This window comes from Bidens hawaiensis, unplaced genomic scaffold, assembly GCF_021521415.1.
Source record: "Bidens hawaiensis isolate Kalapana, Puna unplaced genomic scaffold, B.hawaiensis_p1.1 tig00029389_1, whole genome shotgun sequence".
Taxonomy (NCBI): domain Eukaryota; kingdom Viridiplantae; phylum Streptophyta; class Magnoliopsida; order Asterales; family Asteraceae; genus Bidens; species Bidens hawaiensis.
The window spans coordinates 123439-195527 of record NW_027494873.1 but is presented as its reverse complement, the minus strand read 5'-3'; the positions used below and the strand labels follow the sequence as shown (position 1 = coordinate 195527).

The 72089-nt window shown below is 37.1% G+C and overlaps 4 protein-coding genes, 1 long non-coding RNA gene, 3 other non-coding genes and 1 pseudogene across 10 annotated transcripts; 5 read left to right on the top strand and 4 right to left on the bottom strand.

Moving 5' to 3' along the window:
* Positions 1-1633: 1633 nt before the first annotated feature.
* Positions 1634-5790, top strand: LOC143578887 (uncharacterized). The gene is made up of 7 exons (XM_077062348.1): positions 1634-1726; positions 2025-2224; positions 3683-3791; positions 3883-4139; positions 4742-5029; positions 5124-5199; positions 5288-5790. Exons 2-7 carry the CDS (start codon positions 2153-2155, stop codon positions 5788-5790), a joined length of 1305 nt encoding a protein of 434 aa, XP_076918463.1. The 5' UTR covers positions 1634-1726; positions 2025-2152.
* A 1748-nt stretch (positions 5791-7538) lies between these two features.
* LOC143578880 (protein REVEILLE 3-like) lies at positions 7539-10622 on the bottom strand (annotated as a pseudogene). The gene is made up of 9 exons (XR_013143351.1): positions 10417-10622; positions 9110-9148; positions 9010-9028; positions 8837-8960; positions 8600-8743; positions 8382-8494; positions 8152-8261; positions 8005-8064; positions 7539-7920 (listed from the first exon to the last, which is right to left on the bottom strand). The product of XR_013143351.1 is annotated as a protein REVEILLE 3-like (transcript).
* Positions 10623-11819: 1197 nt separating this feature from the next.
* Positions 11820-13568, bottom strand: LOC143578894 (uncharacterized protein At1g01500-like). The gene is made up of 2 exons (XM_077062351.1): positions 12812-13568; positions 11820-12253 (listed from the first exon to the last, which is right to left on the bottom strand). The coding sequence occupies exons 1-2, from the start codon at positions 13550-13552 to the stop codon at positions 12020-12022; spliced, it is 975 nt and encodes a 324-aa protein (XP_076918466.1). The 5' UTR covers positions 13553-13568; the 3' UTR covers positions 11820-12019.
* A 1766-nt stretch (positions 13569-15334) lies between these two features.
* Positions 15335-22061, bottom strand: LOC143578886 (uncharacterized). The gene is made up of 17 exons (XM_077062347.1): positions 21875-22061; positions 21224-21305; positions 20403-20469; positions 20128-20313; positions 19990-20050; positions 19387-19641; positions 18985-19066; positions 18605-18671; positions 18338-18523; positions 18190-18250; positions 17379-18096; positions 17120-17210; positions 16929-17054; positions 16770-16835; positions 16445-16541; positions 16238-16309; positions 15335-16142 (listed from the first exon to the last, which is right to left on the bottom strand). The coding sequence occupies exons 1-17, from the start codon at positions 22059-22061 to the stop codon at positions 15514-15516; spliced, it is 3033 nt and encodes a 1010-aa protein (XP_076918462.1). The 3' UTR covers positions 15335-15513.
* Positions 22062-36989: 14928 nt separating this feature from the next.
* On the top strand, positions 36990-37075 carry LOC143578899 (small nucleolar RNA snoR137). The gene has a single exon (XR_013143359.1). It is a non-coding gene; the product is annotated as a small nucleolar RNA snoR137 (small nucleolar RNA).
* Positions 37076-37427: 352 nt separating this feature from the next.
* Positions 37428-37530, top strand: LOC143578897 (small nucleolar RNA Z103). The gene has a single exon (XR_013143357.1). It is a non-coding gene; the product is annotated as a small nucleolar RNA Z103 (small nucleolar RNA).
* Positions 37531-37560: 30 nt separating this feature from the next.
* On the top strand, positions 37561-37653 carry LOC143578898 (small nucleolar RNA Z159/U59). Its single transcript, XR_013143358.1, has one exon. It is a non-coding gene; the product is annotated as a small nucleolar RNA Z159/U59 (small nucleolar RNA).
* Positions 37654-44163: 6510 nt separating this feature from the next.
* Positions 44164-55027, bottom strand: LOC143578885 (TMV resistance protein N-like). The gene is made up of 4 exons (XM_077062346.1): positions 55017-55027; positions 45406-46342; positions 45030-45323; positions 44164-44925 (listed from the first exon to the last, which is right to left on the bottom strand). Exons 1-4 carry the CDS (start codon positions 55025-55027, stop codon positions 44353-44355), a joined length of 1815 nt encoding a protein of 604 aa, XP_076918461.1. The 3' UTR covers positions 44164-44352.
* A 330-nt stretch (positions 55028-55357) lies between these two features.
* Positions 55358-56235, top strand: LOC143578893 (uncharacterized). 2 transcript variants are annotated; one of them, XR_013143355.1, is made up of 3 exons: positions 55358-55404; positions 55990-56045; positions 56158-56235. It is a non-coding gene; the product is annotated as an uncharacterized LOC143578893 (long non-coding RNA). The 2 variants fall into 2 exon arrangements; XR_013143354.1 differs by lacking the exon at positions 55358-55404 and adding an exon at positions 55606-55857 and having other exon boundaries at positions 55898-56045.
* Positions 56236-72089: the final 15854 nt, after the last annotated feature.

Sequence of the window (72089 nt, the reverse complement as noted above, 5' to 3'; positions counted from 1 at the left end):
ATAATTATAATGAAATAACATTAAGGCACCAAATAGGCTGTAAAGATTTGGATTATATTTATATTCTAACTTGTTTTCAACGTAAACGAACAAACTAACGAGTCAAATAGATATGAGACAGGGCAAACTCAAGCTAGACTCATTTACAATCGAGCCAATATCAAATGAACTTGAAGTCACAAGCTATATGCACAATCCTAGTTATCATCTCATTCGATAAATATAAAAACTTGTTAAGTTATTTGTCCAACATTATGCATTCGAAAAGCTTTTCTTTTATTTTATTTTTGAACAACGTCTCACACATCCATCTACTTTCTACTTATAAACTATTTCAAAATAATAATAATAATAATTTACACCCGAGTCAAAATTTGAATCCTACTATTCTCCCCAAAATACAAGAGACTTTAGCTAAGCTATTGCTAATCCAAGTCTCATACCCGTCTAGCACCCGCTGAGTATTTGTTGAGCAATTACCCGTCATGGCCCACGTGCATTGGGTATACTTATTGTATACTTTTTATTTATATACAAACTATTATAAATTAAAAATATTATACGTTACATATATATAAATATTATTATAAATAAACAATATTATTATAAGTTTTATTGGACATTGCCTAAGAGCATTCTCAACCCATCCTCTAAAATTATTATGTGAGGGGGGGGGGGTGTGAGTGTAAATTATAGGGTGGAGAGATAAAATGTAGTAATTTTTTGTAAATTTGAGGAAACTTTGTTTGCCCCTATTTATTTTTTAATATTTGTTGAATTGGTTGTGAGTTGAGAAGGGAGAAAACTTTAATGATAAATGCATAAAATATTTATTTAATTGAATATGAGAGAGAAATGTAGTGTTATTTGCTTTAAAAGCTGCTTCAGGCAAGGTGACATGAGAGAAAATGTCTTGACAACAAACATGTATTTATTCCTTTTACTTTTGACACTTTTGGTTTCCTCGCGCCTGACGTTGTGGAGTTACTTACCCGTGTTCAACGGGTCATGCATAGTAATGTTATGACTCTAAGATCAGCAAATGCAGTTTTTAAAAGATTATGGTTTGCAATTTTAAAAGGGGTAGCGGCGCAGCTTGTTGTCCAATTTCCTCCTGTTTCAATGTAATAAAAAATTTGATTTTACCTCAAAATATCATTTAAAATAAAAACGTTTTAAGTTTATAATTTAGGTATGTAGTAGGGATGTGTCGTTTAAGTTAATTAGGTGTAATCCCATACTATGAAAAATTTGAAAACTAATCCCGTAATCATATTATTTTCAAACTCTACCGATCAATCGCACCAAAACTCAATTGAAGATCGATGCTAATGCGTTAGACCTAGATGTATACTTTGCTCATTTAGTATCAACTATCAAGGAGCCACTTAGCGATTGATCGAATGAGAACGAGTCGATACATGTTGTTTTAGTGATTTAACTTAGGTTTTAATTTTATATGTGATAGATACTGTGAATAGTTAGGTTTTTGTTAGTATTGTGAAATGAGCTTGGAAAATGAAGGTGACAGCTCGGTTATCGAATCCGAAAAGTAATTAGTTTATTTTGTGGAGATTTGTTAGTTTAATTGTTGCCAGTAGTTATTAATTTGTGTTGTGTGATTCAGGAAGTCAAGAGTTTTGTATACTAGAGATTTTCTTCTTTCGTTGAGTGAGTTGGAAGTATGCAAAAGCCTGCCGAGTGGATTAGATCGATCGATTCTCAGGTAGATTATCCAGTTAGTCCAGTGTTGTAAAAGTTGGATTCCAAGGCCGACTAGTCGTTCCTCTGACCCCTACCTTGGAGACTTTTTCCAAGTCGGCCTGGATTAGTCGGAGGCGGTCAAAGTCGGTCAAAAGTCGGACTAGTCGGGCTAGGCGGTCAAAAGTCGCCTAGGGTCTGCTTAGCGACTTTTGCAACATACATATATATGCCAATATGTGAATTATTCTGTTATTGTTATTGTTATTGTTATTGTATGGTGTGATTGTGTCATTGTGTTAATGTTGGTTTACTAAAATTAGGGAGTTTGAAGAGAATACCGTACAGGAATGGGCTAGAACGCACGGGAAGTTGCCGTTACAAGGTTTTCATCGTAACGATTACAGCTCTTCACCGCCGACCAGGGGTGATTTGAGTAATTATTCTCGGTATGGAAGATGGGACGGTCGTTCTTCTGGACGGAGTGATAAAGATGGAGATGCACAGTCTGATATTGATCCAGGTTGGTTTTTTAGTGTATAACATGCTACGGTTGATAAGTTATTATGCACGCTAATTTGAAGGTTTGACATACGTATACACTTTGTTTTTTCTTCATTTCATTGATTTTTATAAAGTCACACGTGTTTTGCACATTTGCTTCTTATTAGCTACTAGTATGTTTTGTGAGTATTAAAAGTGTGCTTGTGCTGCTGATATGGGTAGTAGGGTTCATTAACAGCCATTATAAGATATGGGGTAAATAGTAAGTGGGTGTTTGGGATTGCTTATTTAGGCTTCTTTTTAACTTAACTTTTTAGAAAAGTTATTAAGTTAATAAGGTGTTTTGTAAGTCAGTATATTGTGAGTCATAAGTTAAGATATTCTGACTTATTAACTTATGACAAATAGTTATAGGAGTTAAAATAAGGAATCCCAAATAGTAGTGTTGTTATACCAGTAGTGTTTATTTAGAAACCCTATAACATATTACTATATATTTCAAAACACATTTTCATTGATGGCATCACATGTCCAACAACCAAGCAGTGCATATATGTGTGTATGCGTTGCTGATTTTAATCTTCTTAAGTAGATTCTGGAAGGCGTAATTATGGCAATCAATCTCTTCGACCGTGGCAAAACTCAGAGCATGATGGACTTCTTGGTAGTGGTTCTTTTCCTAGACCCTCGGGTATTGCAGGTGGGACCTCTGCTCCAAAGGGCCCCATAAATGAACACTCTCATCTCAATAGAAGTACCGAGGCGTATCAGCCCCCCCGTCCTTTCAAGGTTTAAGTTGCTAAAAACTTTATTTGTGTTAACTACTTTCATTTCGGTCGGTTCAAATTACCATCCAAATGAACCTCTTAACGTGAGATTGAGGTGACAATTTCGACCTGTTTACTTATGAACAGGTCAAACAAGTCGGAAGTTATTCACAAAAGCTATTAAATCATTGTATTAAAATAGATTGCTATAAATCAATGTTGTAGAAGTAGTTTTACAAGGCCGAGTACTCGCTACAAGGTATGTCGCCGAGAGGAGTTTCTTTAACTCCGCCTAGTTACTAAGAATCGATCAAGGGTGGTTAACCTCGGCTAGAATCACATCTTGTCGGTGAACTTGTGCCGATTTTGACTTAAAAAAATAAAACATAATTCGTATCTCTATATTGTTAAAGAACAAATATCATTTTTTTAATTAATGATTAACAATTTTTAGAATAATTTATCATTTAAAAATGTATTTCTCTTATTTATATTGATATTAACGTATTTTGTTATAAATATTGGTAAACTAATGATATTTGGCATATATATAATACCCAAAAATTAATTTTCATTTTATTCTCCGAGTACTCCGAGTACACCCAACTCCCCAGTCGACCTCCTAGGGTCTGCCTAGCGACTTTTACAACCATGCTATAAATATAGTATGCATGTCTACCTGTATTTATATTTATTACTGTTTTGTTTAGGTTGTGCCGCATTCCCGACCAAACACACATGACTCGTTTAATGATGAAACATTTGGTTCCATTGAATCTACAAGTCAGGATAGATCAGAAGAGGAAAGAAAGCGAAGAGGTATCATTATCTTTATAAACCCTTCTTTTCCTTTCTGTTGGTGGTTAATGATCTGCAAGTCGCTGACTTATGCCTTTTAATTTTCTTTAAGCTTCTTTTGAACTGATGAGGAAGGAGCAACAGAAAGTGCTACAAGAAAAGCAGAAAACAAGTGCAAGTAAGGTTAAAAGTGATGACTTTACAGATCTTATATTGGAGGAGATCAAGGAAGAAAGGGTTCCAAAGGATGATTCTGGGAAGTCAAATTTGCAGTCTTCCAAACCCCGACCACTGGTGCCACCTGGATTTAAAAGCACAACCCTTGAGAAGAGTTCAGCCACAAACTCGATTTCTTCTACCGAGAAAGATGTAAGTAACTTAAGTTATGTATGCATATATGTCGCGTTTATGCATCGTTAATGTGCTCGTTAATTTCGATTAAGTGATTAATAGTACGTGGAGGTGGCCATTTCAACACATTTACTTATGAATGGGTTGATTTGGGTTATGTTTTATTTATCACAGGTCGAACGGGTAAATAAAAAAGGAAAATTGCTAGAAAGGATACAGATCAAATGAGTTGGATGTTTCAAACAGGAGTTACCAAAAGTGTATTTTTTATGCATAAAACCTTTAACCTCGTACTGTCTTTTTCTTCAAAATTTAATTCTTTTTGAGCTAGTAAATTAATTCTTTTTGAGCTAGTAAATTAAACTTTTTAAGCAATAAGTGTTTCGGGCCGATCCATCCCGATCCAACTCAACATGCCCATTTTGTCGCATCAACCACCCACCCATTCTTCCACCCATGCCTTTTTGTGTCACAATCTAGTTATATAGTCGGTCACTCATTTGTCAAATAATTTAAATGAATATTCATTTCTTTTTTGAAAAGGTCAACTCAACTCATTTAAAATTAATTGACCATATTATGATCTTTCTAAGCAACATATATCTTCATGTATTATTCAGCAGAGTGCAAAACCTGGATTAGAAGAAATTTTTTTACTTGCAAAGGGTAACCACACTCAAAATGAGACCCTAGATAACAAGGGAAGCATACAAATACAATCAGGTGACCATCATCTGAGCATAATCTCTGGTTTTCCAGAACTACATGAAGCTGTAGATGGTGAAGTATTTGAACTCGCAACAAATAAAATCAGCAATTCCAGTCAGGAAAATACAACCTCCATCCTCGGGAGACTTTTTGGCAATGGTCCAACAATTAGAGATGGTGTTCCCATAGCTTTTCCAGAGGTATATGCATATTAAATAAGGTTATGTTTTTGTTTATTTCTTGAAATAACATTTTTAAACTCAGATAATTATTTCTTTTTGGGTTCGGTAGCAGAACATTAAACCAGATGATTCCCCGAGTCCCCGCAGTGTTCAGTCTTCCAGATTTTCTCAGTGGTTTAATGAAGACGGTATGTTAATCTTCACAGTTATCTGCATTTATTCGGTTAAATTCTTTTTGTCTGTGTATTTTTTTTAAATGTATTTTGCCATTTGCAGAACATGTGGTTGATTTTTCGTCTAGCAGATCAAATGACTTGCTCTCACTGATTGGTGGTGGTGAGAAAGTTAACCCTATCTCACCCGAATTATCATGCAAGGGATTTGGAATTACCAAAACGCCTTCCAACCCGAAGCATTTATTCAACAATTTTAAGCAGGAATCTGCACCATCTCCGGTTGCTGCAGTTCTTACATGTGAAGACCTTGAACAAACAATAATGTCTGAATATAGTGAAAAAAGTTCAAGTTTTCTGCCACCTGTCCCTGATTGGACTGTTTCGGGTCAAGAAAACATGGATGCTAGACCAGTTGATAGTCAAGCAACTCATCACTTGCTTTCATTGTTACAAAAAGGACCCACCATCGATGATGGCCCAAATCCAAATGTTGGGCCTGTTGTGCCGGTTGAAGGCTTGAAGCACATCCTGGTAATAATCAGGAAGTTGCTAATTCTGGTCAGAATCTTTCACTTGAAGCCCTTTTCGGAACCGTTTTCATGAAAGAGCTGCAATCGGCCCAAGCACCCATTTCTGTTCCGAGGGACCCACCTGGGTCAGCCAGAATCAATTTTCCCAAGCCTCATGATTTATCAGTTTTTAGCGTCGATGGGATGGGACCCACCATGAAACAGCCTGCAAAATCAGATGACTCTGAAAACTGGCTACAGTTTAATGGTGAGAAAGTCAAAGTTGACCCGAGTAAAATCCACCTACCCGAAGAAGAGAGCTTCATTATTGGTGATGCCGCAAACACTTATAACTCAAATACAGGGAAAACATTACCTGCTGATGTGGCGTTTGATATATCCGAGAAACTTGCGGTTCTTAATTCTGGGTTTGGAGCTCGTGGGCCCTATGACATGTTGCAGCCTGAGAGACAATTTAACAATAATCAGTATCAGAGACCGGCGTTTCATCCATCTGATACTAGCCCGCATCATATGAACTCCCAGATGAGCTTTCTAGATCAAATTATGCAACGTGACAACACTATTATTAATGAAACAATGCCAAGAAACGTGCATGCTCCCGGTCTTCATCACCCTGATGCTACGGTTGCAGGGTTAGATGTCCCTGTTAATCCTAATATTCATCATCAAGTGTTGCCACAAATGATGATGCAAGGCACTTTCCCGCCACCTCAATTGTAAGCGTCCAGTTTTATGCCAGGTCATGGATTCAGTGTTGGTGGACCCGGTTTGCCATTTTCCGGTAATTTCTTTATAACTTTACAAAGTGATTATTAAATATTGAATAATCATATTCAACTTGCAATTTGACAGTCCCAGTTGCTGATGGTACGAACCATTCGGAAGCATTTCATAGGATGGAGATGGAAATGTGGGCCCAGTCAAAGCAGGTGCGTCCAGTCAATGCAGGATCTGTCCAAGGGATATATGGGCATGTGCCTGAGCTGGATATGAGTTCTAGATATAGATAGATGGTAAGCATATGAATGTAGTGTTGCGTCTTGTACATGGGGTTATGTTGTGTGCTACCTGGAATCCATTCGTGGCCAACAAGGTTAGCGTGTTTGTTCTGAAACCGAAAGAAAACAGAGATGTTTGGAACCTGTTTTCTGGCCGTGTTTTTCACGAGATTTAATTTTTCTTTTTCTGTGATACCATTTTGCTATTCAGAATGTAGATTTTTGATCATTTATGTTGGAGGTGCATATTAACTTAAAGCTTAGTTTTATTTACCGTTGTTAGGTACAATGTGATATAAGTCAATAACTAAGCCTGGTAAAGTGTGCCAGACAGCTCGGGTAGCGGGTCAGGCCGGGTTTGGGTCAAAACCAGTCTGATCAAAATAGGTTGGCCAAAATAGACTAGGGCTTAAATGAGACGTTTTAGAATAAAAAAGATCAAAACAGTTTCACCGCTGTATATTTATAGCAGCTAGCGGTGATGGGTAAAGATGGTGGCAAAGGTGGCAACGATGCCGTCACTGGTTATTGTGTCGATGTGGTGCCAGCGGCAGCTGATGGTGGTGATCTCAACAGGGGTGATGTGGTGGCAGCGCTCTCATTAGTTTTCTTAAGGTTCCCAGATGCCCAAATAAGTTTCACAACGTTAACAAAAGTTATAAAACTCGTGGTTTACAATTTAAGTTAATAATCGGCGAGTTTTATTAACTTAGTTGTTATATTTATGCGATTACCAAACTTTGGCAACTTGTCATTTAATTGAAAGACAATGACAACACAAACTGAGATCATGTGATGAACATTAAACAATCTAATCACACTTACTAATATAACATGGATTCCAAAACCAAACACACTATCTTGAAAGGAGATTATTTTGCTCCTAAAAAAACATGATGACAGATTACAACACATGCCATTTACAATTCTGCCCTTGGTTCTTGTACTTTATATATGTAGCAAAAGCAAATCAACAAAACACCTACACACCTGCCAGTAAAAAACATCACAAACACCATATCCTCGCAACTTTAAATTCACGTTATTATACACGATACCTGGGGCTTACAAAAACCCAGAAATATAAGATATTCAAGACCTCAAGTCGGGATTGCTTTCGCAGGCAGGGCATGAAGACCACTTAACGAACCGCCTGATGTAACCTTCCCGGTGTCCACGTCATACGAAGAAAATAATTTCTTCTGTACAAACACAACATAAACATAAAAGTTGTTAATTTATTCATAAAAATGGGTTTGTAACGATGAACGTTAATGAGTACATACATAGTCTTCAAACTGCGGGCTTTTCAAATTAGCACATAGATTCTTCATCAACAAAACCACCTGTTACGACAGCAAATTGTCTCATCAAACAAGTTTTAATACGCTTTAAAAAAATAATTAAACTTAAAACATAACAAATAGTCGTACCGTTTCAACATCCACTGGATCCATCATCTTTAACTTCTGCAAGTGGTTACTTTCATTAGGGTCAAAGATCCCACCGATGAATCTGTAGACTTTCGGGAAGTCTGGCATGACTGCACATGACATAAATCTAAATATTAACCATATTGTATGTATCCATAAGACCATAACTTTCTTTATTTAAATTAAAACAATGTGTTTTAAATTCCTGTTTATTGGATCATAATTCATACCCCGTGCTATCTTTCTCTGACTTACGTCATGCAGGCTGGTCTTTCACCAGCCGACCATTTCCCTGGATCACCTTCGCTGCTGCTACTGCAACAATTATGTGATCTGACATCCTCTGCAATTCACAAAAAGAAAGAAACATTTATGCTTGAAAACTTAACTCAATTGTTTTTCTTGTAAACAAAAACAAGCAAATGTGAGTGTGAGCCCGAGCCCGAACCTTGTGTGGGCTCATCAGGTGCTGCTATTGTAGTATTGTACATCCATGGATTTGTAGCCCACTGATACGGATTGTTCATGATGATATCTTCATGTTTGATTACACCGGTAGCCGAATGTTGCGCTCCTAGAATTTTGGGTGCGTCTGAGTTTCAGAAACAAGTACATAGAATGTCAGCATGGATTGTTTAATTTGTTTTAAACTTCTCTAAGGGAAAATGTTAAATAATAATCCAACCGTGTTTTGGAGCTTTGTGAGGGTATGGATGTGATGCTTTCCTCTTTGGCCGTGGAGGTGGGACGTGCTCATTTGTCCCACTTTTTTGCACCTTTAGAAAGTACTTCTGGGCATGGCTACGTATCTGCTCAACAAAAATATAAAAGAAATCCCAATTAGATTTAATATACTACCGGTATTTGATTTTTTTTTCTTTCGTTTTCCTTTTTATGCAACTTTAAGAAGAAGTTGCTCTATATAATAGTAAACAAACTGTTGTTTATAATCTTGGACCCAACAAAAGCTTCAATCTTTTTCCAATCACGATCAAAGCTGGAAATTATAGAAAAGTATTAAGAAAAGGTAAGTCAGAACCTCATTATGAGATTTAAAGATATCCCACGTATACTAACTACATTGAAATCATCACTTATGAATTATGATCTCGGTAATGTGCCTAAGAACACTTTGAAGCCAAACTGAATTAAAATGATCCATAATAAAAGTTTGAAATCATGTAATATAATTAATTCTCACATTTTTGTTTATACATTATACAGGGGAAGGTTCATGTACAAAATAATTTTAACATGAGAATGTAGGAAACAAGACGAATCTACCAAAAATGAGAGCGTAGGAAACAATACCAACTACAATACCAATCTGCATAAGCAATGTTTTACAATAACAAAGAAAAACCCTAAAAATAACAATAAAAGAATCAAAATTAGCAACAAAATAATAACAGCAAATACTTTTGACACATAAGAAAAAACCTAATATAACGTCACATAATCGGAAATCAGCAAATACGAACAAAAAACAGCAGCAAACACTTTCAAAAACAAACCTAATGATAACAACAAATTGGTTCTCACTGTTTTCACGTTAAGAATTATTTGTATTTGATCCTGAAACTATACAATCATTTACATCCTTAACGAACATATTCTGAAATAGCATACATATCTTCCGGAGTGTCGCATGCAATACTGAATCATAAAGTTAAGCCCCTTCTTCAAGACCCGTCAAGATTTAAGGCCCGGAAATTTACATAATTTCAAATTACCATATACGGAAAACTATGCCTAAAATTTTAAATATACCACAATTAATAAATAAATTACCATTTAATTATAAAAAAAATTCTACATTTTTATAAAAGATCAAGTCTTTAACCATGGCTTAACTATGTTTAAAATGTAAAATACCACAATTCATAAATAAATAGATAAATTACTCTTTAATAATTAAAAGATACTCAATTTTTATAAAAGATCAAGTCTTTTTTATATAGCATAAATCATCAAACTATGACTTCCTTTCTTAGTCATTTAATGCAACTTTTTTCCATGTGACAATACAAACATCTTAGTATATGCGTTTCGTAAGTTCAAATCTCATTAACCCTCAAAAAACTGTACTTCAATAATCAATTTATGAACTTAATAACTTTGCTTACACTAACAAATTAAAAACCCAAACCCGATTCACCCGGGCATACAATTCACCAACAATTACACCCAATTAACTCACACCCACATAAATAAATACGCGCACACACATATAATACAGAGAGATTAGATTAAACAGAAACATACAGGTGAAGTGCTTCAAGAAACTTATCATGTTCAACGTCAGTCCAATTCTGTCTAGACTTAGTTATCGTATACGGCTTCCGAATCTTCTTACTCGGGTCATCTGCAATCGAATTCGGGTAATTAACGCCGACGGCAGGATTATTAATATTATTATTATTATTGGTGGTCACCGGCGGCGGCGTCGGAAGTGGAGGATCAAAACCCATAAAGAAGTTATTATGAACTTAACGGGTATGATGATTAATCGAAGAATTGAGTGAGTGATTGTGATTAGGGTTTTGGAGTTGAAGAATTGAGAAGGTTCTGAAAGTAAATGGTGGATTGGATGGGATGGGATTGGGGTTTCTAGAGGAGAATAGTGGCCGGACACGTGTCAGGACTTTGGAATAATAATAATATAATAACAAAGACTATTCTCTATTTTTGTTTTTGTCAAATACTTGGGATACAAAGTATATTCTTTGAATAAAGGTTATCATAAATATGGGAGATCGTGCTCAAAATTTTCAGCTAAAACGTGTAAACTTGCATTACTAAACAAAAAAGGGGTCGGGCCACCTTCGTCCCTGGCGGTGAGTAAGGTGTTTGTAGCCTAACAATACTAAGATGTAAGGAAAATGTTTCTTTTTTCTTTAGGTTAAGGGTTCAAGTCCTATAGTAATTACAGGGTGTATAAGTATTAAGCTAGTAATAAAAAGAGAGCGGTTTGATGAGAGCAAGAGTGAAACTTGATTATGCTATATACATCTCTCCTTTTCTCAAAGGTTTAGAAAGATTTGTAATAGGTTTTAAAACTTGAGAAAATTCCTAGAATAATCATATGAATAGTCAACTCCTTAACTTACACATGGATTTCTCAAAATCTTTCAAAATGAACAATGCACTTTTGGTGCGTGAATGCCATCCACCTATGTTCGTCGAATACGCAGAACACACAAATCTACCCGAGCCCACTGATGAAGACGAGTCCCACGCGCCACCAAAATGTTTTAGCGTTATCACCCAACTCTCTTTATCTGTCTCAACGTCAACAAGCCGGACTTATCTAAGCTCAGATCCATATGCTGAGCCCAATGTGAAACACATGCCACAAAGCAGCGATATGATCAATATAGCACTTATACGAATATTGAAAAGTGGGTGAGCTCGGCTCAAGCACGTTTAAGTTTGACTCTAAAATAGCATTCTTTTACTATAGTCGCATAACTTTACTGAAACTACTTATTAACTGTATTCTACAAAACAAAAAACCAAGAAACCATCCAAAAACCACTAGATTATTATTCATTGGGTTTACATAAACAAACTTACATAAAGATATGGGCAAAAGCATAAGTTAAGCTGCCAGCCTGCCACTGGGAGATTTACATGAACCAAACATTATTATAAACCAAACCTCACTATCACTTCAACAGTTCATCCCCAAACCTATCTACAAAACAACTTTTGCAGCAAACCCGCAACCATTTTCATCCACGTACATCAAGCTCACTCCATTTCCGTGCTACTGGCGGGTTGACGGTTTGCTGCAACAAAACAGGATGTTTAAATCCAGAGTATGTTCCTTTTTAGCATTTTTAAGACGTGGGAAGCGATTAAAAGCTCAAAAGAATCTCCTTCTGAAATTGCGAGTGGTTGCTTGATACGAGCGCATGAGCAAACCAACACCAATCCCGACACCAAGACACACCCCAAGCCCGATCCCGACGCCAACTCTTACACCAGCATTGAACCAGGTAAGCTGACCATCTTCATCATAATACATTTCCTCTGAATTATAGTAACTTGGTCTCACTTTCACCTCTGATTCATACTCATACCCTTCTTCCCCTGTATGCTGAAAAAAATATATATTATAACAATCAATATCATTTCTCATAATTCACAAAAATATATGTTTAACAGCTAACAAAAGAGGCACGCTATAGCTACGCCACCCCATCTGATTTCATGCCATCAAACAACCGTCTAAAAAAAGTCATGCGGCTGTTTTGACCAATAAAAAAAGGTCAAAACTATAAAAATTATCAGAAAGCCCCTTTGGCCACTCTGACCATAGACGGTCAAACTTTTAAAATTTTGATCAAAACGACCAAAAATCAATTTTATTTTCCATTATCACGGAAACATTTGCTTAATAATTAACTAATGGGTCATGCTATAGCTACACTACCCATCAGATTTCACCGTATCAATCAAACGGCCATCCAAAAAACGCTCAAACAGCCATTTTGATCAAAAACGTCAAATTTTGAAAATTATTGGTCAGAATGGTTGTTTGAACATTATTCGGACGCTATTCTAACCATTGGGACCAAACTTCGAAAACTATTAGCATTTGACCAATATCCAAATGACCATGTTCTAACCATAAACGACCAAACTTTGTATTTACCATCAATTTCCGCTGCTGTCCCGCAACCCCATTTTCCCTAACCGGTTCCTTATCCCCTTCCTCATCTTCACCCTCCGGAATCGCATCAAGCGTCATCCCAAGCCTCGCCCCTCGCCTCCTCGGACTAACCTGAACCGTTTTCGTCAATATCACCGGCACCGTTGAGCAACACCCTGCGATATAAACCTCCACCGACGTCGAAAACCCCCCAAATTTCGACAAATTTGCCGCATGGAAATCCATACCCCAACCCGATTTCAACCCACTAATATTATGATTATGATTGTTATGATTATTATTAATAATATTATTATGACCGTTTTCTAAACCTCCATTACTCCAATTCGATTCGATTCTCTCTAACGATCCACACAACACGAGCTCCCGATCATCCGATTCATCATCAACAACCTCAAACTCAATCGCACCAGAAACCCTAATATTATCAGTACTAACATACGTCACTTCTGACGACTCTGTATCCACACGGTCTCTGTTCAACGTCACTAACGCCGTGTTAGCTGACGGAACCCTAACGCCGTTAATATCGAGTGACACACCGATCTCACGGCGTAGGTGACGGAGCGTTAGTTGACCCGGCAAGGCGTTAACGGCGCACGGTGTGATTCTGACGTAAAACAAACGGATTTCTAACAAACCTGAGGGGCCGTTAAGTGATCCGTTCATGTAATTGAAGGGTTTGTATGGTGAGATTGAATGATGGGTTTGTTGTTGATTCATTGGATTTGAGAAATTGGTGATTTGGATTTGGATTTGGATTCAAGGGTTTGTGAGGAAACTTGAAAGCTGTGAAATTGGGGATTTTTATTGTTTTTTAGGGTGAATTTGATGGAGCTGGTGAATCACGCGCCAGTCTACGTGGCGGGAGTGTATGTGACACGTGTCCATGGTTGTGAAACTGTGGCCGTGAGTTATTATTTTGTGAGACAGACCATAAGTTTTGATTTTGTATTTTTCTTCTTAGAGTTTTAGGTTTTGTTCATACTAAATCAGCTTGAGCTCAACTGGTATAGAGAGAGTCGGGAAACTTTGACCACATGTGAGATTTGAGCTGAAGGTTGTAAGTTTTCAAGTTTAAATATGATTTTAATCGGGTTTTCTCAAGAACAATAGATGATTGGTTTGGGTTACTCGAAGCTGTTTATGATAGCTGACGTATAAGATCACTTTTTGGCATTGGGATATCTTGGGTACCTGGCTTTATTTGTTGGTTGTTTGGTTTTGGTTATAGAATGATTTGTTTTCCATCTTTTTTGAAAAAAAATTCAAGATTTTTCAACGTTAACTAGACTTTGTATTTTATTAGAATCATATTTGAGGTTTTCTTAGTTATATTTCATTATTTTGAACATTTGTTAGAGCATTCATAATGCGCAACCCAACATGAGGTCCGAATGATGTGGTAAAGGGGGGATGAGGGTGGTGGCCTTCTCTTGTTGTGGATTGAAGTTTGTGGTGTGGAGTCCTTGGTGCAAACAAGAGGCGAACAACAATGATGAACCCCCCCCCCCCCCCCCTCTCTCTCTCTCAGACACACACATATATATGGAGGGTTATCCTAAACACAAGTAGTTTCTTAGGAAGACTAGGAATAAATCATAGTCATCGGATCATGTTAATCAATGGTTGAAATTTAAAATTACAAAAAACCGATATAGTTTTCTAAAATTGTTCTTTAACCTTTAGTTGTAATGCCACATGTAAAAAATTTATTAATTCTTACCATTCATAGAAACTAATTACTTTTATTTGAGCCATTATATATATATATATATATATATATATATAACTATAAAATATACGCAACTGGCCAAAAAAAGCCTATTTTTTGAAATTGCAGGTGCCCCAAGCCCCCAAGCGAAAATTGAAATATAGGCTCTTATGTATAAAGCTCTCCCCCAAAGATCGGCGATAACTATGATAACAATAAACAAAACAAAGTTCACAGCCTCACACCGTATTTTTCTATCGAGATTGCAAATGTAAATTAAAGGTGTTTGGGTAAGCTTTTGAAATTGTGTTTTTTGCTTTTTGAAAAATAAAAACAACTTTTGAAAAGCACCAATTTGAACTTTTGAAGGAGTTTTGCCGAACACATTTTGCTTTTCAACAAGCAAATAAGCAAGTTTTAAAAACTCACCCAAACACCCCCTAAGTCATATCGTTTATCAGCTCCAACCCTATGAAAGACATACATTAAACCATATTGTTTACTATCTGTATGCATCCATACCCTTCAGTAATGTTTCTACATATACATTCGCCTATAAAACCTTATGAAATGTGAGAATATACATGACGCGATATGGTGTTTACTAAACGCGCGCTTGTTTTGCAAGGGGTGGCGTTTAGTACCATTAAAGGAAGAGGGTATCCGAAAAGACATCATGTCTAGTGATACTTAAACATAGATATCATACGCGATATATAAGCACGTTGTAACATGATTTTACCAAGGTTTTAAATTTATAAAAAATGATTTTTATTTAAACCAAACACACACAATCAGCCAGAGAACATCAAGTGATAACCGAACAAGGCTTCCGCGTCTAACTGTAACCGATTCCCAACTTAAGAACTTAAAACAACATAGAACAACTTTGTCACATTAACATAGTACAACATACCATTAGAGTACTACATCTACCAATAATAATGTCAAAACCAAAACACCACCTTTTTTACAAAGGGGTGGCTGCAAGTGTTTCAAAAACAAGCTCCAAATCGCTGATTTGGTTGCGAACAAGATGCAAGTTTGATTGCAACCTCGTAATTTCTTCGTCTTTCATTTTCTCCATACTCTTATTTTGCGCCATCTTTTCCTGCAACTTACGCATCCTCACTTTTAATCGGTTCATCTCTTTCTCCATTAAAATCTTTTCATGTTTGCACTTTTCAAGCTCTTTATGAGCATCATGTTCACTTACTTTGTGTTTCAAAGAAAGCAACTCGTTTAAACGGCTTCGCAATGAATCCACATCAAACCCATGAGGCTCCAAGTCGACTAAAGTATCCAAAATGTCGTTGATTATATCAACCGGATCATTGGGTTTTAAGCATGAAAACCTCTGAATGAGTTTCAAATACGTGACCATGTGACCAACGGCTAAACCCTCACGATTAAACTGTTTTGCGTTTTTCAATGGTGAAAAATGCGGCTTTTGAGGCGGTGTTAGTGCCATGAGAGATTCAATGGCCAGCCAGATTGAAGACTGCTTGATAAAAGGCCAATCTTGTTGGTAGTCGGCGGTGACAATGACATGATTTAGTGATTTATCGTGGTGGTGAGGAGGACTACGACAAGAACTACCTATGTACACCAATAATAAAGAAACAATATTAATTTAGTGAAGAAAAAATATGAATCCAAAAGTTATGTTGGTGAAAATAATTAAAGTAACTTACTCGTTAAAACTGGAAGTGGATGCGTCCCTTCGCACGAGCCAGATAGAGGCCGTTCATCAAGATCAGTAGTTCCTAGAAACATGTAATTAAATAAATATGATAAATTCAACTCGTGTGAAAATGCGTCAATTCGGGGTATTAATGATGATGGTAAAATATATATAAAAAAAATATTGTTTGTTACTAATCAAAAATCTAATTCAGTACCTTTTAGTAAACCAATTGGTTTTTTAACCACAAACTTCTGTGGTTTTCCCCTCTTTCTTTTCTTACTGTTCTTTCCATCATCCGCCCCGCATGTTTTCTGGTAACAAAGACAAATCAAACATTATTGCTAATTTTGTCCGAAAACTCATGATATTTATTACCTTCAAACCCGCCTTATAAATTTTATTTTTTTTTTACCTTTGTTAGAATATGTTAGGATTACCTTCATCAGGGTTACGACCGTCAGGATTAGAGTTTCGTATTTTGTCTATTTATACTATTAATAGGTTGTAATATATCACTCTCAATAAATAATGTTTCTTACCATCACAACCGACAAATCCACCATCTTTGGTGGTCTTTCCTTCTTTGTTTTCTGCTGGCTCTTGCCCTATTAACAACAACGACAAGTCCAACATTATGCTAGTTTTGTCCGGAAACTATTCAACTTATTATTAAAGTTTCAAAGTGCATAACTACTTACTGTAATGATTTTATCATGGTGAGGTGAATCTTGATGAATATCATTAGATCCGCTTGTTTCCAAAACAGGCGCAAAAACTTTAGCGTGTTCCTTGCTACCTATACCATTCGTAGCAGAATTACTTTCCTGCACAAGGGGTAGATTAGTAAATCGCTAAAAAGTACCAATCGGAAGAGGGTATGTTAACTCACCGATCTTTTTTGTGAAAAACTCTTATTCTTAGCAGAAAGTGGCGTGCACAAGCTTACATTGTCCGCATCAGTTTGAACTTCACCTGATGTACTATTCAAAAACAAAATTAGATAAAAGTTTGCGCATTTATAGTCAAACAAACCATTTAGAAGCCAGAAGTAAAACATAAATCTATAAATAAAATGAGGTTTTTGAATAATGATTTGTTTGACTATTAACAAAAAATTCTTGAAAACAGTTTCAAAGATAAGTACGGACAAAGTTTCAGGTTCTGATAATATCTGAGCAGCCGAAGCAGTAGTGTTGACTTCTGGTTCTGATAAAGTTTGACTTTGACCAACCAAAGCAATATTAGCGCTGGTATCTTGTCCCAATAAGGTTGGAGCAGTCAGAGCAACCCGAGCAGTAGTGTTGACTTCTGGTTCTGTTAAGGTTTGACCAACCAAATCAGTCGTGTCGGTTTCTGGTTCCAATAAGGTTGGAGCAGCCAAAGTAGAAGTATTGACTTCTGGTTCCGTTAATGTTTGATGAACCAAATCAGTAGTACGCTCGGTTTCTGGTTCCAATAAGGTTAGTGCAGTCAACGCAGTAGACCTACCGACTTCTGGTTCCGTTAAGGTTTGACCAACCAAATCAGTGGTAGTGCTGGTTTCTGGTTCCGATAAGGTTGGAGCAGCCAAAGGAGTAGATATACTGATTTCAGGTTCCGTTAAGGTTTGACCAACCAAATCAGTAGTATTGTCAGTTTCTGATTCCAAAACGATCAGAGAAGCCAAAGCAGTAGAACCATCGGTTTTTGGTTCCGATAAGGTTTTACGTTTATACGAGAATGCGTTAATAACCTTTTGATAATATGGCCATGATAAATTTTTCTCCCTAATGGGCCGTTGACCAAACGGATTTTCCGATACAAACTTTTGTACGTTCTCAGATGCTGCTAACCTTTCCAGATAAACGCGAAGGTCGCCATCTGGACCTGTAATAACGCATCAAGTATATAAACTAATTTGTACTTATTACGTACATGTGGCAAAATGAGCACGTTGGGTAAAACTTCAAAACGAGTTACCTAGGGAATTATCTTCTCTTTTCCAGTAACGGTAAGGGTAAGGAAAGATTGCTGTATGTGGCTGAAAATGAGAAGGGAAAAAAAAGTAAAGTTAACTTATAAGTTTAACCGTAAAGAACCGAAAATATAATAAAAAGAAAACACTAACGGGATTAAGCAGACCCCTGTGTGAAACATTTTCCACTAAAAGTGTATTCGATTCATCATACGCTCCTAATTCCCATGGAAGATTTGGATCTTTCTTTTCCCATAACTTTCTAAGTTCCTTTAGAATTATGTTTTTGGAGATGTTCTCAACACTACGAAAACCAGTGTCCGTACAGTGGGCTAGATCCTGCCCAAAAACATCATCAATATTAATGGAACATATAATTATTAAGCGCCAAAAGTGAAATAAGCAACATAATCGCTTTACCCAACAGAAAAGCAATTTGTGTTGAGCGTCTCTCACGAGAAAGTCAAGGGCGTGTTCCGTATTGTATCTGCATGAAGTTCATAAATACTTATAAGCACAAAAAAAATATTATTATACAAATATATATATATAATCAGATATAGATAGGGTTAGTATAGTAACTCACGATTATGGGTGTAAACGAGACGAGCCACTCATTAGCAACTCGATATTGTCTCGCTAAAAGCTTGAAACAAGCCAAGCTTAGGCGAGCTCGGGATCAGATTGACTCGTTTACACCCCTACTCATGATTCATACAAAGGACTTGACTTTGCTTAAAACCACATAGAAAACCAGAAATAGTCAAATACTAGTAAATCGAACATATTAATTAAATTACCGTGTTGTTGATGTCCAAACACCTACATTGAATGTCTGAAAACAAAATTGCAAGAACTCGTCACAATAAGGTCTCTTAAACACTGCAAAAGCAAAAAAAAAACAAAATAATCAAAGTCATCAATATAAAATAAATTAAAAAATAATTAAGTAGAAGTGGCAAGATGACTAGGTTGGATAACGGGTCAAAACGGTTGAAAAGATCTTTGGGTAAGCAGTTTTCTGTCTCCTTTTAAATCTTTTACAAACAAAAGATTTTAATCTCTGAATAAAACGATTCAAAAGGTCGTATGTACCAAATATAGTCTTTCAGCGAGATTTTCAATCCATTTTTGACCTGTTTGACTTTGACCTGTTACCCTTTTAGCTAGTTATTTTCTAATATCACAGTAAGAATCCAAACCTGCTCTTGACCCGTAAACTGTGTCTGGTCTATATCCTTCAAGTGGGTCCGTTACAACATCAAGAACCAACCCGCCCAAATCAATAACAATAAGTTTCTTTCTCGAACGAGAACAAATAATCTTATGGTAAAAATCCCATGATATGTTGTCGCGTGTTATCGGTGGCTGACCAAATGGATTTTGCTCTACAAACTTTTGAACATTATCAGATGCTGCCAGCCTTTCCAGATAGTTACGAAGATCGCCATCAGGTCCTGTGAGATTAATGAAGAATATAACCACATGATCATCCAAGTAAACTCTCCAAATAAGGGGCATATGGCAAACTTATGGCAAAATAATAATATAAATAAACCCCAAAAACGACAAATACATCGCTGGAACTCTAATAGACTAGAGCTATAAACGAGCCGAGCCTAGCTCAAACTTGAAGTTATACAAGCCGGCATGGCTCGTTTATTTTAACGAGCTGAAAAGTCAAGCTCAAGCTTAGCTCATAAGAAGCTCAAGCCAGATCTATAACAATTTTTATTTTTCACATTTTACGCTCGCTTACAAACGAAGTTACCTAAACCATATAAAAAAAAGACAACATGACTTACCTAAACCATTATCGTGGGCGTCTAGGTAACTGTAAGTATATGGGAATATTGCGGTATGTGGCTGAAAATGTAAACAAGATATATGAAGTAAACTGGCACATTCACTCAACAATAAAATAAATAAATAATACAGCTTACGGGATTGCGTAGCGCCTTATATGGAGAATCATCCAAAAGCAGTGTATTTGATGCATCGTACACTCCTCTATCCCAAGGAAGATTAGGGTCTTGTTTTTCCCATAACTTTTTAAGTTCCTTTAATAGCAACGGTTTATTGGTGTTCTCAATAGTGTTGTAACCGGTCTCTGTGCAGTGAGATTGATCCTGCACAAAAGCCAAATTTCATTATATTAGTAAATACATGAATCACATGTTAATAAACATAAAAAATTATAATTAGTGCATGGCCTTACCCAACAGAAAAGTAACTGATGTTGAGTGTCCTTCATTAGGAAGTCAAGAACTCGTGTTATATTCCTCCTGGAGAAAGTTGAAAATATGACAACACGGTGAGCAGGTTGAAAAAAACATGTCAAAATGTTAAATTTTCTTATATGGGTCGAACGTGCAGGTCGTTTTTTGACCAAATTTTGAGCCTTTTGACCAAATATCCATTTTGACCAAAAAATTAACAACATAGTTTTTGACTTTATAAAATTGCGATCAATCAGAGCGCAACAAGTGCCGTTTGACGAAACAAATTTCAATCCGGCTCGACGGATTCAATCATTTTGATGCAACAGATTCATAAAGACTCCACGAATTAAAAAAATGAATTTTCTTTTAAATTAAAATGTGGCGCAAGAGATTCAAAAGTGGGGTAGGACATTTAACTGAGAGTCTAATCTATCAGTGATTGGTGACATGTTTATGTTTTCTACTATGATTGGTGGAAATTAAAAACATGTACATTTTTGTAATTTCAAAAGACAACTTTATTCCTTTTTTTTTAATATTATCGGTCAAAATGGACATTTTCGTCATTTTCCCATCTTTTAAATCCCCATTCGACAAAAGTAAAAATAACCCAAATTGACCCATTCGAATATAAAACTAAAGGGATTTTTACATATTTTCCCTTCCTAAACCTTTGAAATTACATATTTCCTCAAAATACAAATTTTTAATGCAAAATGTACAATTCTCTTTAAGCATGGTTTGGGGAAATATGTAATTTCAAAGTTTCGGAAGGGGAAATATGTAAATGCCCCAAACTAAAATAGTAACAAATCACCTTGTTCTTGATGTCCAAACTCCAACCCTAAATCTCTCAAAGCAAAACTTCAAAAACTCATCACAAAATGGCCTCTTAAACACTACACCTCAAAACCAGCATCCAAATCAACAATCACTTACAACTCACAAAGTATTAAAACCAATGTTTCAAAAACCGGTACATACCGGCTGGTTGAACCAGTTATACCAGATTTAGGTAAAGCAACCAGTATTTAGAACCCGGTATTTTTGGACGGTTTGCTAGAACATCGTACCGCCGGTTGTTTTAAAAAAATCCACCCGGAGATTTTTGATATTTTTTTGCCGCCCATATTTTTTTTCAAATGACTATTAACCTAGCGCATATAAATTGTAACGAGTAAATACAGTAAAAGACGATGCGTTAATCAACCAATTTTGTATCATGCAAGTCTAAGGTTAGTTTCTTTACATCTTTTATAATCAATTAATTTCGTATACAAAGTAAAAACTTCCTATTTAACTCAATTATTTTTCATGTGTGATATTTATTAATGTACCATGGGTTATTTTTTAAGTTAAAGTTGGATGTATATGGAATTACAGATTAAGCTATTCAATGTTGTACCATTTTTGAACTAAATACTGTACGAGTTAAACACAGTTTTTTAAAACCAACGAAAAGCCTAACCTGCTTTTGATGATATTATTGTATCTGGTTTATGTTGTTTATCTGCATCTGCATCTGGTACAATATCAACAAGCAGCCCATTTACATCAAGAGCAAGAAGCTTCTTTCTGGAACTAGATTGAGTAGTACTGGGCCCCACATCATGTAATATCTTTCTCCTTTTGGCGGGAGAAGAGTCATGCTCCATGCCTGCTAATGAAGTTTGAGGAAGATGAAGAGAAAGCTACCGCCGCCGTTGACCAAAGTGAAGTGGGCTTGTGTTGTTGTTCCGTTTTGTGTTTACCCTAACTGTATGGGTTGTTTATCTTTTTGTCTTGTAACTGACTGACGAAGTTTATTATTATTATTGAATATTTACTGACGTTTGAATATTTCAACATTATTAAATCTTAAATCAAGTTTTACGGAAATAGAAGTTATAAAGTTAAATTTGAAAACGGATTTTCTAGCGAAACCGCCTCATTTCCTAAAACACCGGCCTAAACGCCGCGTATAGGTTTATACGCGGCGTATGAATTTGTGTTTCTAGAAAACACCATCAATTTTGTCTTATTATGTTTTTGTTTATTTTTTTTCTTTGTTATTATTATTATTATTATCATATATTAATTATTTATTTAATATTTAATATTATTTCGGTGAAAAACAGTTAACACATATATATATCAAAAATCATTATAACATCTGTACAAATAAAAGAAAATACGATAACTAGAACATAAAAATCTACATGAAGTCCTCCATGTTCATGCCCATGCCGTCGTCGTGGCCGCCGAGCCCCCCGAACGCGTCGCCAACATCGGTGTCGTCCTCTCCCCTGCGCCTCGGCCTCGAACCGTCCGCGGCATCCCCGTCGTCGCCCCGTCCGCGTCTCACGCCAGACGTGCTCGCCTCGTGGTCAAAACTGGGAGGGGGTGGCAATGGCACACTGTAGGGCTGTCCAGACAGCTCCGCTACCCGACTGCTAACAAGCCAGTCGATCTGGCGCGACATCTGCCTCATCCCCCACTCAAGGCCTGCAACCTAGCGTCGGTAGCAGGACCCAGACGCACCGCGCGATATGTGCGTGGAACGTGCTGCGTCGACCCCTAACAACAAAACAACAGAAATATGTTTAATACGTCTGGACGAATTAAAAGAAACGATAAAACGATAATATATTAAAACGTACCTGAGATGCGCCCGGATCCTCAAGTACGTCACCACCGTCGTCCGAATCCCCGCCGGCCCCCTCCCCCGCGTCGACAGGCTCTTGGACAAGCTCTACCTCCGGTGTCGCGACCGGGGGAGGCTCGACTAAAGGCAACGGGACGTAAGGCGCACATGCCCCCGGCCCGGCCACCAGTCGCTCCTGCGGGCCGTTGGGCCCAGGGAACGAACGCACAATGTGCATGCCGACGCAACGGAGGCGGTCCAGCTCGCTCGGAGGGGTCAAAACGATACGCAGCGATACGAACCCTTTCTTGGATGCTTTCGGTATCAGCATCTCAAATCCGGCTCTTCGATGTCTTCAAACTCCAGCTATCTTGACCTTCAGCCACCACTGACAACCGCAGTTGTGTTGACTCAAACACATATCAGTCGTCACTAAGCTTAAGCTTAGGCTTGTTATTACTTTAATGTTTAGTTGTGGGTATTGTAAGTTGATCATCTTGCGTATGCTAAAAGATTTATCGGCTTATATAAACACAGACATATATATAGTAGACATGCGATATAAGAATTCATTGCTCCGACATGACCAGCACCTGATCGAGATATTGGTTTGATGAATTTGAATCTCTCGGATGCGCGGTATCCGCTAACGGCAGCGATAACTGGAGCCCATACTTTGGACAGAGAAGTGGAAATTCGGTCATTGCTCCAACATAACGAGCAATGGATTGAGATATTATCCCGGACTTACCTGAACCGGTTTACACATATGATGACGTTGATTTAGGTTCGGTGTTGAAGTTGACATTAACACGTTTGCTTACAGCTTTCGTTATGATACACAATAAAAGCACAAACTCAAACAACAATCCATACAACAACAATGCTATTGTATGGATTGTTGTTTGAGTTTGTGCCTTCATTGTGTATTATGCCGGAGGTAACGAAAGCTTTAAACAAACATGTTAATGTCATCGTCAACACCGAACCTAAACCCACGTCAGCATACGTGCCAACATGTTCAGGTAAGTCCTAACTAATATCTCAATCAGTTGCTCGTTATGTTGGAGCGATGACCGAATTCCACTTCTCTGTCCAAAGTACGGGCTCCGGTTATCGCTGTCGTTAGTGGATACCGCAGATCCGAGAGATTCAAACTCATCAAACTAATATCTCGATCAGGTGCTGGTTATGTCCGAGCAATGAATTCTTATACCGCACATCTACTATATATATGTATGTGTATATATAAGTCGATAATTCTTTTAGCATACGCGACATGATCAACTTACAATACCCACAACTAAACATTAAAGCAATAAAAAGCCTAAGCTTAAGCTTAGTGACGACTGATATGTGTTTGAGTCAACACAACTGCGGTTGTCAGTGGTGACCGACGGTCAAGACAGTTGGAGTTCGAAGAAATCGAAGAACCAGATTTGAGATGTCGATAACGAAAGCAGACAAAAAATTGAAAGTTCGTTTGGAAATGCCAGTTTTTCCAAGTAAGCCCCTACAACTAATTTCAAGATGTCGATAATGAAACCAGCCAATAAATTGAAAGTTTGTTTCGCACTGTCAATTTTCCCAAATAAGCCATGCAACTGAACAACCGTTGTCGAATTTCGAATAATAATATATTATTGATAAGTAAATAATATTAATAATAATAATAATAAACATAAATAACATTAATAATAACAATTGAAAAGAAATGAAAGAAAAAAAAACCATAACAAGACAAAACTGATGGACTTTTCTAGAAAACCTAACACCCACCCAACATAACCCGCACCCGTTTGATATAATATAATATAACCTAAATAATATAATATGATATAATATAACATAATAAAATATAATATAATAATAACATATTTTTATGTTATGATATTATATTATATTATATTATATTACGTAATATTATATTCTACATTACACTATAAGAATGTACCTCCAAACGTCTTACATCGGTGCCTGACACCCGCATCTGAATCTCTGGCGTATATCGTACATCAGGTACCTAATAATAAGAATATTTTAATACTAATAATAATATAAAAATTATTATTTTAATAATAACAATTATATGTCTAGAATAATACTATTTTAATAATCATAATAATAATAGTTTAATAAATACAATAATAATATTTTGTTTTATTAACAATAAAATTTTAATACCAATAACATTTTAATAACAATATTAATATTTTAATAGAAATAATGTAATAAAAATTTAAACAATAACGGTAACAGTACGAGAAACCTAGTTTAAGCGGCCCAACGAACTAGCGCTATCGTAAAACATATACGTGGTGTCTATATAGTAAGTACGCATTGTGTAATATAACGGTCGGTGGCTAAAAATATAGTTTATTTTTTCAAAAGTCACATAACAAAACTAAACCAGTCACCAAATATCTGTCCTAACATATAAAACTACATCCTAACATGTACTAAATAAAGAAAAAACGAAACCTGGTTTAAGTCCGAATGACCGTTAGCGGCGTACCCCGGCTCCTCCTCGTCCGACTCCGGAAATAAATGACTGTTGTTGTTGGTTGAATGGAGAGGGAGAGGGTGAGGGTGAGGGTGAGGTAGAAAAAAAAAGAAAAAAAAAAGGATGGACAGGGAGGGGAGGGAGCCGGGCTCCAATAATATATAAACCCAATACGTCGCGTCTAGACCTATACGCGGCGTATAGGGTACGATACGACAAGGCTATGACTGTCGTTCAAGCTAGATGTCAGATCGTACACTATACGCCGCGTATAGGTCTATACGCGGCGTATTAAGGGGTGTGAAGGTGTCTCTAGCAGGACCCATTTGAAAATTGAAAACTATATTCATAGATATGGGTGTCATATGATTTCTAAACCTGGTTAAATAGCTCTATGTGGTCTAACCACATCGTCGAGGCACTTCTTTTCATGTTACATGTCTAATCATTTTGCATGAAGCAACTTTTATCAGTCTGACCTACAGCGGGTATGTTTGACAAAACTAGCTGGTGGCTGTTAGCTGGAAGCTGGTGGCTAGAAGTTGGTAGCTTTTTAGATATATTTAGGTGTTTGGTAGAGTAACTGGAGCTTTTAATAAAACTAGTTGGGCGCCGCGCGGTGCAGCTGAGTGCGCGCGCAACCTGACATCAACCGCATAATCAGTGTCGGTATGTGATTCACTTGATAATAGTGCACACATAACCTGAATGCAGACGCTTAATTCGTGCAAAGGCAGTAAGCGTGTAACCGATGGCGAAAATCAAGAAACAAAACTGAAATATACAGTAATTTCAAATAGATAATTTTTTAAACCAACCTCTTTTGATCTGAAACCCTTTCCGACCCGGTACCGTTTTAATCTAAAATATATTATGACCTGGCCCCTTTCGACTGAAAACCGTACCGACACGAACCAAACTAAATTAACCATTTTTGTGTCGACTCGTTCCGACCCTAATTTGGTCTTGCACATGACCCGAGCTCGTCTGACTCGATTTGGTGCCAATCATAACCGGTAATTACGTAGTATACTAATCTTTTAAAGTTAAAAAAATATAGCAATATGATACTCAAATTAAATAGAATAAAATGCTCTTTTTTATGATGTAATTTGTTCAAAAAAAATATTAACCTGTGAAAAAATTACGGTCTTTTAAAGAGTCATGGGGGTAGTTAGTTTTGAATAAGGGTGAAATATGTAATTATTATATAAATTTATAAAAATTGATAAAAGTTCAAGTACTAAACTTGTAAATTCAAATGCAAAAGCTTATAGCTTTTCTCAAACGCTAATATTAGTAGCGTTAGAAATAGAGCTTTTTCTCCAAACTTAAAAACTTAAAGTTTATTCAACCAAACAAAGCTTTTTATTAAGAATGAACTTTTTCTTAAAAGCTTAAAGTTAGAAGCTCCTAAAAGCTTCTTGCCAAACATACCCTTTTGTTTTACTTAGGGTATGTTTGGCATGGAGCTTTTAGGGGCTTCAAGTTTTTAAGAAAAAGCTCATACTCAATTAAAAGCCTTGTTTGGTTGAAGGAGCTTGAAACTTTTAGTTCATGAGAAAAGTTTCCTTTTTTAAACGCTGCTACTACTAGCGGTTGTTAACAAGCTACAAGCTTTTACATTTGAATTTACAAGTTTGGTACTTGAACTTTTATCAACTTTTGTAAATTTATATAATAGTTACATATTTTACCCTTATTCAAAACTAACTACCCCCATGACTTTTTAAAAGTCCACAACTTTTTCACATGTTAATATTTTTTAAACAAATTACATCATAAAAAAGAGCATTTTATTCTCTTTAATTTGAGTATAATATTGCTATACTTTTTTACCGGTTATGATTGGCAACAAGTCGAGTCAGACGAGCTCGGGTCATGTGTAAGACCAAATTAGGGCCGGAACGAGTCGATAAAAAAGGGTTAATTTAGCTCGGTTTGTGTCGGTACGGTTTTGAGTTGAAAGGGGCCGAGTCAGAACATGTTTCAGATTAAAACGTTGTTGGGTCGGAAAGGATTTCAGATCAAAAGAGGTTGGTTTAAAAAATTATCTATTTGAAATTACTATATATTTTAGCTTTGTTTCTTGATTTTCGCCATCGATTACACGCTTACTGTCTTTGCATGAAGTACACGTCTGCATTTGGGTTATGCGTGCACTAATATCAAGTGAATCACGTACCGACACTGATTATGCGGTTGATGTCAGGTTGCACGCGCGCTCCGCTGCACCGCGCTGGCACCCAATTAGTTTTATTAAAAGCTTCCGCTACTCTGCAAAATACCTAATTATATCTAAAAAGCTCCAGCTACTCTGCCAAACACATAAATATATCTAATAAAAAGCTACAGCTAACAGCTACCAGCTTCCAGCTACCAGCCACCATGTAACATCCAACTTTTGTTAAATAATAAATAATAGAAAGTTTTGTTATTAACTATGTGTCGTTAAATTAGTTGTGTGTTAAGTGTTTGGATAATATTTGGAATTGGAATCGTGAGTGGGTTGTGGGGCCCGTAACCCCCCCTATATAAACCCAACCCCTCCACCCTTTCACCATTTCCTTCCTTTCACGCACACACTAGAACACACATTTTCTCTCAATACCCGAATCCGGATCCGGGCTAAATCAAGGAAGATCTTGGTGTTCAAGTGTCTTCAAACAACAAGAACACGTCCAGATCTACGTAGTGTTCAGTTCCGAACAGAACCCGAAGAAAAAGGTGAGTTTTGATTAAAAAGGTTAAGTTTTACGGTCGAATTCGACATGCAAACTGATAGAACGATAGATCAGGTTGTAAGATGTAAGAAAAACATAAACTTGGTGAGTTATAACCTCACGGGTTGATATAGGACAAAAAGGTGATGTTCGGACCTCTTAAAAACGCAGGTATACAAAGTTGGTACAACCCAAACCCCATAAAAAAGGGTAAAATCGGGTCCTAAGGAAGAGTCACGGAGTAATTTAGCTTAAAATGGCAAAAATGAAGACAATGAGATATTTTCGCATAAGTCGATTTCGCATCGCACAGCCAGGCGAAGCGAAATTAATATTTCGCATCGCACAGCCATGCGAAGCGAAAAAGTCATGCGAAGCGAAATTCTTCCATGCGAAATTCTTCCATGGGAAATTTCATGAAATTCATTTTCTGATGCATTTTTGTCAACCCCAGCTAGGGGCTCTGCCCCTTGGACCCTGCTAGGGGCTGCCGCCCCTAGACCCCGCTACCAGGGGCGCTGCCCCCGGACCCCCGTTAGTTGAGGGTTTCATTAACTTAGATGTAGGAAGTAGTAGTAATGGATAACTGACACGCGTAATGTATTGTACAGTTAGCCGTGCACAACTAAGGAAGGACATTACCATTAACGGCGAGAGAAACCGACTCCAGGTGAGTTCTAGCCCCTTTATCCGTTAACATGCTACATGATGTCAATTAGTAAATAAAACACACAATATTAAACTTCCAATTATCTTCAAATAATTAAAATTAAAAACTATGAGAAATTGAAAATCGATCACTATTAACAGAATTAACTTTACTGTTACTAACCTCTTGACTCTCTTGGTAAGGTTATGTTAACAGTGTTCTTGCTTGATGATATGCATAACTAATTGTCGATCATAAGCTCTGTTAATCGCGTTATTTAATTATGTTAACCAAATTAATTTTAGGTAAGTTGTTTAAATGGGCTAAGTAATAAGTCAAAGAAAATCAAATAAAAAATCAAACAGAAAAATAAGCAAGAGCCTACTTTTCTCTTAAATTAGCACATGTAATTAAGGAAGGCGGTGAACCACCGCTTCGCTAAAAGAAGGCCTAGGCGGTCAGGCGTTGTGATTTTAATAACTATGATACTATATCAAGCAACACACACATTCATTGTTAATAGAGTTATAGGGGTGAGAAAAAACGATTAATTGAATCAAAACTAGAAAAAAATGACAAAAACCGAACGAAATTAACCAACCTAAACCAATAATGTCAATGTGATCTTCATTTTTTTAAAATGTTGCGGCTCAATTTTAGTCATACCTCGTTATAAAACTAAACTGAACACACCAAACTCATTTTAATGTTTGCTACCTAGATTTATGGCATAAATCCATTATTTTGGTTCTCAATTTCGGTTCGATTTGCAAAGCTGACACAAATCAGACCCATCCACACCACTAATTCTTAAAATAGAAAAATTAAAAAAAAAACAGAATTACAAATTTGATCCTTTAAACATAGCTGATTTACGGATCAAGTCCTTTAAAAAGTTCACTTTCAGTCGCTGTCCTTTAAAAGACACATTGCCATCACTTTTAGTCCTTTACACTAACAATCATCCATTTCATCAGTTAAGTGATGGGCAAATAGGTAATTTGAACCCCTTCAATATAAATATTAAAACAAATGAATAGGTGGATGCACCTTTGATCTTTATCTCCACCACTCCCAACCTAACCGGTCCCCACCTGGATGATCAGTTCTGCCGGCGATTCACCCCAACATTGCCGGAACTCACCAACCGTCCGCCACCCATCATAATCACCAAGCCATCCACCCTTTTCCAGTTAGCATATTACACCCCCAACATCACCATACACTATCTCTGTTCACCGCCGCGTCTATGTGACTATGTCCCTATGCAGATCTGATTCGAGATAGAGCGATGGTGATTCCACCAATTTCGTCTTCTATGTTGTGGCTAAAGGGGAAATCACCTCTACCGCTACTTTATTCCGGCGGCCTGGTCACAAAATTGAAGCCTTAATCAGGCCCAATCAGGAATTACGGATAATCGGTACTTAATGCAAAACGGGTTTTCATTTGTTAATTCATAGCAGTCGTTGGTGTATGTGGCGAAGCCGATTGTTTGAAGTTGTGTTTTCCGGCGATTAATCCCAAATCTCAAAATCTCACTTATAAATCTGACAAAATCGCACAATTCTTTAATTAATCTGACCAAAATTCCGATAGTTTGAAGCTATGCTTTCCGGCAAACTTGCAATAGTGACAAGAATGACGGTTCAGGGTGACGTACCAGGTTTTTGGGGAAGATCTGTTGATATGTTGTGTTTCAAGGGAAAGAGGTAGAACTGTGGAGGTGAGGTGGGGCCACACAACCTCTTTCATTTTTCATAAATAAATGAGTATGAGTAAAAAGACTGTTATGCCCTTGACTTAACTGAAAATTTCAACGTTAGTTAGTGTAAAGGATTAAAAGTGAGAAATTAAAGAGCTTATGTTTTGCTGTTTAAAGGACATTTTGCTGTTTAAAGGACAAAAGGTGAAAGTAAACTTTTTAAATGATTCAATTCATAAATTGTTATGTTTAAAGGACAAAATTTATAATTTTGTCTAAAAAAAATAATAATTGTGTTTTGTACCATTCAGTTTGTCACTGTACTTGAGGGCTATGTGCACGAGAGCTATCAAATGGTCAGGTCTTCAGTCTTGACATATTTCTCAAAATAATGACGATTTGTTTTTGGGAAAATTCCCATAATATCTATTTTAATAAATGCTTTTTCAAATTTGTCCACCGTTTACAAGCAATACCCAAAATGTTCATTATTAAAAAGGCGGTACGACTTTTTAATCATTCAAGGTGATCTAGTCGTCACGTCAACTTTAACGACACGTGTTCGTTTTATATTGACTATACGAACCAATCGTCGAATAATTAAAAAGTCGTCCCGCATTTTTAATAATGGACATCTTGGGTATTGTTTTGTAAATGATGGACAAATTTTGAAAACCATTTTTTAAAATGTATATTTTGAGAATATTACCTTTGTTTTTCATGCAACAGGTTAATTAAAACTAAATAAAAAGCTATATTTTTAATTGAGTTGTTGGTTTGTTGCTCTTTTTAAATGTACATGTCATTATTCTTTTCCATCTCAAATACTCATATAGAGATAATATTATGAGGGCGTGTTCATTTCACAGAATGTAATGAAATTGGAATTGAAATTGAAATTTGTATAGGATTTAAAATTAGAGAATTGGATTTGAAATCTAAACATTCCAATAGAGTCTTGTTTGATTCACAGAATTCGTTGTAATTGGAATAGGAATTTAAAAACTTTCAATCAAAATTTATGTTTGGTTGGTTAGAGGTAGAGGTGGTCAAAAAAACCGGTCCGGGAACCGGTTTGCCGGTTTAAACCGGAAACCGGTTTTTAAGAAAACCGGTTTTTTAAAAACCGGTTTTTTAAAAACCGGTTTGACCGGTTTACAAACCGCCGGTTTGTATTTCGGTTACACGTTTTAGAGCCAAAACCGGTTAACGAACCGGTTATAAAAAAAACCGGTTTTTTTTAATAACCGGTTATAAAAAAACCGGTTAACCGGTTTTTTTATAAACCGGTTTTTGACCGTTGTGGAAAAACCGGTTAACCGGTTTTTCCATAACCGGTTAACCGGTTAAAAACCGGTTTTTTTCCGTTGTATAACGGCTATATAGCCGTTTTTTTTTTTGACCGTTTTTTTTTTTTTACCATTTTACCCCCACAAACATCTATATATAGTTTAGGTTGGGTATTGGTTAGATCACACTCGATTATACAACTCCAAACGCTCTAAACGTTTATTTCATACGCGATTATTTTGTTATCTCACGCTCAATTATACCACATTACCACTCCATACGCTCTTATTTCGTAGTCGATTATCATGGCCTCCCAAAGTGCTGCTTCATCCGTCAACATGGGTGCCTTGAACACGGGAGAAACGGTCGTTCGGGTCATCCCCACGAAACGAAACCAAGATGTTTGGCAACATTTCGACCTATGCGAAATGTCTAACGGTAGCCAAAAAGCTCGATGCAAACATTGTTTGAAGTTTTATGGCAAAGATGCAAACTCCACTTTAAAAGCGCATGTACAAAGGCCCTTTTGCAAGGCCTTGAAGGACGAATCGGGAAGTAGTTCGCAGCCGGAGATGACGAATCAAGGAACGGTGTTTACGTACGCCCTTGAAGCGGTACGTCAACAGTTTTCAAACTTTGTGATTCAACAAACACTTCCTTTCAACCACTTCGACAACCCTCAATTCACGGAGATGATGCAAAAGTATGTTCAACCACGCTACCAACACGTAAGTCGTTCGACCCTTAGAAGAGATTGTCTTAAAACATGGAAAAACGCTAAATCCGAACTAATTTCATACTTTTCAAACTTACAAACTGGTGTAAACTTAACAACGGATGTGTGGTCGGTATCTAATGGTTCGCCCGACTCATACATTTGTGTGACGGCTCATTGGGTTGACCCCGAGTCGTGGCAAATGATGAAACGAACCGTTGCGTTTCAATTGTTTGATTACCCGCACACGGGTAGAAATATTTTTAAACTCTTGGATAAAGTCATTCGACAATACAAGATTGAACATAAAATCTTTTCAATTTCGTTTGATAACGCGTCCAACAATACGGCCGCGGTTGGCCATTTAAAATTAAAGTATAAACCTATTTGTGATGGAGCGTTTTTTCATAGCCGATGCATTGCACAAATTATCAACTTGGCCGTGCAAGATGGGTTAAACGTGATCGAAACGCAAAGAAACAATTTTAAAAGAATGTTACGAGATGTTTTTAGCAACAATAAAACATTTTCAAGATACAAAAAATTTTGTGTAGAAGCTAATTGTCAATGGTTGGGGCCAAATTGGGATTGTCCAACAAGATGGAACTCGACTTGTGATATGTTTGAGAAAGCCATCCAACAAAAGGAATCATTAATTGCGTTTCATCAAATTTTGTCAAGTAGGGGTAAATGTGCACCGTACGATCCTAGAAACTGGTTATTGATTGAGATCGTTACGGAGGTCCTTCAAATTTTTAAATCTTGCACAACTAGTTTATCCGGGGTTTACTATCCAACAAGCCCCATTGCTTTACCAAAAATTGTTGTCATGTGCACAAAGTTGAGTGAACTTCATTGTAGGGGTGCACCTTATTTTGATATGGGTGTAAAAATGAAAGAAAAATTTAGAAAATATTTTCAAGAACTACCCGCTGTTTTGACATGTGCTGCTGCGTTAAACCCTTGCATCAATGTTGGTGGTGTTGAAGCTTTAATAGAAAAAATTTGTGATGAGCTAGAGTTAAACGACGATCAAAACCCCTATTATAACCAAACGTTAAAGAATGCTTTCAACACCACCTTGTCAAACATGTATGATGTTTACCTTACAAAATACGGGTCGTCTTCCCAAATTCATGACTCGTTAAGAGCTGTTGCCCAATCCCAATCCCAAACCGACCTTGAAATGGGGATGTACTACATGATTTGGGAAGACGCCGGTAAACGTCAAAAGGTAAACACCCCAAGCAGTGAACTTGGAAGGTATGGTGGTACCAACTTTGTGAAACACATGACTCCGGATGAATTTAGAAGTCTTGATTTGCTGGCTTGGTGGAGAGGTAAGGAGGATGAGTTTCCGATCCTCGCCGCCATGGTCAAAGATTTACTAACGGTCCAAGCTTCCACGGTAGCTTCGGAGTCTGCTTTTTCTGTTTCTGGCAGGGTTATATCGATTAGGAGGACTCGACTCACTCCACCAGCTGTAGAGATGTCGATTTGCTACAAGAATTACTTGGACTCTTTAGATAGGGCACAACATCAACGCTCACTCGAGGGGGAAATGGAGTATGAGGCGGGCTTGTATGAAGACGAGGTCAATCAAGGACACACTCAACCAATGACCGATGAAGAAGCCGCGTACGACGATTACCTAAGGAATAGCTCGGGATCGGGTAGCGAAGAAAATTAGTTAAAGAAACAGCAAACATGGAGGCAAATAATGAGTAAGAAACAGCAAGTTGTTAATGTAATCGTGTCTAAGCATTCTTTAATGTTTGTATTTTTGAGTTACGAATATGCGATAACGATTTAATGTTTGTATTTTTAATGTAAAAGCTATAAATGAAAGTTATGTGTTTTTAATCTTCCAAGCAAAGAACCCTAACAACGAAAGCAAAGAATGGAGTCAGTACGTTTTGCCTTGTAGTTACCGGTTTGCCTTGTAGTTACCGGTTTGTTTATACTGTGAAAAAATAATGGTTATTTAAAAAAAAAAAAAACCGGTTAACCTAAAAACAGGTTAATAAAAAAACCGGTTTATTAACCGGTTCTAACCGGTTTCTAAACCGGTCCTAACCGGTTTCTAAACCGGTCCTAACCGGTTAGACCGGTTAGGGTTTTCAGATACAAAAACCGGTTATTAACCGGTCCGGTTATTAACCGAACCGGTTTTTTTCCGGGCCAAAAAAAACCGGTCCGGTTAATAACCGAACCGTTTTTTTTAAAAAAACCGATTTGTGCACCTCTAGTTAGAGGTAGAATTGGAATTTGAAAACTTTCCTTCAAATTCCATTAATTAAAGAAATTTAAGATTATAATACCCTCATCTTTGTTCTCTTCAACCAACTTGATCTTCTTCCATCGTAAAATAATTAAATTTCAAAATCGACTTTCATGGTTCCTCAGTTGAATGTGGATGACAAAACTGAAATCACATATTATATTCAATTATAACCATCAAAACCAATGACAAAGTATTTTATTCGAATTTCTTTCAATTCAATTTGTTCAATGGAAAAGGTTGAAATTGCGTCAGGACGTGGATAAGTTAATTAATTGCTACAAAAAAAAAGTTGAATCAATTGCTCATGCCTCTTAAAACGTGTTGATACGTATTGACTTTATCTTCAAACACATCAATTTGGTATTATTTAGTTCAAAAAAATAAAAAGTAAACCGTTGGCGATGATGAACTTGCAGACTAATAGTTTGAACAACTGGAGTTAATCATGGGGTAAATTTGTCATTTTATTTTTCAGCAATTCAATTCCTTTTTATAAATTTGTCAACTAAACGTGTTTAGAATTTTGGATGGAATTAATTCCAATTCTTGCATATTCCAATTTATTTGAAGGATTCTAATTCCTTACAAATCATTCTGCGAACCAAACACCCACTAGAAGTTGAAATTGGAAGGAATTGAAATCCAATTCAATTATTGATGTGTTCGTTTGATAAATAAATTGTAATTTATCACGACAAATAAATTGAAATCATTTTTTTAACAAGGATAACGGCGGAAACTTTAGTTTTTTTTTTATTTATATATTTGCGTTGTGACTTTTTTTATCATTTTTTTTGAATTTTTTTAGGGTTTTCTATTAAGATCAAAAACCTCTCAAAAAATTTTTCACAAAAAATAATAAAAAAAGCATAACTCAAAATATAAATAAAAAAAACTAAAATGTTTTATTCGTTGTTCTCGTAAAAAAAAAAGAAAAGAAAAACTCGAGAAAAGATTTTAGTAAATTCACTTCAAATCCTCCACATTTTTGGAAATATTTGGAATCCCTTTATTTAAAGGATTTTGAAGGAATTGAATTCCAATATCCAATTCAATTCTTTGACAACCGAACACACCGAGATGGATTAGATTCCAATTCCAACGAAACGAACACGCCATGTCATGAGATTTTAATTCCAATTCCTTTGAATTCTCACAATTCTATGAAACGAACGCGCATGAGGGTCAAATTTAGAAGGATGACGAGGTTATCTAGCTTGGGCTTCTGGTTTTTTAGTTGTACGGTTTTGAACCATTGTAATTAACTTTATATTTACTTTAAAATTTAGTATGAAATGTATTCTGAATCATCACCCCGAATATTTAGAATTTCTTTAGGTAAATAAAAAACAAACGTAAGACTAAAGACAGCTCCAGATATTTGCAATACATTTTTACAACTAGATAAATGTATATCTTACTCTATTTTATACTATTTACTTTTAAGTATAAACATATACATAAAATGATTGGTTAATAATTACATTTGGATAATGAAACGCTTGCTACTCCCTCTAAGGTCTTAGCCTAGATAAATCTACTAAAGCAATAGCGGCTGCCTTAACATTGAAAAATAGCCATATGATTGGGCTATGGCTTTGGATATTTGGGTAGAACCTTCGCTTAAACAAATGTCGGGACTCAGGGATTCCTAGTGAAAAGCAACGTTCAGAAGGAGGGGTGGGGGGGGGGGGGGGACACAAGTATCAAGAGAGAACATCGAAAACCAAATGCAGAATACAACTCCTCGTGTCCACTATTTACAAGTTGTCATTGGGACTCGTAGCTAACTGTAATGCTAAACAATAGCAGGCCTTAATGAGTCGTTAGTGTTTCCGACAACGATAGAGTACCAACTAGCGATTAATCAACGCATATTACCTTTCGGTAATTAACCCTTAACAAATTAAATTAAGGGTTTACCTGCGCCTACAAATACCACCAACCTCTCTCAAACCATCGCCATCTCTCTCTTTCACCGCCTCTGTCGTCGGTGTTTTCGATTGCCAGATTTTTATTCATTTATTTATTACTTTTTCTACATTCTTTTATGTTTTCGATGATTTCTAGTTTCCGAAGCATAGATTCAATATTATTAATGTTAATATATATCGCCAGTATTAAACAGCTCGATGTGTATACAATTGCTTCGATGTTACCTGTCTCCTGGCATATTTATTTCGATAATTAGGTTTTAATTTGTTTATTTTGCATCGAAATACTGATTGTGCACTCTTCAATATTAATAGGCGTTGTGTATGAGCTGATGCAATATTCATTATCCGAATTCTTAATACTTTCACTGCAGCTCATATCCATTGAGCTACATTTATTTCGGACCCGGAGAAATTTTAATATGTTTTTTTAGCTTTAAAGTATTTATGACATATATGGTGTTGTAGAACTTGTTGGATGCTAGTCAGGACTTTAGTGTGGTGACTTAACAACTAATCGGGATAAATTGGGTTGAAATTTACATGTCATTTTTTTAATATACACATGTGTACCAAGTTTTATATATAACTATGGATGGATGTGATGATTATTTCCCCATATGATCGAATCTGATTATACTGAGCGCGTTTAATTATATTCTCTATTGTAGAGAATCCAAGCCAGAAATCTGATCCTTTTTATTTTTTAAAATAAAATGTATTAGAGTGCCTCTGATGATGATTGAAATAATACTTTGGTTCGTCTGAGGATGATATACGTCCATGCCGAAACGATCATTGGAGATTTGAACTGAAGAGGCTATACTACATTTTTTGTTTAAATATAATCCATTGATTTTAGCTATGTTTTTTTTAATTTGTTCATCGCTTCTAAATCTATGGATTTTGAGAACCGTTCTACATGTTTTAAAAGCATTCACTTTTGATACACTTGTTATATGTGACATTTCCTTGTACACGGTGCCAAGAAATTGGTTGATTCGAGGTAGATTTTGGCTTTCTTTGGCTCGGTACAAGGGTTGGTGCAACATTTGCTCGGGTTGTTGACTCATTCTTTTAATTTTAGGGAGAGTTTCATTCTGTTTTTGTAGAGCATGTTTGGGATTGAGTTTGAAAAATGCTTATTGGCTTATTAGAGTTTTCAAAAAGCCAATAAATTAAAATGTGTTTGGCAAGTATAAAAATCTTTCCTAATTTAACTTTTTGAAAGGGTTAAAAAGCAATTTTCCAAAAGCCTCAAATCCTGGCTTTTCAAAATGGCTTTTTGAAAAAGCCAATAAGCTAATAAGCATTTTTCAAACTCAATCCCAAACATGCTCGTAGTGTAGGATCAAATGAATCAGATTAGTATTGTGCCTGATGTATGTATTTTAGTATTATATTGAATACAAAAAGGAGTGTTAAGGTTGACATTGCGTCTTTTTTTCTTGATATAGTGTTATATTACTCAAAATTCTGTTATTTGTTTTTTATTTATGCAGCCGCCTGGATTTCAGAAAAACAAGCCAGAGTGCCTGGTTTACAAAATTTTGGCAATCCGGCGGAAAAATTGGTAAAATTCTCAAGCCCCTTTTAGAGAGAAGATTTCCAAAATAGCCCTTTTTTTCTTAAAATTATTTAAGATTTGGACTGCCAAAACGCATTGGGAAAAGATAAAAATAATGAGGGAGCAATCCAAATTCTGAAGGAAAGTCAGGTAAGAGACGGGATTTATGGAAATAATGAGGTTAAGTCCAAATTATTTTGTAATCTTGGAGTAAAACTTTTTTTTTTCAAAAGTTTTTTTTTTCAAAAAACCGTCTTGAGAGACTGTTTTTTATGTTTCCTACCTTTCACGTCCATATTTTCAAATTCTTGGAAAAAGTGATTTTTGAAATCTCGTTTTGAGAGACGCATTTAGGATGAATTTGTTCATAACATACGAGATTCTTTTCTTGCGTCCAACCTTCATCCTACACACACACACACTTATACATACATACATATATATATAAACACACACACACACATATATATGTGTGTGTGTATATATAAATTCCGTATATATATGTAGGGCTGTTCAAAACCGGATATCCGAAGTTTTGGATATATGAACTTCGGATATCCGAACCATTCGGATAGTGAAAATCACTATCCGAATCCGAATCCAAAATTTCGGTTATCCGAAGTTCGGATATTCGAAACCCGGATATCCGGAAAAAAAAAACTGCTTTAATATCTGCTCCTGGATAACCACCTTATGGGCCACAAGAATCATGGCTTTCACCAGATAGTCTTATGGGCCTCAGCTTCCTCATATCTGCTCCTGCTTTTGGATTTGATCGGTAGTGTCGAGAAATGGTAACAAACCCTTGCGTCATTATTGAATTATACAATAACAATAATTTATTAGGGTGGAGGACGGCCGGAGGACGGTGGACGGCCGGAGGAGGGTGGACGACCGGAGGAGGCTGGAGGACGGTGGAGGGTCAAGGGTGGACGACCTGGAGTAAAGAAAAGAGGAGGATTGTAAAGAAAGAAATAGATCTAGGGTTTGTATTTTGTAATATAAAATAAAATTAGAAAATATTATAATTATAATATCGGATAATTCGGATATCTGAACTATCCGAAAAATCTGAAAACTGGTATCCGAATCCGAATATGAATTTTCGGATATCCGGGATCCGGGTATCCGAATTTTCGGATATCAAAAAATTCAGATAGTTCAGATACGGATACGGATAGTTTTGAACACCCCTATATATATGCATGTGTGTGTGTGTGTATATATTCCATATATATACATTATATATGCATGTATGTATATATATATATATATATATATATATATATATATATATATATATAGGGAGAGGATCAAGAGAAAACTCACCTTTAAAAAGAAAACTTAAAAACTCCTAAAGAATTATTTTTAATTAAAAATAAAAAAATATTTTCAAAATTCTGTTTTAGCCATTATTCTTATATTTTCTTATATTTCACTCGAAAAATATAAAAAAAATAAAAATAAATAAAAAAAACCTGCTGTAATGCACATACATATTACTGTGCGATACCGTTGTATTACACATGTGTATTACTATGTATTTTTGAGTTTAATAGTGTTTTATTGCATATATTCAATATTTGTGTATTGTTATGTGTAGTAGTGTTGTATTACACATACGTACTAATGTGTATTCGATGTGTGTATTAGTCTTATATTGCATATATACAATGGTGTGTATCAAATATGTGCAATAGTGTTGTATTCTATGCAATAAAAACACTTTTGCATATATGCAATGCACACCACATGCACACTATACTGACGAGGTTACCAACAAGTTTTTTTTTTGGAACCAATAACAACATATAAGAATAATGGAAAAAAAAGAAACTTCAAAAATTTTTTTTAAAAAAAGTTAAAAATAGTTTTTTAGAAGTTTTTAGGAGTTTTTAAGTTTTCTATTTAAGAGGAGTTTTTACTAGAACCCACCTATATATATATGTATATATAAATTCCACATACGTATACCCAAATTGACCATGACCCAACAACTTCCCAACCGAATACCTCTGATCAAAATCCTTAAGATACCTGAAGTCCATTCTTTTGCCACACGGGATCACTCCATTTTGTTGTCTTGAAGTGGTCGCCTTGTTTTTCCTCTTGTTGGTTATCCGGCGGTGGTGGTTGACGGCGGTGGTGGAGGTGGAGGTGGAGGATGATCGGGATTTTCTGTTGGAGCCACTGATCTTGGTGGTTGAGAAACAGCTACTCATTGGAGGTAATGGAATGATGATGATGATGAATGGGAATACAATTTGGGTATACGTATACACACACATATATGTATATATAAATTCCGTATATATATGCATGTATGTGTGTGTGTGTATATATTCCGTATATATATAGGGGATGGTTCAGGAGGGAAATCATTTTATTATGAGAAGCGCGAGAAGTTATTTATAGCCATTGATCAAAATAGATCAATGGCCTACATTAGTTATGGCATACTTGTAATTAATGGGTCATTAATTTAATGGCATATTGACAAAAAAAGGGCAGTGTAGTAATTTTGTAGTTGATAGATTTGTTGAAATTGGTGGCAGACAATTAGAAATCCCAAATATAGCGTCACACTCATTGGTGATTACTTCTTCCCAAATTAACACAAAGTGACTCAATATCACAAATAATCAAGTGATTCTCAGTATCTTTCTTCATTTGCTGACAATTGTTCATCTGTTTTCTATAAAAGAGGACATGTTGTTGATAAAATTGATAGGGTTTTTAAAAAGCATCAAAATTTGTCCAAAAGCCTAACAACCGGCGGTGTAGGATTTTCCAATTATGAAGATTAGATGAGTATTCTAAATCCAATTTCTTATATTTTAACTTCTAATCAGTGTAGGAAATCATGGATTTATGTTGTTGTGACCATAATTGGTGGTAAAATAGACTAATGTTCTTTATCCAATTTTTTTCTTTATTTATGTTCCATCAGTGTGGGAAATTGTTGATTTATCCGGATGTGTTATTAATCAATGGTAAGAAAATGTTAGGGTTAATGCTTTGTATTCCAATTTCATGTTTTATATGTGCAGTGAATCATATGAATCAATGTAGGTTATGAACATACAGTATTGTGTAGTATCAATAGGTTTATGTAGGTAAAGTTAATAATGATGCTATAAATGTGTAGCAATTATTTTTGAGGTGTTATATTTAACTTTTTTTGTTTAAGTTTACTACTATGGAGGGGTAGTATTTACTGTGTAGGTTTCTATGTTGCTATTTAGTATGCTATATTATACTGTTTGTTTGTGTATTACTGTGTAGGGTTGGTGTAGATTGTTCATGTTACTGTTTAGCATGTCCTATTACTGAGTAGGGTTAGTGTAGGTTCTTCATGTTACTGTGTCGGTTGCTAATGTTATTGTGTAGGTTATCAATGTTATATGTAGGTTGTTCATGTTACTGTGTAGTATGTCATATTACTGTGTAGGGTTAGTGTAGATTCTTCATGTTACTGTGTAGGTTGCTAATGTTTTGTATAGGTTGTTCATTTTACTGTGTGCTATGTAATATTTTATTGTTTGATAGTATATGTTACAATATTTGTAACTTTCCTTGTGCAGAAGCGTTATTTTGCTAAGTATCTGATGGATGGGTTGGTAATTATAAGGATTAAATTTACCGTCAAGAATCTGCTTTCGGATGGGAACATTAAAAGTTGGAGGTCTTAGAATCTGAATGAAAGTTTGATTCACCAAGGATATTGAAATACAAGGATAATAGTTGGTCATGTATTTGTGGTTGGTTTAAAGTGTATTTTCTGGACTTAATATTTTGATCTAACTTAATTTAATTGGTCTAGAGACCAATATTATGAAACCTTGGTTTTGATTTGGAAGTTTTTTGTTTAATGCGAAGGGTTTAGTTTTCAATTATTGAATGGCAGTCTATGTTACATGGATATTTTAACCGAAAATGACAAGCATAGTATTTTTTCATAGGTTATGAAGTAAACATGTTTAAATAAACGAATCTAAAAAACTCGGTAAAAAAAGTAAAAAAAATAAGTAAAAACTAATGAAGTTGTAAAAACCACAACAAAAATGTCTATGATTATATTAATGTAATTAAAGAATAAATAATAAAAGTTTATAATTAAAATAATTAAATTGTAAGAAAATAAATGAATGCAAAATATCAGTAAAAATAGTAAAAACTAAAGCATAAACATATATGATTATTTTAATGTCATTAAAGAAATAAATAATAAAAATTAATTATTAAAAGAATTGAATTGTAACATGAATATAAAGGACAAATCTTTGATGATTAATTTTGATGAATCAAGATACGTGGAATATATGATTGACTTGAATATAAAGGATTAATCTTGACCTTTGCTTTATGTATATAAATGTAGGAAGAAGATGTCTGGGTTTGAATAAGAATTAATCAAATTATAAACCACTATTTGTTTAAACAGGTTTAATAAAATGAATTCTACCCCTATATCTGGGTTTGAAATTATAAACGAATTCTAATAAACAGGTATAATAAAATTTATGTTTGAACATATTAAAATGTCCAAAAATAACATCAATAGTTTCCATATAAACTAGCTAGAAAGTTTTACCATTCTACCCTTGTATTTAATTAAAGAGAAAAAGAATCTGATTGGATGCATTGATTTCTCACACTTCTCACAATAATTTAACTTCTCTCATGAACTTAAACCTATATATATATATACACGGAATATATACACACACATACATACAATATATATATGTGTGTATATATAAATTCCGTATATATATGTATGTATGTATAAGTGTGTGTGTAGCATGAAGGTTGGAAGAAAGAAAAAAAAATCTCATCTCTTAAGAACAAATTCATCCGAAATGCGTCTCTCAGGACGAGATTTGATGATCTCTTTTTCCAATAATTTGAAAATATGGACGAGAAATGTAGGAAAATAAAAAAACAGTCTCTTAGGACGGTTTTTTGAATAAAAAAGATTTGGAAAAATTTGAACTTTTGCTCAAAGATTACAAAATAATTTGGACTTTACCTTCATTATTTCCCGAAATCTCGTCTCCTACCTGACTTCTTTCGAAATTTGGCCTGCTTCCTCTTTATTTTTATCTTTTCCCAAAGCGTCTTGCCAGTTCAAATTCTAAAAGATTTTGAGTAAAAAATGGCTATTTTGGGAACTCTCTCTCTAAAAGGGGCTATTTTGGGAATTTTCTCCGGAAAAATTTCATTCGGACTTACTGAAAATAGGTGGGCCGGGCTTTTGTCAATGAACATGGAGTTTGTCGGAAGCAGTGCACTTGGTGGTGTATGATGGGCTAAAATAAAAGTGGCCAGTCAGGAGGTTTTAGATGGACAGATTGACAGAATGTGAAAGTAAATATTTGACTTGAGCTAGACATTTTAGGGATTGGGTCGGTAAAGGTGCACATTTTGATCATTTTTTCAATTATTATTGCTATGTTGGGTAACTGCCTATAGTTTGATGAATATCACATTCAATGTTTAGAACAAGACAAACTCACTTTACATATTAACATCTATACATAGAAACACTTGAATAATAGTGTTGGCATCAATTTCCCAAAAAACTAAATTTGATAAATTTGGATATAGGTCGGTACAATTTTCTGAGCTGCATGATGTACTAAAGCATTGTCACAGAAATAGACTTTATTTTGTATTCTATAGATACAAATTACTAGTTTTACGTGAATACGACTATACATATATTAAATTAGTTTTAAAATTTAAGCCTAACGTAAAAGAACAAACATAAAATAAGTTACCTTCAATAATGTATCATGTGCCATTCTTTGGTGTTTTTGAGATAAAAGTGTCCTCAGTAGGATTAATCATCAAGTGATTAAAATCCAATAATTTCCAGACCTTTCAACGAAGAAATACTTTGTGGAAGACGGCTTATGCGCGTGCCACGTAAGTCTAACATTTCTAACGATTATAAATCTCCTAGGTTCTCAGGTAATTTCTCAAGTGCAGAGCATGCACAAAGGTCAAGCTCTTTGAGATAATTTAACTTGCAAACGGTGTCTGGAATCTCTTTTATCTTGCAGCCTCTTAAACTTAGTTTCTTCAAAGATTTTAGTTGGTCGAGAATGCTTTCTGGAAGATTTTTGAGTCTTTTGCAACCACTGAGTTTCAGAGAAACAAGCTTGTGAAATTTCCCAATTGAAGAGGGTAGTTCCGCTACATTATTTGATGAAAAATCAAGCTCTATCAAACTAGTATTATTTTGTTGTGGGATTATATCTGGGAACTCCCACAGTGACAAATAACCTAGATTAAGAAACTCAAGCGATTCCAAGTGCTTGATAAATGAAAACGATTTTAATCTTCTGCACCAACGTAAGTTTAAGTAGACGAGCATTTTAAGACATCCAATGGGTACATGTAGTTCCGATAGATGATAGCATCCTGACAGATCTAACCTCTCAAGATTTGGAATCAAACCAAGGTCCAAGTTCTTCAACTTTGAACGCTGAAGTTCAAGGAATTTGAGCTTCTTCAAAACCTGACATACGCACAAAAGAAGTAAATAATTTTACAAGAACTAACAAATGGATGCATATATAAGATTATAAATGTTCATACTAATCAATGTAACAATCATCTAACCTTTCCTCCTTCCCAAAGTTGTTCGATTCTACTGTCATGCATTTCAAGTGCAACAAGATTATTTCCTTGGAATGTTTTTGGCAAACACCTATGAGGGTAACGAAACCAATTTAGGTACCGTAATACATTTGGTAAGTATTGGTTACCCTCATCAATCTTCACCTGGTCTACATAATCATTATTGTAGTTTCTATGATCTATGATAAGGCATCTAAGTTTCTTCATGTATCCAAGACCTTCTACAACAATCTCAGGGGTGAGTTTCACATATATACATCTTGTTGATTCGGTACCCTGACATTAATTCAAGAATAGTGAGAATAAAACTTTGTGCCATAACTAGTGAAAAAATGTTTTAGCATCAACAAATTCTTACCATGTTATTAGCCAACACATCTTCAATTTCCTCCCGAATCCACAAGCGGCTATGTCTGTATGGCTCATCCGGATGTAGGCGACGCACAATATTCTTACCCATTTCTTCTATATGATGATGCATATCTATAAACTCTGTGTGAAATGCCTTAGTAGTTACGATTAGAGATTTTTGCTCAAGAACTCTTAACCCATTTCTAGCATGGAATCCACAACTTTCAAGTAGTCTAATTACTTTGTCTTTTTCCCACCCCTTCAAGAAGCATGCAACATCTAGGAATATTTCCTTGTAATCATGCTCCAAGCTGATATAACTTAATTCTAGTTTGTCTAGGGTTTCCTTCAAAGGAATTGCTTTCAATCTTTCTAATGCATCCATCCATTCAAGCTCGTCTTTACCACACAGAAATGAACCCAAAACTTTCACTGTTAAGGGGAGACCAGCAGCATAGTGTACAACTTCAAGTGCGAGTTTTTCATACCTTTCTGTTGGAACATCTCTCCCAAATGCATGAATGTTAAAGAGTCGAATTGCTTCCTCATCTGATAATAGACTGACATCTTGAATCAATTTCACTCTATGCCCTATGAGCACTTGCTCATCTCTCGTTGTAATAATAATTCTACTTCCTATCTTAAACCAAGCGGGTTCACCAACTAATGCCTCAAGCTGGTCTTTATGATCCACATCGTCTAGAACAACAAGAACCTTTCTAGCGCACATCATCCTTTTCATCATGTTTCTTCCATCATGAACACTACTTATGCTGTTGCATTGATCCTTTAGCAAATCTGAAATGAGTTGCCTTTGCAGCGATAACAAACCAGACAAAGATGCTTTTGAAACTTCCCTAACATTCTCTATAAAGCTTTTAGCTTCAAAGTTAGCAGACAATTTATCAACAATAGCTCTTGCCAAAGTTGTCTTTCCAGCACCTCTGAAGAAACACTAAGTGACCCCGGGCAGATTATGGATAATCTGGGGGCTAGATAATGTTTCCCACGAAGGTTAGGTCCAGCAGAGTAAGTTGTACTTTAGGGAACCTGCAAAACAGACACCGTAAGCTCGTCACTGAGAAGGGGGGGGGTTCCTCCTTGTGACCACCCTCCGGCGTGAGAATCAGTCTATATTGCTCTTTGAATATAAAAGTATATGAATACTATTAGAGCAATTATCAAGTAAGTTATACGAGATAGTAGATGATCTTACCATTCCAAGATATTGGAGTATTTATAGCCGAAGGTAGGTTTTCTAGAAGGTACAGCCGGCTGAATAGTATTCCTGTTCAACCAACAGTGGATTACGCACAGGCCATACTGGTTGGTGGGTAGGTTACAGCCAACAGTAATAAAGTCGGCTGCACTATTCCACCAACTGTAGACCATGCACGTCCTACTGACTGTGGATTGTACGCAGGCCATGCTGGTTGGTGAATAGGTTACGGCCAACAGTAATACTATTCCACCAACTGTAGGCTGCGCCTGCTCCACAGTGAGAGTTGGTGAGTAGGCAGCGGCTAATAGTGACAAACAGTACTAGAGGGTGCTCCTCCTCGCACTGTTGTCGGTGAGCTGTCACCCTGTGATTGGCTCATGGGTTGTTCTGGTCAGATCGTCTGTCCTATCCATACCTTGGTAGGTATGGTACAAAAGATCTTTCAGAATCAGACTGGCTCATTTGGGCGGGATTGTTCCTGCCTTGCTCATGCCTTCACGTGACTGCTGAAGTAGCTAATCTTGTACGTGTAGCCTTGCTGTCTGCGGGTAGCCTTCCCTGATGGCTTGTATCCGCAACTGCGGGAACAGGCGGGGTACTTCACCATTGGGAGGCTTTCCCTGCGTGTACAGCTTGCGTACTGCGCGTAAGATTCTATGAGCATGGTGGGTCCTGCGGGAGCAGATGGCCTTTGCGCAGACAACCCTGTTCAAGGTGAGTCTTGCGGGACCAACTGGTCTCTGCTGGGACCTACCTCTTCAAGTCCCCCCAGTCCAATGTTCTTCTCATGCGTGTTTAATAAAGTGAGGTGAACTTTTGGACTTAAGCAAAGGGTTTTGAAAAGGGTTTTGTAAGGTTTTCCATGGGAAGTCCTTGTCACTTGCAGAAATGCCCGAGTTTCCTGCTTGGTCTCTGGGTATGATGCGGGTAGGTCTGTAACCTCCTCGCAAGTCAGGAGCGTTGAGTCCCAGTTGTATGTATTTTCCATGAGGTTTTGGTAGTTTTGAACATAGTGATCAATTATGTTAAGACCACCAATTCCATCTTGGAGCTTCAAACAACGTAGTTCTCGACGTTCCCGCTATGCGGGGATGTTACTTCCGTTTCCGCAAGCATTGCCCAGAAGATCCTTCTTGGTTTCAATTCCCAGCGGAGCGCTAGGTATGTGAAGGGTTTTGCCTTAACACTGTACCTGCGCTCGTCTTACGGTTACTTTACTTCCAAGGTATTCCTGGCGTCAATTCCCTGCGGGTGCTAGGTATGTGAAGGGTTTTGCCTTTACACTGTACCCGCACCCGTCTTATAGTTACTTGGTTGCCGGGGTACTTGGCTTCAATTCCCTGCGGGTGCTAGGTATGTGAAGGGTTCTGCCTTAACACTGTACCCGCAGCCGTCTTACGGTTACTTGTTTACCAAGGTTTTCTTGGCTTCAATTCCCTGCGGGTGCTAGGTATGTGAAGGGTTTTGCCTTAACACTGTACCCGCAGCCGTCTTACGGTTACTTGTTTGCCAAGGGGTAAGGGATATTTTCCCGCTTACTTTTTAATATTTTCGAATTTTGAATTTGAAATTCGAAGAGTTGGTGAAAAGATAAGAACAGTCCAAACCTCTGAAACGTCGTGCGACAGTTTCTTCTGACTGTGTCAGGACGTGCAGGAAGTTATGGTGACGTGACAGAACATGGTCATTCCAGTCGTTTTTTCAGGCGCGTGGGCGTGATTTTACTGGCACACGTCCTTTCAACAGCTGTTGCCAGCCTGCTTTTTGCCACGTGTCATAGTTTCATTGCACCTTTGATTTCTCTCTCCTCCGCATTAAATTCACCGCATTAATTGCGATTACTATATAAAGGGGGAGAGAGTTATCTGTAATTCACACCTTCACCTTTCTTCTTCTTCTTAGTGATTTCCGGCAAATACTCCCCTTTTCAGGCAAGCATTTTCCCGAAATCACTTTCTTCTTTCCACCATGTCTTCTCATGATACTGATGATCAGAAGACTGCTGGCGAGTGCCAGTGTTCTCTTCCTGTCGATCTGTACCAGTATATCGTCAGGAAGTTCATGCTCGAGTCTCTCGAGCCTGAGTTTCCTGAACCCCACCATACTGTGTACGATGCCCCTAGTGGCAAGATCGGGGTTTATGCTGCATTCTTTGTCTACGGAAACCTTAGGTTTCCGTTGACAAAGTTTGTGTACCGTGTCCTGGAGAGGCACGGTGTGCACCTGACAGAGGTGCACCCCATGGCCATTGCCAAGGTCCGGCACTTTGAGTGGGTGTGCCGGATACTGGGCCTTGAGCCCTTTGTTGACCGTCTGATGACCTTCTACACTTGGAGGTGCATCCAGGGGTGGTACACTCTTACAACCCGTATAAAGGGTTTAAAGATTTGTACCACCGAGCGGAGTCTTCGCTCATGGAGAAGAGAGTTCTTCTTCATATCCGCTCGCGCCGTCCCCATCGCCATGAAGTTTAAGAATGGCCAGGCGCTTCCGAACCTTCCCCGCCCTTAACTACGAGGAGGCGGAATGGTTTTCGAAGATATCCCGGGTCCAGTCCCCGGTTTTCCGTTTTCCGGAGTCGGCGATGGTGATGCTGGGGATGAGCCGGGTGTGGAAGGCGGCGAATGCGGATAAGGTTCCGATCGTCCTTGAATATGGTTCGAACTCTACCCCTTATGGTATGTCTTGTTTCTTTTTTGCTGACTACGATTTTTTCTAACTTTCTTGTTGATTTCAGAGGGTAACGATCTTCAGTCGCTCCTGAATCCGCGGGAGGAAGATGGTCCTGCGCGGATGGGTACTCGTGCTCTGGACGAGAACGAGTTGCCCATCCTCGAGCAGACTGCGGGTCGGTTTGTGGAGGTTTACCCGCCAGGCCAAGAGATCCTGAGCCACCGTCGGCCAGGTAAGCCTATCTTCCACCCTGAACCTCTCAAAGCTGTGCCTGCTGCTGGAGTTCATGACATTTCTTCTTCTGAGGAATCCGCAGAAGGTCCTCCACTGGTGCGGAAGAGAAAGGCTGCCGTCGCGAAGGGCAAGGAGAAGGTGGCCTCTACGGCCGACCCGGTAGTCCTATCTGACTCGGAGTCAGATAATGCAGAGGTGGCGGGGAAGCCCGGTGGTGAAGAGACCACCGCTCCGGAGGCTGCAGGTGTCACCTCCGAGGAGGCAGCGGCAACGACGGTTACTGGTGGCAAGAGGCCGGCTCCATCGGGTTCGCCCCCGCTCGTCCGTGCGTTCAAGCTCAAGAAACCCCGTAAGTACCCCCATAATTCTTGTCTAGATTTGTTTAAAATAAATTCTTCTAACACTTTTGCTTGTGTAGGTGTGGATGTTGACGCATTCCAGGGTGGAGTTGGAGCAAGTATTCCCCCGCCAATGACGGTAGGCTCGGTCAGCCTTCCCGAGGCATCGACCCAGGCGTCTACGCCTGCTTCCGCTGGTTCCAGCCTTCCTGAGGCTGTTCCAGCTGAGAAGGTGTCTCCGCCGGCCGTGAGTGCAATTTTTACCGCATCTTTCACGGAGCCGGCGGTTACTGTTGCTGAGGAGGTGGCGCCAACCATGGCTACCACAGCGGCTGCCACTATACCTGCGCCACCGGCACCGACGGCCGGACCTTCAGGTATGCGCCAGGCTTCCCGCCGATCTATGCCACCTTCCCGTCTGCCTGACCTGTTGGATGGATTTCCTTTAGGTTCAGGTGATGGGTTTGGCGGCTATCGGCCTGTTATTGACCCTACAGGTACGTAGGGTTATTTTTCCTTTACATATTTTTATCATCTTTTCCTAACTGCCTTTGTTTCTTTTGCAGTGTCGGATTCCAATGAAGTGTATGTTCCAAGATGGAACATACGCCGAGGAACAACCCTTCGCACCCCTGTGGAGTGCGTGGACTGGGCTCGCCACGCTGCTCCTCATGGTGCGTTGGGGGAAGCCATGGCTAGCTACCAAGAGGGTAGGCTAACCAATGAGCTTCGGGTTCTCCAGGCCCGAACGCAGCCCCGCGTCGAGCTGCTTTGTCGTGAAAACGACAAGTTAAAAGCAGCTCGCGCCAAAGATATATCTGAAGCGCGGGCTCTTCGGGAGGAGAACCGGCAGTTGGCCGCTGCCGCAGCCGAGAAGGAGAAGGCATTCAAGGCCCTTGAGGTTGAAGTCCAGGCGCGACTCGAGGCCCGCTCCAAGGCTGCCCAAGCTGTGAATGAACAGCTTCGGCTGGCCAAGGAGACTGCGCGAAACTCAACTGAGAGGGCTGCCAAGGCTGAAGCTGTTGCTGAGCCACTTCGCGAAGAGAATGAGCAGCTTAAATGCAAATTAAAGGCTCTTCAGCATGCTCATGACGCCTTGGCAATGGAAGATGCCAAGAAGCTGCAGGAGATCCTTGACCAGAGGGGGGTGCTTGACCGTACTGAAAGGAAACTCAAAAGCGTCGAAGAAGCTGCCGCCAAGGAAGTTCAACTTGCCAACCTTGATAAAAGCGGAGCCGAACGTGCTTGTAAAGAAAGTCAAGCTACCCTCCAATGGTTGCTTCGAGAAGCGTTGCCTCAGGTATCCTCTTTTTCTTTACGCTTTCTGCTTGTAATTAGAAAATGTTCTAAGTATTCTTTTGTAGGTTGTGCGTCAGGTCCTCTCAGAGACCTCTTACGACGATGCAATGAGCGCAGCCCTCAACGCTTCTCATGAGGATGGGCAGAAGACTGGCTTCCTGCTTGGTCTAGGGTTTGCTGAGAGAGGCTTTCCGCCCTCCAACTTCCCTTTATTCAATGTTAATACTGAAGCTGCTTATGACCAAGCTGTGAATCAGTATGCTGCCTTCCCGCATCCAGTGGTGGAGAAGGTGAATGAAGTCGCTGCTGCTGATGATGGGCTAAACATCCTTAAGGCTTTCCTTGGGCAGCCGCGCTCTGATGGTGCTGGCCCAAGCGGAGGTGGCCCTGAAGCCTGATCCTGAAGATCCCTTCCCGCTGCTAGGATAGACTTAGCTTTGTATAGATTTCTTTTAGGCGGGTAGTTACCCAGCCCTTGTAATTGATTGTGAAATATTAATCTCTTTGCGTATAAGATTGTTATTTCCTTGGGTTCTTTGCTTTATAAACTTATGACTTGCATACTTAGTTTAAATTAGCAATTTCCCAAGTGCTTAGAATAAGAACCTTTGAACGTGGTTGATAATGGGTTAAAGTTTCGCCTCCTCCTTCGTGATTGTGCGGGTAAAACCGTCACTTGCACTTGGTAGGATGGCTAATCTTTACCCTTTATCTGACCTGCGTGTAGGTTTTTCAAAATTTCTAAGGCATTAAGTTAAACCTTTGAACGTGGTTGATAATGGACTAAAGTTTTCGCTCCCTCTTTCGTGATTGTGCGGGTGTAACCGTCACTTGCACTTACTAGGATGGCTTTAACTTTAGACCTATATCTGACCTGCGTGTAGGTTTTTCTTGTCCCTTTTTTTTTTTTTTTTTTTTTTTAGTGTTCATAAGTTAACCTTATAACGTGGTAGACGGTAAGTTAAGTTTGGCTTCCTTGTTCGTGATTGTGCGGGTAAGACCGTCACTTGCACTTCCAAGGATGGCTAAACTTTACCTACATCTGACCTGCGTGTAGGTTTTCCTTAGGAACTTTAACATTTTGGCGTTGTGTTTATGCGGGTATTGCCGCCTTCCACACGCAACTACTTCTTCCCGTAAGGGAAGTTCATAGGTTACAAGCTATCAATACATCGTGAAAGGAGAATCATTTCCATTAGAAGTGTCTCTAGGCCTTTTCTTTACAAGTTGGAATTGATCTACATATAACATTTGCGTAATTGAGCTCCATTCCATGTTCTAGGGATGGGAGTGCCATCGAGCCTTTCGAGCCGGTACGCGCCCTTTCCCAGAACTTCTTTGATGATGTATGGCCCTTCCCAAATCGGGGCCAACTTTCCTGGGCGTTGTTGGTTCGAAGCCTCGTTGTTACGCAGTATGTAGTCTCCTTCCTTGAAGTTGCAGAGTTTTACCCGCGTGTTGTAGTACTTTTGCATTTGTCGTTTGTAGTTTTCTTCACGCACGGCGGCTAAGTCTCTGCGCTCTTCGGTTAGCATAAGGTCTAACCGTCTTTCCGCATCATTGTCTTCTGGTTGGATTAAGACCCTTGGTGAGGGTAAACCGATTTCGACTGGGATCATGGCTTCAGTGCCATAAGTGAGACTGAACGGGGTTTCTCCCGTACTGGTCTTCTTCAGCGTTCTGTTTGCCCAAAGGACGTGCGGAAGCTCGTCCACCCAGCCGGATCTGTGTTCCAAGAGTCTTTTCTTGATGCCTTCGACGATGCTCTTGTTTGCTCTTTCTACCTCACCGTTACCTTGCGGGTGAAGAAACACTAAGTGACCCCGGGCAGATTATGGATAATCTGGGGGCTAGATAATGTTTCCCACGAAGGTTAGGTCCAGCAGAGTAAGTGACCCCGGGCAGATTATGGATAATCTGGGGGCTAGATAATGTTTCCCACGAAGGTTAGGTCCAGCAGAGTAAGTTGTACTTTAGGGAACCTGCAAAACAGACACCGTAAGCTCGTCACTGAGAAGGGGGGGGGTTCCTCCTTGTGACCACCCTCCGGCGTGAGAATCAGTCTATATTGCTCTTTGAATATAAAAGTATATGAATACTATTAGAGCAATTATCAAGTAAGTTATACGAGATAGTAGATGATCTTACCATTCCAAGATATTGGAGTATTTATAGCCGAAGGTAGGTTTTCTAGAAGGTACAGCCGGCTGAATAGTATTCCTGTTCAACCAACAGTGGATTACGCACAGGCCATACTGGTTGGTGGGTAGGTTACAGCCAACAGTAATAAAGTCGGCTGCACTATTCCACCAACTGTAGACCATGCACGTCCTACTGACTGTGGATTGTACGCAGGCCATGCTGGTTGGTGAATAGGTTACGGCCAACAGTAATACTATTCCACCAACTGTAGGCTGCGCCTGCTCCACAGTGAGAGTTGGTGAGTAGGCAGCGGCTAATAGTGACAAACAGTACTAGAGGGTGCTCCTCCTCGCACTGTTGTCGGTGAGCTGTCACCCTGTGATTGGCTCATGGGTTGTTCTGGTCAGATCGTCTGTCCTATCCATACCTTGGTAGGTATGGTACAAAAGATCTTTCAGAATCAGACTGGCTCATTTGGGCGGGATTGTTCCTGCCTTGCTCATGCCTTCACGTGACTGCTGAAGTAGCTAATCTTGTACGTGTAGCCTTGCTGTCTGCGGGTAGCCTTCCCTGATGGCTTGTATCCGCAACTGCGGGAACAGGCGGGGTACTTCACCATTGGGAGGCTTTCCCTGCGTGTACAGCTTGCGTACTGCGCGTAAGATTCTATGAGCATGGTGGGTCCTGCGGGAGCAGATGGCCTTTGCGCAGACAACCCTGTTCAAGGTGAGTCTTGCGGGACCAACTGGTCTCTGCTGGGACCTACCTCTTCAGTGATCGTTACATATCTATATAAATTGTTTATTTATTCTTCTTAAGTTTATGAATATAAATTATGACAGGCACCCAAAGTTTAATCCGGATTCATCTAGGCCTATATGTACATGAGAAATGCTATGTTGATTGCACACGTGATGTGACAATTGACAAGAAGCGAAACATATATAAAAGAGTAAGGCAATATGGTGAATTGAGTTCTAGCAAAAGTGAAGTGGGATTTGGTGAAAAAATGGCAATAGATGAGGTACAAACATTGATTGTGAAGTGCTTCTAAGTTGGTGAAGGTTATGAGTTTGACACTAAAATTCAAGAAACCAAAAGGTGGATTAAAATTGCAAACTGAAGTTTTGATTGAAAGATTCAAAATGCATTTTAGTGCAGAGGGGCAACCTAGGAAATTCTGGTTCTGGTTTAGTAAGTAAACTTCCGAGACAAATCAGATTCAGAAAGTTAACAGGTATAATTCAAAACGCAAAGGGTGCAATTATGAATATATTGTACTTGCTTTGTATACTTTTCAAACATGTGTTTCATGGTTTGTTAGATATTGGATTCAAGGTTTGTTATGGGTATTTGATAAATCAATTCAAATAAAAGGCAGTTTTGGTATAACTTAAATTTAAAAAATTGTAGCCCTACACTTCAACAAGTATAGTTAGGTTTAGCAGCTAACATTAGCCTACAACGACAGCTTTTCGAAAACATATACATCGATTCAACTTACTGCAGGTCAATGGTGTGCTGAAAATTTCATACGTTAACGTTACCACGTAACGTTGGAACGCGCTTTCCTACGCGCGCGGGCAAATTTACTAGTAATATTACAATTTTGGGGGTCGGTGGTGCAGTTGATTGGTACTCCATGCAGTCAATTTTGTACCTAGACAATTACAAATGGGTTGTTGGGTTCTACAGCAACGTGTAACTCACCGTTTCTCCATCCAATTACAAATAGGTTGTCTTTTGGCTGTAGTGGGGCTGATATCGGTAGCCTAATTCCACCGAAGATTAGTGGTTATGGGTTGTTGATTTGGTTTTATCGACAATCCTATTCTTTCATTTGCTTCATAAAATTGTAGTTGCTTTTTGATGTTTGAGGTGCATGTTAGGTGTTCGATGAAATGCTTAACTTTGCTTTATCTATTTGACATACATGTCAACAGCTTAATTAAATGCTTAACATAGTTATCTTCCAGTTCCACCAAGATACTTTTACACTAATCTGTTTTTTTAGTGATTCATTGAAGCTCAGGTTTAATTAACTTTTAAGTAACACTCCCGGCAACAAATTCGCTCTTAATAACAATGTTTTCAACAGGTACGCTTAATTAGGTTTGTTGCAATCTGATATATAGCTTAATAGCTGACAAACTGTTAGTGCATTCATGCTTCGTTCATTGCCTTTGGTCTCCTTTTACTTTGCAAAACGTTTCAAGTATTGCGTCTTTTAAGAAAGAAATATTTACCATCTGTATCATAAGAGGCCTTTTTATAAACATAAGTGTAGAGTCTCAAAATATCAAAAGAAGTTGCTGCATATATGACACAAATAATTAATTCACATTTTCTCTACCTTCTTTTGTAAGTTGTTTAATAACTAGCTGGCCTAATTTTTTAAACGAAAATCAATTTTACTCGCTTATATAAGTAAATTAAAAAGCGCATCATCGTATGACGATTGTAAAGCATCATCACTGTATATGTAAAATGCATGTCACTATTACATCTCTTTTAGTTACTTAGCAATAGGCTCCAAAGATTTGCACTAGAGGTTAGAAAGACCTATAAGGCTCCATAGGTTTGCACTAGAGGTTAGATAGACCCATACACATTAATATTTTTTTATTAAATTAATAATATTAATGTGTAGTGACACTTGACGTGGAGGCGATAATTTACACAGGTATCGGAACTTGGGGTCATGCGTACATGAACGCTACGGATTTGGATCTTGCAGAGGTTGGTATTACGAAAGCACTCGAGGTCAGGCCGACTTTTTTTGACCTTTTTTTTAATAAAGTTATTAGTATTAACGTGTACTGACAAGTGACGGAAACGCTAATTTGCACAGGTATTAGAACTCAATAGCACAAACCTAAAGGCTTTGTAATAAAGGGCTCAACTGTAGACATATACTGGAACAAGAAAATTGGCCTGCTTTAAAGTGTCCAACCTCACATTAGAGCGGTTCTGTTTAACTATCAATGTTGAAATTTTCTTATGTAATTACATCCTTCTGTAAACTGTTCGTTTGACTTCCAAATTCAATTTTCATATGTGATTGGATCTTTTGTAAACTGATATGGTTATTTTGAGTTACCTGTTCGCAATGCATGTCTCCTCACAAGTCGGGTAATAGGTCGGTCAGTTTACTTTGTCGTCTCACAAATCCGCCGCAGCATGTGGGTTAATAACACAACGCACGTCTCTTTTTTCACGGTGTGATGCACCCCCGGGGGGTCCAAAATCTAGTAATATAACAATTTTGGGTGAAGTTGGCATTGATGTGTTGTACATCAAGTTGTTTCACATGTACAATTTGGCATTGGTTTTGGCTTTGAGGGTTGTTAGTAGACATCATTATTTTGTTCTCTGCTTTACACGCTTCACCCGTTGTTTTAGTCAAGGGCATCTGCTTTTGACTCACTACAATTGCACGGCCTGTCGTTACATATTGTTGTCGGGTTCGATTTCAGAACCCTAAGTGGTGGTGGTATGGACCATTGTCGCCCGCATTTGTTCTCGAATTATCTGTGGTGTTAGCTTCAATTGTTCCCGTCAACAAAATCTCTTCTCTAGTGATCGTTACGTAACTTTTTGTGTGTGATTGATTACCAGGATATATGTATTCTCAAGGAGAATTCAAAAACTTGATAAAGATTTCAAGTTACAAATCCGCCTCCATTGGTGATAAAGGTAATCACTCCGTATGAATTTCGTTATTCTAAGGTTGTATATTGTCGTGTTCGAAAATGAAAGAACTAAAAAATATCACTCTCTTGAACTGAATAATATAAATCAAAAAATCATCATTATTTTATTTTTGTTAGATTGGGAAGGCCAGTTTGGATATGATCGCCTTGAATCAATTGTCAGTTATATTCTTTTGAAATGCAAACAATTTTAAGAATGGATGAGTAAAATCATAGGTAACTTTTGAAACAAGTCAACAAAAAAAAAAAGTAACTTTGAAACTGGTCAATTAATATAAATAGTAATTTTGAACCGGTTCAAAAGGGTTAGGATTAAAATGGTAAATTTGAAACGGGTCAAATAAAAACTAGGACTTTGAAACATGTCAAAAAAACAGACGTGAGTAAAGTATAATGATAAAAAAAACATATATTTTTTACTAAGATAAATTGCCAATATTAGTGAACTTAAAGTGAAGTGAGCACATAAACTTTCTCCTATGTTACAAAGTTTTTGAAACCTCATGTCTGTTTCTGGACGCAAAGCCTGTGGATTGGTCATCTAATATAAAACATAGGTGTTTTTGAAGCGGGCTAATAGAAATAATAAACTGGTAATTTTGAAATACGTAAAATGGGTTAGCATCAAAATGGTAATTTTGAAATAAGTCAAACATAAAATAGGTACCTTTGAAGCATGTCCAAAAGCATTATGGAAAAATAGAAAATTATCAATGAAGAGTATGGTGATAAGCAATGAGGATAGGGATACAACTTGCATGTATTCTTTTTGGTCGATGTGCGATATAATCTGTTGGTGGTGTACTGAATTTGCAGGCTAGAAAGGTTGTAATGATAGAGAAGAGAAAGGAGACCAGTCGGGATGCGAATGGTGAAGGATTGTTATAACTTGATGTCAAATGTCCAAATGAATGGTGTACTAAAGGGCATGTCATGACAGGTTTTGAAAAGCATATCCTAATAGACAAATTGTTTGTGTGAAACAACCTCACATAATAACCAAATTAAATTTTAGAAACTGGAATCCAAAATTCGTGTTGTAGGGTAGATTTATTATCACTATCTTATTAGTAGGACTGAGGAAGTGACTCAAGTAATTTGTAGGGGTGCAAAAAACCTGAGCCCGAGCTCGTATACTATTTCTTAATTAATTTTATTTATGTAATGATGTTTTTTTATTGGATAACATGTTAAACCCCGCTCTCGCAACTCGGTACAAATACTACTTATAATGATTTGGTGGTATGTGATTATAAGATGGAATCAACATGTCTTGAGACCGTATGTTATTATAAGACGGAACCAATGGGGTGGTGGTCCATTGACAAAAGCAAAACTTTTATACACCTAGGTTTAGGAATAAAACAAGGATTAAAAGAAGTTAACTTTAATAAAAAATCATGGCTTGAGACCCAATTGCAATTCTTTGAATGATAAAGATATGTCGGCCCAGACAAATAGTAATAGAAATTAGAAGATGGATCTAAACATTGGTGCCCAATAAATCGATTTCCTAAACACAAAACCTCTCACATAATTAATGTCGAAAGTTACTTATGTTCTTTTTAAGCATTTATCATAATTGTTGAAGTTTATTTATATTATGTTATATATACAACTGTAAACTTCTGTGTGCATTAAGGTTTGTGTTATGTGTATAAAAGTTTTTTTTAACCTTTTTTTATAATTTTGATCTTACACTTTTAAAAAAAATTCTTTTAATTCTTACACTTTTCATCTTTTACAAGGTTGTTACAAAACATTTTTCATTTTTAACCACAACAATTTTTTACTTTCAATTTTGGTCCCCACACGTTTATCTTTCCCTGTTCAATTTAATAGTCCTGCCGCAAAGCACGGTCTAACGCCCCATCAACACACAAGTTTGATAAAACATTTTAACGTTATTTTCTTTGGTGTTATGCCCCCACCACAACGTGGTGCCGTTAATACTATTACTAGTTATAAACAATTAAAAAACATGTTTTCTTAGTTATTTTTAATTTTTTGATATTTATTTATATACTGGTATTTATTTAACTTAAAAATGGTTTTTTTTAAACCGGTCCGGGTAATACCCTAACCGGTTTCCTAGATTATGGGTTTTCATCGTTGGAAACCGGTTCAAACTAGTTATTTTTGACCGTGTTGATCAAAAACAAGTTCGATTAATAACATGTATATAAATAACCGGTTATATGATTTGCTTGGGAGGATTGTTGTTGACTCTTTTTGTGGGCTTGGTGTATTATGCGAAATAGGAGGTGGCAAATCTCACAATTATTATCTTAATCGTTTTTAACAGACGGTTTGTAACTGGTTTGAAGATTTAGGACGCCCAACTGGGTTATACTCGGTTAATAGGGATATATAATGTTTAACAAATTAGTAATTTAGCATATGTTAGTAACGATAGTAAACATTCGTTAAGTATTTAACAACATTAATCAGCATTTATTGAGATATTTAAAACTAATAGCATTCATTAGGGTCTAAAGTTAGTAATGTATATTTAAAATTAGTTTAAAACCCAACCCGATTTACCCGAAATCTGATCGGGTTGACCCAAAGTACCTTGTATAAAAATAAGCCCACGTACCACATTGCAAACTACACACATCTCTAGTTCTCTACCTCTATAATACACAATTATCCCCTTCCTTTTTCGAATTTGTTCAACCCGCGTGGGTTAATCAAGTCCATATGAAACCCAAAAGGATCACCGTCGAAAACAAAAGAATATTGCTGGAGTGATCGGGCTTGAAGATCACAACTCTCAGTCGACCTCTCTACAATCCACGATGGTGAGATTGTCAAATGCAGATGTAACCGATCGATATATAACTCACTAACAAAATAACAATGCATGGTGCCCCGTTCACCCCTTAGGATTTCCCCGAATTGGCATCGGAAATAATCTTTAACGATGTTGATTTTTGCCTGTTGTCGACGAGTCAAATTCACTTGGTACAAAATGGTACGACCTAGAATAGTAAAACAAAATAAAGGAAATTTAATGAACAACTTGCATTTTTATCTTATATATAACAAGTTGTATCTAAAATCAACTAAACACTATGACACATTTCACCTTTGTTTTAATTTCTATTAGATAGTGTTGGTAATGTTTAATATATGTGTATATATAATCCACTTTTAAGTGAGCCGTGCTTAAGTGTACTAAATGTGACATGTTATTATTGTTATTGAACTTTCGTATTAAACATCATATCATATCATGTCATCCTTCTAGAACGACACTTTTTGACACAACATGCTAGTTGAACATGTTAGTTAAGGATGGATTTGGGTTAGTTAAGGGTCAAAACACATTTTATGGCATGATTGAAGTAAGTGTCTAAGTGCGTTAAACCTGTCAAACCCTTTTATGACACATTTAACTAATTGAGTAATCGTATTATGTAGGTTACAACGTTGACCCGACAAGTTGGTCAAAATGGCACGCTCAAATTCATTGAAAATTTTAAAATAATTTAATGAATTTTCTCTTAGCTTATTCTTTGCTTAACGATTTTAATGAATTGTTAATTTTTTTTTGTGATTTCTATTTCTTTACCTCTTTAGAATGTTATAAGATTCGGCTAAGAGTTTAATGAACTGTTTCCTACTTTTTGTTAGGGGTAATAAATCAAAGAATATAAAATGTTTAGATAAAATAAATAAATGTACCAAAAACTTTAATGAACAACATATACAAACGAACATGAACCAAAACGTTCATTAACACATTAATGAACAAACATGTCGTCACGAGCACAATTGAACGAGTGGGGCTATGTTCATGCTCGTTTGTTTAATTAATCGAACGAAATTTTTTGTTCATGTTCGTTCATTTATTAAACGAACGAACATAAACATACATCCTGTTTTTTGGTTAACGAACATTTTGCTGGACGTTTGGTTCGGTTACGACCCTAAATAAACTCCTACTTAATATAATATTATAATGAGCATGGACCCACAAAACAATTGTTCAGTTAATTTCTACAAAATAAATTCTTATTATAAATGTCACACCCCGACCAAATGCGGCGGAACATGCCGGGGTGCAACGTGATTGGACAAATACACAAGACACTATTTTAAGTGACAATATTTATTAAACTCAATTTATTTCAACAAATCAATAACAACACATTTCGTTCATATAAACAAATAGCAATCATATTGTTCGTTTTACTAATACCCTAATAGTCTTGGTAACGTTTTCCGTAAAGCACTCGAGTCAACAATAGTCAAACCAGTAACATTTCATAAAATAAAGTTTGTCAACACAAAGGTTGGTGAGCAATTCATAAATTTGGGCATATAAGTATATAGTAATAAAAAGCCACAAAACTTGTATACAAAACAATAAATAAAAGCTATAAACTTGGATAAAATAGTTATCGCTAAACAAGTTAGCGACACCCAACTATAAGGGGATGCCAAATAGTTTAGGATTTTATAGTTATCGTTAATTGCATTATGTTAACGACACCTTGCCAAGAGGGGTTGCTAAATGGTCTAGGATTTATAGTTCCACCATCCAAAAGCTGTAAACATAGTTATCGCTAACAAGTTAGCGACACCCAACTATAAGGGGATGCCATATAGTTTAGGATTTTATAGTTATCGTTAATTGCATTACGTTAACGACACCTTGCCAAGAGGGGTTGCCAAATGGTCTAGGATTTATAGTTCCACCATCCAAAAGCGATAAACACATAAGCAAGTAAGCATAAAACACCAAATCGAGCAATTATTCAAGTAAAGTATACAATCACGTTTGTGGATTTAAGATTCAAGTAATAAAGCATTTAGTTTGATAAGTATGAAATGTCACCCCAAAACGAAAGATGGAAAAAGGGGTATGAAAGTACTCACCTCGATTGATGAATTGAGAACTAATTAATGATGGACATATAGAAAGCTTGTGAACAAAACGAACGAATCCAACTTGAAACGATAAACACCTTAGCTAAAAATAAATAATGTATATATTAATGAACTTGAAACCATGATGAAACTATATTGGAAACAATGAACGATGAGGTTCGGTTATAAATCGGATTACCGGTTAATTTGTTAATGATTAGGGACTCGTACTTAATTGATAATTTAAAATAAAATATTATTATTTTATTGGACTTTTAAATAACTAAACTAATATCAAAATAGAAACAAGACGGGCTTAATTTTAAGAGTTCGGTTTTATAACAAATGAATAGGTGATAAAGTTTACTATAATATTATTAATGATAAGATAGTAATGATAATAATAATTCTAAAAAAATATGTTATATATACAGATGTATAAGATAAAGTTGATAATATATAAATATACTACCACTCGAGGATTTGCTGTTAAAACTAATAATAGTAATAAGAAAATGACAAATATAATAATAATAATAATTACTTTTGTTAATGATTACATTATTAACAGATTTGAATTTTACTAATAATAATTATTTATGTCATATTAATGATAATAACTTACTTATTACCTTTTAATAATAATAGTATTAGTGGTAAAAATATAACTCGAGTAACGATGACGTTAAATGGTAATTAGGCCTGACATGCATATTAATGATAATAACTTACTTATTACCTTTTAATAATAATAGTATTAGTGGTAAAAATATAACTCGAGTAACGATGACGTTAAATGGTAATTAGGCCTGACATGGGTTTTGATTCGATAAAACAAATGGATAGTATTAACAATATTAGATTTTAATAATATTCCTTTATAATCATAATAATAATGATAATAATAATAATAATAATAATAAATATTATCTTAATAATAATAATAATAATAATAATAATAATAATAATAATCATCGTTATAAATGAGTTTTATATATTTAAATAGTTCTATACTAAATATATGACTTTTAACAATGATAACACAAGATCGGCCTAGGATGAGACTCGAACCCGGTTGTTCATCTTTTCTCCAATTCACACCAACTCTATACCCGTCCAACCCGTTTTCAAGAGTACAACCAATAATTAAAAACCGATTATTAACTATTTAAATTCGATAACCGGTATACGAAAAACTAGTAACACTAAAACCCAAAGTTAAATTACCTTTTAGATGTTTAAGTTGTGGCTCTATACCCGGAAGGAAACGAGCCACACCTGCCGGAGACGGAAACCGCAACTGGAGGGAGGGAGGAACGGAAAAAGAGAGTGAGAGAGAGAGAGAGAGAACCGGAGAGAGAGAGAGAGAGAGAGAGACGGAGAGAGAGAGCCGTAGAGAGAGACGGTGCATCGGGGCCACGGCGGCCGGAGTTCCGGTCGCCGGAAAAACGCGTAGGGAGAGGGAGAGGGTTCAGCGAGTACAGTGGTGGTGTATCGGAGGTGGTGGTTTAGTGGTGGTGGTGCGTCGGAAACCGGGTGGCCGGAATCGGGTCACCGGAGGAGCCGAGGGGGAAAGAAGGTGGTTGTGTTGGAGTTACAAGGGAGATGGGTAGCCGGAATCACGTCGGAGGTCTTGCTGGAAAATCGGCTCGCCGGAAAATGGCTAGGGAGGAGTGGGGGCGGCTGGAAAGATGATAATGATAGGTTTAGGGTTTTTTTCTTTTTATAGGTGGGTATAAATGTTACCCTTTTGGCCCCTCAAGTTTGATATTTAGTTATAAATAATTTAAAACTTGTGTAGCTTTAAAGAAAATCTACTTTAGTCCCTAAAGTTTGTTTAACCAAACTTATAAATTAAAACTAACGGTATTTTGACAAACCTCGCACACGCTAGGGTTATATTATCAATAATTTGATAAAATGCCGGTTCGGGTTTACAAGCTTAACCACAACTACGAAGGATAATTTATTAAATAAAACACGAAAAAAAAATCGACATATTATAGATTACAAAATGAATATAAAACGAGACTCAAATTTGACGAATGTCACAATAAACTTTGTTGGAAACAAATAATTCTTTTATAAATTTTACCGTTGGTTATTTACTAAGTTCAACTAATACATTACCAGCCCGATGGACAGAAACCTCAACGCGGTAATGTGATGACTACATTAATTCAGTAACATGAATGAGCAGAGGAAGATCTAGACGAGGTACTTCAACTCCTTTAACACGTGAACACATAAATCATAAACAAAATGAAAATCAAATATGATAGTTAATCAGGGATTTTATGATCATTAAAAATGATGTGAATAAGTACTTGTAATTGATATGCAACGTAATCTTGTGACGTAATGGTAAATATGTTGGTGTTACTAGGTAATAAAAATTGATTTTATAAAAAAAAAAGTATACATTGAGAAAAACATTATAGATCTATTAACTTAAAAAATATAAATTATCTTATCATTTCCCAAAAGCATGTCATTATTATAAAATTTATCCTAAACAAAATTAAACCCTTTAATATTTTTTTTACTTTTGTTTATATACAAAGTGGGAACCAAATTTAAAATATAGAAATACAATACTAATTAACTCAACCGGTAAGGTCTAATCATTTATTCACTCAATATCTTGCTTTAGGATTAATAAGATTTGGGGTAAGATTTTTACCATTAGTAGCTATATTTTTCTTTTTGAAAGGCATATTAGTAAGCTAAATGAGGATGGGGTATGAGGTCCAGAGCATATCAAAGTGTGATCAGGTCCTGAGCATATTATCAAACTTCTGTTAGTGTGCTGTCAACAGTACCCTCAATACTTGATTGAAATTACTTTGCTCTTATTGCTAGTAGTATGTAGGACTTGCCCATTAATGGTTCCGATTAGGTGAAATTGCGTCAGTAGAGTACCGAGTAGCAGTTTAATCCTCACTGATTACATTTCATAAAGTACCGAGTAGCAGTTTAATCCTCACTGATTACATTTCATAAAACACAATGCATATTTCAATCAACAAATTACAATTAAATTAAAATTACATAACTAAGATTACACAAATATGTTACAAATAGGTAAAAACTTCCTTTTACACTACATTTGTGATTGTATTAGCAGGTATACACCGTTTATCAAAAATAAAAAATTTTAGTCCATTTCTGCTTGGAATTCTTAATAAAGTAACATATAGACCTGCTTATAACTCTTGATATAGCGATATATAGTTGTCCGTGTGATAAAAAAGGTTCTTCAAATACATACCAACTCTAGATAGATGATAATATATATCCATGATACTAATAAAAAAATATTCATATACATAAAATATCATAGCTTTTAATCAATTAATATGATGTCATTTGAGAACATCTCCTCATATTTATCCAAAAAAACATGATTATTCTAAAAACCATATACCTGAACTTTGATGATATAAAAATCCTTAGAATCTTAATAATTTGAAATTGATTGATTATGATAAATTTGTTGTCATTAATAATTTGTGTATGACAAATTTTAATTGACTTTATATTTTACGATTAAAAATTGTATAATCAAGCAACATAAAAACCGAAAATATAAATATAACAAAATGAGTTATTTATTTTATATGAATGTAATTGTCAGGAAAATGAAAAATACAACCTAACATTAAAACCATGTTCAAATAATAATACGATTATTCTGAGTTAAAAGAATATTAGAATATTTAAAGTTTCATAAAATGAATGTAATAATTCTTATTTATAATCGTTGAAAGTAGGGCTGTCACTTTTACCCGCAACATGAAACCCAACCCAACAAAACCCGTACCTGAACCCAAACTAACCTGACCCAAGAAACTCGAACCTAAGAAAATACTAACCCGAACTTGAAACGAAGTAATTCGGGTTGGTTCTTGGGTCCTTATTCTAGGTTTCGGGTCAACTCGAAAACTTTTAGTTTTAAAATTATATGTATTTTTAGGTATTAAAAGCTAAGCCTTAGCCGCTGACGTTATCAGAATTTAGTCCTAGTCGATTGTTCTCATTCCACATATTATGAATCGAATTTTTATTGTTTATTATTTTGAATATAAACCATAATAAATACTTTAATTAACACTTCAAAATTCACGAATCGTCTCTTGTCAATCCATATGGAGAATACTTATTATATGTAGTAATGGATTTAGTTGGAATAAACTTATAATTTTAATGTCATATATTGAAATGACTTAAAAGATAAGGACTATATATGAAAATTGGTTGAAAAAAAGGGTGTGGAGGGCTATGGTATTGACAAGTGGCAAAAATTGTAGGTTTTTATTATAATAGATAGATTAGATTTGTTATGCAATTTAAATGTGCAGAAACACATGACAACAATCTCGCTTACACTTACACATCCCATATATAAACGTAACAAAATCATCAATCGAGGATGAAGTTTCAGCCCATCAAGCATTGGATAGTTTTCAGTTACAAATAAAAAACAAAAAACAAAAAAAAACGTATGTCGAAACAGAACTCTACATGCAGCGGTTATCCGTTGATACGCGATAAACACACGATCAGCAGTCTTCCAGCTTATAACCAACCACCTCCTTGTGAGCTGCAGCCTGTGAAAACAATAATAATACACAAATTGCATTACACATGCTTAATGACATAATAGTAAACTACTACCTTTTTCAATATTGCAAAAGCTGGTTAATGAAGCAATTAGTTTAAGGAAGGCCAGCAGTTTAGTTTTGATTTGTGTGTGATTAAACTCAAAAATAAAGATATGATTCCTGAAAATAAGTTGCTTTATACATATATGGCAAAAATCTTAATGAAATCTTATTATCTTCAAACAAATTTAGCTCAAAGTTAAAGGCATGCAAAGGGTGGTGAATGGTAGACGTGCACAAATCGGGTACACTTGGAAAACCCGAACCGGTTCGGAACCGGTTTTTTCTCACCGGGTAGGAAATGGCACCGGTTCCAGTCAGGAACCGGTTCGGTTCCCGACCCGAACTAATGCCCCGAAATGCCAACTTTTAGGAACCGGGTAGGGTAGGAACCGGGACCGGTTATTACGTAAAAACCGGTTCCACCGGTTTTTTTGAATTTCAAATAATATAGCCGTTACAAACTGGTTCCAACGGCTATATAGCCGTTTTTTACCGTTGTAACCGGTTTTTTTTACTAAAAATAGGTTATTTACCTTCTATAAATAGCAAGGTATGGTGTGTACTTGTTAAACCACTTCCAAAACTATAAAAACACACTCCAAAACACAATTAAGCTTAAACCGACAACAAATGGCAACTAATGACGACGTTGTTATGGTGATCGAAACAACACGATGCCCCGATGTTTGGGTTCATTACGATTTGTGTCTCATGACCGAATCACAAGAGATGGCTCGTTGCAAATATTGCTCGAATTAAAACGACGGACTAAGTATTGTCGAGAGAAAAGAAGTTTGGATGCTAAAAAAGCGGAAGTGGGAGAGTTGTCCAGCTCTACAACCCAAGCATCTACCGCCGGTGACAACGCTTAATCGTTGTAGAACGCCGGATTAAAACGACGGACTTTGTTTTAGTTTAAGTTGTTATGTTTAGTATCGTTTATGTTTTAATAATATTTGTAGTAGTTATTGTTTGAATAAATAAAACGTTCGTCGTTATTAAAAAAGTAACAAAAAAATTAATCATGACTAACTAAAGTAGTTATTATTAAACAAATTATAACTAAATATTAGTTGAACTTGTTACAAATAATTTTACTAAAACAAATACCAAACACAAATTACTACTCTTCTTCGTCTTCACCCTCGTCTTCATTCTCGTCTTCACCCTCGTCTTCGTTATCGGAAGAAAGGCCGTCCTCCGCGTCCTCATCATGAATAGGACGCTCTATTGGTATTTCGTTTTCAAAGTTCGCCTTGTGTTGTACCCGATCCACCGCATCCAAATGGTCCTTTAGGCAAATGCAAACCTCTAAAGACTCGGGAGTTAATTTTGTTATTCGCATTGATAATACCCTCCTACTAAGAGAAAAAACTGATTCAGAAGCAACCGTTGAGGCTTGTACGGCAAGCAAATCACGAGCCATGGCGGATAGAATAGGAAATTCGTTTTGTTTTCCTTTCCACCAAGCTAACAAATCAATATTGCGAACATCGTCGACCGTTGCACCCTCAACATAGTTTGCTCCACTATATCGACCAAGTTCGCTAGTTGGTGTGTTTCTGTGACATCTGCCCCGATCCGACCCGACCCAGGTACCCGTTTCCCTTACCCGATCTCTTTCTTTTATGATTTAATATTTATTTATACTTATATTTTACTTTTAATAATAATAATATATATTTTCCTTCCCGCCTCTTTCTCTCTTTTTCTTTCCGCCGTCCCCGTCCCTCTTCTTCTCTCTTTCCGTCTTCTTTTCCCTCTTGTCGTCGTCCCGCCCTTACGCCTTGTTTCCCTCTTTCTTCTAACTCTTTGCTTGTCCTTTGTTCCTTCCCGCCTAAGGTTGTCTGCGCTGCTCCACGCGCCAGACTCCTTACAAGGAATCCTGCGTGAAGACCACCTGTTTCAGCGATACGCGAGACGAACTCTTCTCGCAGCGCGCTAAGAATTGTAATTCTTCTCGCAGCGCGCTAAGAACGGTAGTTCTTCCCGCGACGCGCTAAGGATTTGTAGTTCTCGCAGCGCGCTAAGAATCGTAGTTCATCCCTCGACGCGCGAAGAATTATAGTTCTTCCCGCGGCACGCTAGGAATTTTAGTTCCTCCCGCGGCGCGCTAAGAAATGTGATTCTTCCCGCGGCGCGCTTAGAAATGTAGTTCTTCCGCGACGCGTTAAGGTTGGTTCCATCTGCCTTCGCGCTCGCGCTCTCTTGACCTTCTGTGTCTGCCTTCGCGCCTTAGCCTTCTCGCGCTAAACCCTTTGAGTTTTCTTCTGTTTAATCTAGCCGTTTTTGTGTTGTCTTATCTGTTGTGCTGTTGACCTAATCTGCTTTATGTCTGAAAAGTTACTTTCGGCGCAGCATGCGCACCAACCCCATTGGTTGACAGAAAAAGTGACTGACATTATCTTTTGAGATCTGCTTTTGCCATGCTTGACCAGTACCTTTATCTGATCCGCCCATGCTTTTTTACTGTTAACCTGTCAGCTTTATCTTGCCTCTGCAGCTGTCATATCTTTCCATATCTTTTGCTTTTGGATTCTTATGCTTTTTGATATCTTTTGCTTGATCCTGTTAAAGATCTTTTCCCCTTTTTCTGGATTTATGTCTCCTAGGGTTTTCCTATATAATAATAATAATATTTTCATAACACTACACACACAAAACACTTAATCTCTCCTGTTCTCTTGCCCCTTGCTCTCTCCGCCGTCTTCCTCTCTGCCTCCGTCTTCCTCCCTGTTCTGCCCTGCTTTTCCGGTAATATATATATATTATATATGATAATTTACTTATTAATTATGCTAACTTATAATCAAGACTTAAACCAATCATTAAAACAATAATCTTATTTATAGGTTAACTTGTGCTTGTTTAAAGTTGGTTCTTGCTTTATCTTACACCGCATCGTTTATCAAGTGAGTAATCTCGTACCTAATCCCTTTTTGCTTTTAATGTTTTGGGATGTTCATGTGTTCATACAAACTTAGAGTCTTAAACTTGTTTATGAACTTTAGTCGCGCAGTATCCCATGTGTTGAGGACGTAGACTTGGCTGTTTATTTGTATGTGTGGATCATTAACCGTCTTGTCGGTCTATTCCGCAGTTCTCATGGTACCATTAGATGAACACGGGAGAACTATCGTTTATGATTTTCTCTTTTGTTTACACATGCACAGTTTGTCTTGTTTGTGAGCTCAATTGTGAGCACTGGCAGTCTTATGAATCTTAGAGTTGGTCCCGATCAGATTACACCCTTGTTGAAAACCAGACATACACATGTTGCGCGCAGATTTATTGTTATCTATGTATTGTATCAAACTTGATTTCTCACCAACACGCAAGTGTTTGACGTTTATTTTAACACATGTTCAGGTTTGCAGTAGCTGTTTGGAGCTTGTGGACACATAGGAAGTTTTCTTTATTTTGGACCTAGATTAAAATGTATCAAGACAAGTTATTGCTGTTCGAACATTATGATTTATAATATATTGATTTATGATGTTTTATGTTATCTTGTTTACCTTGCGCGTGCGCGAATGAATGTATTTATTAAATATTGACACCCAATAGTGTCACGAGTAATGAAACAATATGTGGCGCCCCGATGTATAATCCGCCTTTGGTCGGGGTGTTACAGATTGGTATCAGAGCTCGTTGACTTTAGGATAGGTGGTTAGACGTAACGACCTAGAATACCTAAGAGTCCCTTCTCGCGCATGAGAGAAATCTCATGTTTGCACGCTTATTGTTAATTACTCGTTGTTTATAAATATGCTCGCGCTTGCGCAGTATATGATTTTATGTTTTATTTCGCGATATTTCGATTTTTGTTGAATTTCGATTTTTATTGATTTTACTTACATGTTCGTTTGTTGGATTTGAAAATCCGAAAAGTCATGGTGATACATGAATAGTTGATTTTCAATTTCCCTTTACGATTATGTTCTGAGGTTGGAGACTTGAAAAGTCATGGTGATACATGAATTGTCAACCTCCAATACTCATTTTCTTGTATGTTTTATATTGAAGATTGAAAAGTCATGGTGATACATGAATCGTCAATCTCCAATACTCGTTTGCTCGTATATTTTAAATTGGGAATTCGGAAAGTCATGGTGATACATGAATTGTCGATTCTTGATTCGAATTTGTTACCTTTATTAAGTCTGCATTTAAAGTCATTTAATCTACTTTAACTTTTGATAGTATCTAACTCCGTGAAACCAAGCTTTATAAAGTTATACTTCGCGATAAAACCAAGATATTAACTAAAATTAAAACTTTTATAGAATGCCTCCGCTATCTCGCCGATTTCAGAGAAGAGAAGCCTCGCGCATGCGTAGACAGCAACGTTCCCAGGAAATGGCCGCCGCAATAGCCCAAGCTTTGAGCCAAAACAATACCAACACCTCTGGTTACAACATTAAGTCCTTTAACGCGGGTAACCCTCCAAAGTTCACAGGTCTTGAAGGAGCCACCGTGATGCTCCAGTGGCTTGAGAAGATAGAAAACACTTTCCTCCACACCCAATGCCCCTCAGACAGACGAACCCTATATGCTTCCAGTGTCCTGGAATCCAGAGCGCTTACATGGTGGAATGGAGTAGCTCATGCGCGTGGCGCAGAAGCTGCTTCCAGCATACTCTGGGAGGAATTTAAGGATCTCTTGACGCGAGAATTCTGCCCTCCCAACGAAGTAAAGCGCCTGGAGGAAGAATTTTGGAATCTTAAGCAATACAGCGGTGAAGCGCGCGAGTACGCGACGCGCTTCCACGAGCTAAGCTTACTGGTCCCTCACCTTGTTACCCCTTCCCGCCGAGCCATAGAGAAATTCCTTGGGGGTCTCCCCATGGAAATTCAAGATTCTGTATGGGCCAGAAACCCAGTAACCCTCTCTGACGCCATTGAGTTGGCCGCTGTGCTCAGCGACAACCATGTCAGAGCAGGAACCCTGTTCCTGCGGGGAACAGAAAAGACCAAACTCACCAAGACTGTCCCTGAACCAACAGAAACCAAACCAGAATCCTCAAACCATAACCAGAAACGTAGGCGCAGACAAGCTTACGCGCTTACCAACCCGCCCATTGTCCAGCAACCCATTTATCAACCACCAGTTTACGCGCCTAACCCACTGTCAACCTACCCAACACCTCCTGTAGTCCACAACTATGCCTTAACCAATCCAGCACTCCCTGCCCCGCCAACTAAGAAACCTTACACAGGAAACCATCCCTTTTGCCCAACCTGTAGATTTCACCACCCAACCCAAACCCCGTGTCGACTTTGTAACCGATGTGGCCGTACTGGTCACACTGCTGAGAACTGTAGAGTCCTTCCCGCCAATCCAATTGCGCCAACACCACCAGTCTACCCGCAGAACCCACAACCAACCTACCAAAACCCACGACCCAGATCGTGCTTTAACTGCGGTGATCCCAGTCATTTCCGGAACGCGTGCCCGAGACTACAAGTGCAAATCACACAGGCGAATCCGGTGAACCAGATTTCAAACCAAGTGACGCGTGGACG

Coding starts and splice junctions, on each gene's coding strand:
- LOC143578894 (XM_077062351.1), bottom strand. CDS start 13,552: ATGAATCAACAACAAACCCATCATTCAATCTCACCATACAAACCCTTC. Junction 12,254..12,811: donor GACAGCAGCGGAAATTGATG/GTAAATACAAAG, acceptor TATTTTTTTCAG/CATACAGGGGAAGAAGGGTA.
- LOC143578885 (XM_077062346.1), bottom strand. Junction 45,324..45,405: donor ATGTGTTGGCTAATAACATG/GTAAGAATTTGT, acceptor AATTAATGTCAG/GGTACCGAATCAACAAGATG. Junction 44,926..45,029: donor AACTTTGGGAAGGAGGAAAG/GTTAGATGATTG, acceptor TGCGTATGTCAG/GTTTTGAAGAAGCTCAAATT.
- LOC143578887 (XM_077062348.1), top strand. CDS start 2,153: ATGGAAGATGGGACGGTCGTTCTTCTGGACGGAGTGATAAAGATGGAG. Junction 2,225..3,682: donor ACAGTCTGATATTGATCCAG/GTTGGTTTTTTA, acceptor TGTTTTGTTTAG/GTTGTGCCGCATTCCCGACC. Junction 4,140..4,741: donor TTTCTTCTACCGAGAAAGAT/GTAAGTAACTTA, acceptor TGTATTATTCAG/CAGAGTGCAAAACCTGGATT.
- LOC143578886 (XM_077062347.1), bottom strand. CDS start 22,061: ATGGAGCATGACTCTTCTCCCGCCAAAAGGAGAAAGATATTACATGAT. Junction 20,470..21,223: donor GTTTGGACATCAAGAACAAG/GTGATTTGTTAC, acceptor AACTTTCTCCAG/GAGGAATATAACACGAGTTC. Junction 16,542..16,769: donor TGGATTTGTCGGTTGTGATG/GTAAGAAACATT, acceptor CTTTGTTACCAG/AAAACATGCGGGGCGGATGA.